This window comes from Hyalella azteca, unplaced genomic scaffold (assembly GCF_000764305.2).
Source record: "Hyalella azteca isolate HAZT.00-mixed unplaced genomic scaffold, Hazt_2.0.2 contig4627, whole genome shotgun sequence".
NCBI lineage: Eukaryota > Metazoa > Arthropoda > Malacostraca > Amphipoda > Hyalellidae > Hyalella > Hyalella azteca.
The window spans coordinates 263,757-335,845 of NW_025934840.1; the positions used below are offsets into that span (position 1 = coordinate 263,757).

A 72,089-nucleotide genomic window follows, 5' to 3' on the forward strand; every position below is an offset into this window, starting at 1 on the left:
GTCTTCAGAGGAAAGAATTCTATCACTAAGATAAGACAAACATATCGATATCACCAAGTCTATTGTGCTGTTGTTCTATCAAGATCAAAAGATAAACACTTGATGGAGCAGAGCAATTTGCCGGGCACCTGCAGCCAGCTTTCTGATGAATATTTTATTCAGACTTGAGATGGATGTCCTGTGAGCGTTTGATGTCCTCGTTTGCTGATGCAGTGTTTTCTGCAATGAAAATGCCATACATTGGCTTCACCCTGCACTATTATAGGTGGCCAATGCATGAATTATAGGTGGCCAATGAATTAATTATAGGTGGCCAATGAATTAATTATAGGTGGCCAATGCATGAATTATAGGTGGCCAATGCATGAATTATAGGTGGCCAATGCATGCACCTGAAACTAGAGCTGGGAGACAAATCGTTGAGTCGGCCAACTGATGTATCTCTTTCTCATTTGGGTACAAGGATTGAACGTACACTTGCTCACCAGTTGCTTTTAAACTCTTGCTTTCTCTAAGAAAGTTTGGATGGAGGGAAGTTTTTTAACTTCTGTGAACAAATAACGAAAATAACAAGAATCGGTGACAAGTTAAGCTTGTCCTACTCTTCAACTCCTACACTAATATACTGTACTATACTATTGTCTGTACAACTTGTATAGAGTGTAGATGTAGTAGCACGGTTGTGCTCATTTAACTTTAAATCTCCCCTTACGCTCAATAACTTCCAGCATTTGATTCGAGCGTTCAATAACTCAGTAATTCATTAAATAATTTTACTGCTCCTTCATTCATATCATGCATTAAATTCTATATTAGTCATTTGATTCGTTCGATTCTTTACCAAGTTGCCAAATACCATTTGTTTTAAAGTTTGATGAATTAAGACTGGCCACAATCGAAAGATGACAACCAAGGACGCAATCTGGAACCTTTCACGCGAAACCTCCCAGCTCTTCTACTTCAGTGAAAATAAAAATCTACTATTAAGAAATACTGCACAATTACTTTTTCTTTGAACCTAATAACAATAATTTGGTTCATAATAATAATAATAATAATAATAATAATTAATAATAATAATAATAATAATAATAATAATAATAATAATAATAATAATAATAATAATAATAATAATAATAATAATAATAATAATAATAAATGGGGTTAATTGATGGGGTAATTGGTTGGCACTCAACTGACACCACTCATGAATACCAACTACTTTCTATTGACCATGGCTCCATGGCCTCAGGAAATTCATAAGGCCATATAATTGTTCATATTTGGTAAAAAATAAGACTATGATTTCCCATGAGCTATGTTCCATAAATTGCCGAGTTAGCGCAGCAATAGACAATGGCTTGAATGGCTGGCATTTACTAACTTTTAGTAGCGTTCGATGCGTGTTTCGTCCAACTGACTCACTGCATACAAGAGAAGCTTGAAGCTTAGTGGCTGAGTGTCACGCTAGACTGCGCTGTCAGTCGTTCTCCATTATACCCTAAACTGCCATTCACAAGCCATATATCTTGGCTAACTACTGCCCTGATCACTCTATTGTGCCGAGTGTTGTGTTTTGCTTTGTTTCTACACTCAAGACACGAGAATTACAGTCCAACTGTAAGCCGAAGCTTCGTAGCAGCCATCACGGTGACGTACAGCTAGCGCCTGTATGGCTCTCCGGACTAACCTTAGGCCACGAGATAGGCCTAGTCTCTCTCTTATTTATTCTTATAGGAGCACTAGAAACTAGTCAATAAAGCCCCTTGCCTAAACTGGGTTTAATTGGTACCTAACAATTTAACAGCTCTGAAAGTGAAAATCAGTAAAACGTGGTAAAGGGAACAGTGAAAATTCTAATAGGCACGGTCATGTTCATGTGATGCTAACTGGCAGGCCTTATTGCCGTGCTGCACAAGTGACGACGCTAACGATGTATCAGGGACAACGAATCACCACAGTACACGGAACGCTCTTAATGATTCATCTTAATTGGCTTGCTCAAAGCTCATGGCTTCATGACTCTATCTTTACAGTCGATAGACATTGTCATCTTGTGGGGTTTTTACTGAAAAAGGTTAAAAGCTGCTAAGCGTTTGTTTAAATAAACTCCATTTGTTTAAATAAAGGCCATAAACAACACTTTTTAGCGCATTTTCTCATTTATGGAAAAATGCACTATTGTGCTCGCCATGTCCGTCTGTCTGTATGTCTGTCCGTCCGTCTGTCCGTCCGTCCGTGACCTCAAGTTTTTGTCGACGAGAAAATGCGCTCTCTGTCACTCACTGCAGTGAGTACTGAGTATATTTTTCCTATATACTCTTTTGATTCAGTGATAGGCCGATAAATTTGCATTTAATCTTTAAATGCATTTGTTTAAATAAACTCCATTTGTTTTAATAAAGGCTATTAACAACACTTTTTTCCTATATACTCTTTTGATTCAGTGATAGGACGATAAATTTGCATTTAATCTTTAAATGCATTTGTTTAAATAACTCCATTTGTTTAAATAAAGGCTAAAATAAATTAAATAATTATTTAAATAAAGACTCCATTAAAGGCTATTAGCAACACTTTCATCTTTCACGTATGAGGTTAGTCATGAAATTCATGACTTATTTTGACAGTCCTCGCACGAATTAAATAATTAGAAGTTAAAATTCATGTAGATGATGGTAAATGAAAATTCATAAAAATCTTAATAGGGATATCATATGGAGTCTCAATCTGCCATAATACAAAAGTCAAAATTTAAACTAATCGATTAACTATTTGTGCTAAACAGAACCGATGTACCACAGTCCATCATGAGAAAAATATTGCCCATGCAGTTACGTTTACGTTCCTTCTACGTGTGGCCGTTGGTTAGTGGGCTGAATATTCCTTCAATCCACAACAATCCTGGAAATTGTTAATAAGTATTCAATTGAAACAACATAACTTGTAGCATTTTTATAATGTCAATAGAACGTCTTTAAAATGATTATTTTCTGTTTTATATAAATTTTTATCCTAAATAACATTTTATTTTGTTATTTACCCTTGAATGAAATTGTTGTATATTGATGATTTCGCTAGATGACTTGAAGCTATGATATTATTCGATTGTACTAAGGTCTACACATTAGCAGTCTACTTATAGTTAGATCTTAGTTTTACAATAATTTCTGACAGCATGAACTTTTCATCAACAATTCATTGTTCCTTGAAAACGACCGACATTAACTCTGTTCTCCGGTAAATGCAGTTATTCATGCGACCGTAAATGAAAGGTTTAATCTGACGTTTAGCTACGCACCAGTCGGCTGGTCGATCATGCAGACCTGGCAAGTTGTAACTGCGGAACTTGTGCCACCACTTCAGCTACCATTACACTTTGGTCTCGATAGCAGGGTAATTATACCGGCAATTACCCCAGAAACTTCTTAACAATGTCCATCGGGGTATTATTCCTTGAACGCTAGCGCTAACGGCGACGGGGTTAGGTTCTTATTCAAAATTGGCGCCTGCTAATAGGCGGGTGATGAAGTGACGTGCCATAGGCGTGACACGTGCCAAATAGGCTGTTTTTTTTTCAGTAGGGTGCATGCCTCTGACAGGGAACAACTATGGTTTATTTGGCTATGCCCAAGAATATTGTAATTATGATGTCAATTTAGCGTAGATTCGTTTTTTATCGCATTTTCTCATTTATGAAAAAAATGCACTATTGTCCTCGCCATGTCCGTCTGTCTGTCTGTCTGTCCGTCCGTCCGTGACATCACGTTTTCGTTGACGAGAAAATGCGCTCTCTGTCACTCACTGCAGTGAGTACTGAGTTATATTTTCAATTAATTAGTGTGCTAGGAATGAATTATATATTTTTGCATTCAAGTTTTAAAAATTATATAGTGAACATTATTTTTTTAGGTCAGAAATTATAAATTGTTATTCAATTCCTAAATGTTGACGCTTTATCTCGATTTTTTATTGTTTGCCATCAGAAAATAAATATTTTGAATAATTTCACCATAGATTATTTACCCAAATGTGAAGACATGAGAATCACCTTCTGTTTCATGCCGAACAACACAAAATGTCATCCTCTTGACCCAAAATGAATAACTGTTTAAATGCCTTTGGCTGTCACTGAATTATTTAACTATATTATTGAAGACCGCGTGCTGAATAATAGACGAATTGCAACAAGATGCCCGTCAGTTCTGAACTGATTCTCTGAAACAATAACCACCATGCATTAAATTTCATAGTTAATAGGAGTTCTTCCCAGTGAAAATTTACAGACGCGGCAGCTTCTGATTTGGATTACCAGAAGCTGGGGCGACTCTAAATTTTGTTAGGGTAGGAGTTCTTCCCAGTGAAAATTTACAGACGCGGCAGCTTCTGATTTGGGATACCAGAAGCTGGGGCGCCTCTAAATTTTGTTAGGGATGACGTGACGTGATACAAGAGGGCGCCTGTCAGTTCTATCTGTAATTCCCTTTGCGCTCCAATAAAGAATAAAAGATGAGCTTAGCTGCTGGTTGTTTAATCCAGGATTGCATGGCTTGACGTGCGCTGTGTGGCTGAGAAGATTGTGCACACATAACTGTGTGTACTAGTGTACTAGTTAATTAATACAAAGAATTGTGTTCTTATCACTTTTCATGGCCATGATAGTGAAATAAGAGTTATGATAAAGGATAAATAATTTCGCAGCACGAACTAGATAAATTAGTCTACACTATAATATCGTGATGTCGTATAGTGAGTCCATTATGTTTAAGAGGTTATAAGTACTTATATCTTCAGTATGCTTATATCGCAAGTTCACAAGGAATTTAAAAGCAAAGAAAACACCAAGCAAAATCACCATATCGATATTGAAAACGTTTCGGAGTCCAACTCCATCATCAGTTCGAAAAACTATAAATGATATAATAAAAATATTATTATATCAAAATTCTAAGACAGACATAAAACCTAAACAAGACCGTTTTTAATACGATATGGTGAATTTGCTTGGTGTTTTCTTTGTTTTTTAAATTCCTTTTAAGAGGTTGTATAGGTCTATTCGCTGTACTGTTTACCGGAATAATTTAAATTTATTTAATGCAAAGACTTGTGGTCACTGCACAGTTGAGGCTAATCCCTCAATACAAATATTGGAGTAGCCTAGATAATTGAAGTCGCTAGGGAAATGAAATCCGATTATTCTACTCGCTTGGGACATTATTCCTGCACATTGTTATTTTATACTGAATTTTATATATTATGCAATTTTATGCTGGATTGCTAATGATAATGTAGCAGGGCAAGGTGTGATCTACAGCATGTGAATATTTATAACATTGGAATGACCAAACTCCCAAAAATAACCCAATCAATATGAAAAATATCAAGATTAAGATTACTATACTGTGTTGTTCAATGATAATGTAGCAGGGCAAGGCGTGATCTACAACATGTGAATCTTCATAACATTGAAATTACTACACTCCCCAAAAATACTCAATCAATATTAAAATCATTACGATTAACCAGGTCAACATAGTCTCACTATCCTCTGTACAGTGTTCCCTGCACACTTTACATTGTCCCTTGTACACTATATACTGAACTCGCCGGCGATGGCGTCGTTAGTGACCACTTGCGAACAGAATTTCAGAAACGATTCTGCGCTTACGAACCGATTCGATACTAGAATTTATTTAATTGTGCCAATACACATGAAATAACAATATTGTTTTCACATACGAACATTTCTTCATAAGAACCAAGTCACTGAACGAATTATGTTAGTAAGTTGAGTTATCACCATACTATATAGTTTAAATCTTATACTGGAAATTGTGAAATTAAAAAAAAATACTTTTTGTTTGATAGTTACTGTAATAAGTTCAATTTACTTAGAATATCTTTCTAATATACAGCGAGTTACAACTGGAGGAAACTCTACGGTACTTTCGCCGTTTATTATTAAATTAGTATAATTTCTCCAACACAATTATGTTTCGATCTCCTTTCATAGAAAAATATAAACCCTCCCCTACGAATGATTTAATTTATCTAAAATTTTTGCATTGAATTTGCTCATAATTTTGTAACGCAAAATAGACAGCCCGTTAAATTAATTCAATTAAAATTGCTTTTAATTGATCTTTAAATTAAAAAACATAAGGCCTAATATAAACTATGCGTCTTAGCATTGTTAAATAGGCAGCTTAAATAATTGTACTATTATATTTATTATTGTGTCAGCTTAGAGCGCTTGTTTCAATATAATTTCGCCTTTTACCAGAGGCATGGTCAAAATTTAGCTAATTATTGACGAAAATAGAGAATTCTGCAGACTTTTCACACAGAGGCGAAACGATCATCAGGATACGCTGAGAAGAAAAATTAAGATTGATATTTTTACAGTTAATTAATTTGACACTTACTGACTAGTTATTCAGGTTTAAATTCATGTATTCATTCCACATTAGTTTTCCAGGTTTAAATTCTTATTTTTCCACCTCAAACCAAATTCTTCATCCATTTATCTCGACACTAATTTTTCCGCAATAAAGAGTTGAGTTTATTAAGCCTAATACCTTTATTAGACTGTAAATTTATCAAACATTTTATTTATATATTTGATTTTTGGTGATGGCAGAAATTTTTCTCCGATCCTGTAACGAGTTTCCGCGAGAACTTTAATGCGGGCTTTTCAGCCTGGACTTCAGCCGTCCTATTTTTAAAATCATGGGCGTACTAGAGCCGATCTATCGTTGGCCAGACCCGTACCATAGATAAATATGCCTTAATTTCTAACAAGGAAGTATCAGTAATCATTCCAGCTCGCAAAGCTGGGAAGAAATCACCAAATTAGGCCCATCACCGACCAGGCTGAAGCTATTGACCGTCGCACGCAACGGCCTAAATGATAGACATTTCATCTTTCGGTGGCTTAGCGTCTTCCGTGAGGCAGTAAGACCAGACGATCATAATGTACGGAGGAACATAGTTGGAATTGATAAATGAGGACCCAACAATATACAACAGATCATTCCACTCTGTTGTAAGCCACGCTCGCCAAATAACATTATAAACTCCAGTAATCTACCGTAACAAAAATCACCTTCCAAGACTCTTAAGAAACCACTTTCTCAAAGAACCTCCACCCCTATCGTCTTTTATGAATCATCCACTTTCCCAGCGTTCTGGCCGGGGGTCGAGTTCTAATATCGTCATCATTTAAATAATTTCAATCGTAGAACTGTCAATGGTTCCGTTTTTCTCAAAGAAGAATAACTGAACTCAGTCCTCTTATCTTCCTATGTGAATGACTGTCCCTTTAAGCATAGCACTATCACCGAATCCAGTCACACCCAATTAAATCATTGAATCCACCATCCCGTGGTTGAATCACTGAAGCCTGGTTACCTAATTGTTTTCACAAAATCCTATTCCGGGAGAAATATCCATTAAACGTCTTCATTTTTGTGGCATGGATGAGCCCATGTCTCTGGTCAGAAATCAGTGACCACTTCTTGTTCCAGCCTTCATATTTGTAATGTCGGGTTAAGGTTCGTTCTTCAAGCGGAGTTCTCATGTTTGACGGCCTCGTAAAGGTTGGCAAAGTTTTTAGCGCTGCCAACAGACGACGCTTACTCGACGTGTTCTAAGAAGAATTTTCATTCCAGCCTAAAAGTTTCATTGATTATTTTGAAACGGTGCACGTAAACCTGCTGATGAAGTCTGGAGTTACAGTTCTGCGGAGCGCCGGCTTGCCCGAGACGAGGCTAGACTCTGGGGTAATAAACCTGCCTGAGAACAGGCGTGATGTTAGTTGAGAGTGTACCATTCGTGTTGTCAATCTTTAGCCTTAACTCACTCCAGTGGTGACTGAACACATTCGTTTTGTCAGTCTTTAGATTTAACTCATTCCAGTGGTGACTGAACCAGACATGTTGTTCTCACTTTGGCATAGGTTGGAAGAACTTCAGCTTTTGAGAACCAACTTTACAAAGTTGTAACCCCAACAAAAAATAGCAAATTATACAGTCAAATACTTCTGAATTTAACGTAAACTTGCCCAAATTATTCAATAGGTGACCCCTCAACCAATCCTTATTCGTTTTTTAAGTACCAGTCGTTGTTATTATTATGTTTCACTGCGAACGATGCACATATCTCGTACCCCTTTCATCAGTTTAAGCAAAATTCAATTCATATTTTGGCTATGAACATATGTACATAATTATACGGCCTTTGAGTTTAGCTGTGCGTGGTGCAGCCATCAATTGCTTTGGCGATCGCGACAGATAGCATCAGATAGCATCGTTGACGCTCCGCGTATGAACATCTTCAAAAACAGACTAGACGAAGCTATGCAGGAGCATATGTTCAGTCTTAAAATGCCTAGCAAATTACGGACCAAACAATAAGTCCAGNAAGGCCGGATCCCTTTTGAATCAAGTCACGAAAAATTCAAGAATCGGCAACAGGCCATGGGCCTATTTCTTCAGTGCCGACACTTCTATTCTATTCTAACACGACAGCTGTTTGTCAATCCATCCTCCAGTAACAGGCAGAGATTGCAGTGATCAATACGCAGACTGCTGTGACTTCGTTCCTCGTTTTCTTCTCAATAACCGTTTACTGCATAGTCAATAACCGTTCACTGCATCGTCAATAACCGTTCACTGCGTGGTCAATAAACGTTCACTGTATCGTCAATAACTGTTCACTGCATCGTCAATAACCGTTCACTGCATCGTCAATAACCGTTCACTGCATCGTCAATAACCGTTCACTGCATCGTCAATAACCGTCCACTGCATCGTCAATAACGGTTCACAGCATCGTCAATAATTCACTGCATCGTCAATAACCGTTCACTGCATCGTCAATAACGGTTCACTGCATCATCAATAACCGTTCATTGCATCGTCAATAACGGTTCACAGCATCGTCAATAATTCACTGCATCGTCAACAACCGTTCACTGCATCGTCAATAACCGATCACTGCATCGTCAATAACCGTTCACTGCATCGCCAATAGCCGCTGATGCCAATTAGTTTCGGTGACAGCTTTTCAAAATTAAATTAGGACCAAAAAATCCGCTGTAGAACCCTGAGAAACAACGAAAAAAATAATATTCATAAAATAACAATTTTGAACTGCATTAATTATCGAATTATGTCATAATAGTGACATTATTTCAGGTGCAAAAAAGCCTTAAAAATTGTTGAACAAAATGAAACTTCCACACACACAGCAAAAGCTCCTTTCCACAAACACACAGCGCGTGTACATAACACACAGCACACAATAAAATCACACAACACAAGTACGCAACACAAACAAACAATACAAGTACACAACACAAACAAGCAATACAAGTACGCAGCACAAACAAACAATACAAGTACACAACACAAACAAGCAATACAAGTACACAAACCAAACAAACAATACAAGTACACAACACAAACAAGCAATACAAGTACACAACACAATCACAAAGACAAGCACATACTAAATACACACAATACAAGTACACAACACAAACAAACAATTTAAGTACACAACACACGTACACAATACAAATACATAGTACAAGTACACAACACAAACACAATACAAATACACAACACAAGCACAAAACACAAGGCAGCAGCGCAGATCACGCAGCAGTAAAGGCATTTACTCGCAGGGCTTCACTGCCTGCGTGGCGTGCGTGTCGTCGGCCTCAGGCTACCGTCGCCCGCTACCTCTGGGCAGAGAATAAATAATATTGCACATGACATAGCAAGTGATAATTACGTGAAATGTCTAATCTAATAATTGTGGTGACATTAATGTAAAAATTGCTTATTAATAAATATAATAGCGCACCAGTGAATAAATAATATTGCATATGACATCGCAAGTGATAATTACGTGAAATGTCTAATCTAATTATTTTGGGGTCAGCTCATGTAAAAATGTTTAGTTAATAAATAAAAAATAATGTGAATAATTCAGAAATAATGTAGAATGAATTTTTTGATTCTGCAGACACCGTTCAAAACAAATAACGTATTTTTTTTACGAGCCCTTCGTGAAGCTTCGTTCGTTTAAATGTACTGAAATGATTCCCCTTTTCTTCTATTCCTGAAGTATCCCATTTTCTCTACTCATACAGAATTGTAAACTTTTATATAGGATTAAGTAAATCTTTATACCGAATTGTCATACAATTGCTTATGAATCACATTCGTTGGTTGCGATGTCAACAGAATGGAATATGATCGTAGGTGACACGTCACTTATATATGGCAAGCCAGGCCTCATGTCCCTCAGTTGGCCGGCTGGCGCTGGAGTGTGTGGGTGTGTCCGTAGAGTTCATGCACGACTCGAAGGGTTCGCAACTTTGGTGCTTCTATTTATTCTCGCGGCACATTGTGAAAGCAAATCAAGCTCATAAAATGTAACAATTACAAACGAACTGCTGTATTTATGCTTAAAATTATTGAAACAAGTGTGCCACTGTAGTGAAATCGAAACTTGAATTTAAAAAAAATTCTACAATGTTCAGTCAATAAAATGTGCATGAAAAAAAAAAACAGCGATGATGCATCAATTTCAAACACAAATTTAGATCGACTTTTTGAACTTCAAGCGAATCCCGGGCAGCAAACCGATGTCACAGGGAGCACTAAATCCTAGTGAGTAATCGCTTGCGTATGTCTTCTTCCAGGCAGAAATAATTAATTTAGTATGTTCCAGGTATATTTGTACCTTATTTATTACTGTCTGTAGTCCATCAAACTGTAATATACTGAAGTGCGTGGGCTGAGAATCAAAAATTGCCAAATGATTTACACGAGTTGGAGTAATTTATTAATAATAACGGAATATCTATAATTATTAATTAAAGTATATAAACGAAATAATATATTATATTTAGTGGCCGTTGCGTACGTTGCCTGGTTTCACGAACTCTTTACCCTGAAGTCTCATTGATGCAACAGCGTTTTTATAACTACAACAATTGTAATCTTTCTAAGCTAAGGTTATGTTTAATAAGGAATATATCTATAAGTCAAATGATAGTTTAAAAATATCTATTTTATTCTAAACAATTTGCGTAATGAGAAATTTCAATCATGATTAATAACAGTTCTTTTTTTAATTTATGTGTTGTAACAGCTAGTGAATCTCTTTGGTTCACTTCAGAGCGTCATCTTGACACGCTAATGGGACTTCTAAAATTACGCAATTTATGTTATTAATATTTTTACTGTATAGTTATATTATTTTAAAATAATAATTATAATTGGTATATTTTCCGCCATGTTAGTAAGCGATCACGTCAACATTCATTAAGAGTTTGAATGACTAAATTATTCTTAATCGAAATATATACTAAGAATTATTATATTTATGGTCCATACCTTTTTTCCGTCGTGCGTAAATTTCACCGCTGGACGCGCATCGTCGGCGGCAGTCGTTCTTCCTTAAGCAGAGTGACGGGACCAGAGCTAGTGTGATCATACTTGAATAATATGAAGCTAAGAACTTTATTATCAGCTCCAAGAACTTTCTTATCAGCTCTAAGAACTTAGAACTCATCAGCTATAAGAACTTAGAAATGATCAGGACTAAGAACTTAGAACTGATCAGCTCTATGGAACTTAAAACTCATCAGCTCTAAGAACTTAAAACTCATCAGCTCTAAGAACTTTCTTATCAGTATTTGAAACACCTAATGCCAAGCGCACAAATTGTGCGTATTTGGTATATTAGATTAAGAGGATACTTGGATGGAGATTCCATGTTAAATATTTTGTTAATGGTGTCGGTATGGTGTCGGTTTAGAAGGATTTTCTTGTACATATCATAGCAAATAGATTAGCAGACGAAGTTAGTATTGAGATGATAAATAAACTAGTTAATGCATTGCTCTTTATTACATGCAGTATGTGATCAAGAACATTTTTCGCGGATTTCGGGTTATTCATCAAGACAATAATTTAATTTGAAATGTTATATAATCTTAAATTCTCGGCGCCGTCTTCTAGATGGACACCGATCACTTCCTGAGTTGGAAGTTCGCCTTTCTAAATAAGGAAAACGCTTCGTATCCTGCATATTTAATGACGTTGTCTCTGATTATTCCTTTAACATGGAGGTCTGAGCGACAGCGCTAACTTGGGTCTGCATTAAATATCGTCTCTGAATATGTTGCTCAATAATGTAGAAACTCGACTGCCGAAACGCTCACAAGTCGAGCTTAGGTCCCTGCCAGGCTAACCATGGCTACGGTGATGACGATAACTAAGCTTGTAAATTGACTTTGTAACCTATTGATTAAAAGGAAGGAAGAATTTGTCGCCGACGAAGAGTGACGAACACAGTTCGTAAGTTTGGGATCGAATGATATAGGTCATTAATTGAAAATATAGAAAAAAAATTTCCGGCATCTTAACATTACATCTCTTAAGCGTAAAATGACATTAAAGTACCAATCCTACCCCTTATTAAAAAGTAGAAATAAAAATTTGCGGCATCTTTACATAGCAGCACCGTAAGACGATATTAAAGTACCAATACTTTAATATTAATTTAAAGTACCAATACTTTAATACTTTAATTTAAAGTACCAATACTTTAATAATAATACTTTACCGGAACTAGCAATAGAAGGAATTTATAATAAAAATAATTGAGAATTTTTTAGGAAAGCTGAAAAGAATCGTGCGCTCTACTGTCCTCAGAGGGCCAAAAGAGCGCACAGTGCGAGTGCCATAACAGAACTATATAGCAATAGAAGGAATTCATCGTAAAATAAATTAAGTGAGAAATTTTGTAAGAAAGCTAAAAATAATCGTGTGCATTACTGTCCTCAGTTGGCCAAAAGAGCGCACACAGTGAGTACCATAACGGAACTAGCAATAGAAGGAATTCATCGTAAAATAAATTTAGTGAGAAATTTTTCAAGAAATCTAAAATTAATCCTGCACTCTACTGTCCTCAGTTGGCGAAAAGAGCGCACACAGTGAGTACCATAACGGAACTAGCAATAGAAGGAATTTATCAAAAATAAATGAGAAATTTTCAGAAAAACAAAAGAATCGTGCGCTTTACTGTCCTCAGTTGGCCAAAAGAGGGCACACAGTGAGTGCCATAACGGAACTAGCATTAAAAGGAATTTATCATAAAAATAAATGAGAAAATTTTAGGAAAACTGAAGAATCGTGCGCTCTACTGTCTTCAGTTGGCCAAAAGAGCGCACACAGTGAGTGCCTGGTGTGGCGGTAGCGGCAGTGCAGTCGCAGCCTTCCATTAGATGGAAGTTCCGGTTCAGGCCTCCTGCCTCGCTGCTTCCAAATGCAGTTGCACTACTTCATGGTCCTACTTAAACCCTTTCTCTACATTGCCTATGTTCAAATTTTCATTATCTCTGTGCATTGTAATTACCGTTTTTCTACAACTTTTAACCTCTCTGCCTATAGTTTATCCTGACCAGAAAAATTGACGACCTCTCAGTTCACGACCTTTACAGTCTGTAAAAATTTAGATTTCTCTGTTTATGATTTTCCCTATCAGTAAAATTTATCACTCAACTGCGCATGATTTTTCCTTAGTGCAAAATTCATGGCTTCTTTTTTCATGGTCTTACATTTCTATCGAATTTTCATCTGTTTGCACAAGATATTGGCCGCCACTCAGCAATATGACCAGCTGCCACTCAGCAATATGACCAGCTATAAAAATACCAATAAGATCTTAAAAATACCAATAAGATCTTAAAAATACCAATAAGATCTTAAGATCAGAAGATCTTAAAATTTTGGCAATTGCTTGTAAATTACTCAAGCTGCAGAAATTCCTAAATAAATGCATAAGAACTTGTAAGCAGAGAACCATGTTCTGAAATCCGCGGAGTTTACCCCTGAGATTTTAATTACTTTCGATTGGAATATATGTCAACAAATTGGTTTCATGAAAGTTCAATAATTTAGAAATTCAATTCATTTTGGTTACATCACTTACATGTTTATTTAATTGTTAATCGTTTATTATTTATTGCCGATAAATATTCAAATAAATCGGTTTTATTATTTATTATAAACATCTTATTCATATTCGTGGATGACGTGAGTTTAATACAAAGTACATTGAAGAAAATTTTCACATTGAAATTTAGCCTGAAACATTTAATCGTAAGAAATTTATTTCAGTGAAATTTTGAATTTTATGATGGAACCCTGTGGTATTCTTCTTTATGAAGGAATTCGAAATACCGTACAATGCATTCTAATGTTAAGAACCCTTAAACCGTAAACAAGACAGTCGAACGTTTTTGAAAAAGAAAGATATTTCAACATATATCCCTTCGAAATTTATTTGCTTTTTGGTAGAGAAATAAAGTAATATTTAAATGTTTCTCGTTTCTACCTAGCCGAGTAAGCCCAATGCAGAACCAAACGCACCTCGGCCACTAGCGAGGGTTGGACAAGTAGTATTCTATTGACGGTGGTCGAGGAAGGTTGTCGCTCGTTTGCTCTGTCACTTGAGCTCCTGTGTGACTGAAAAAAATACCGTAGATATGAAGCAAACAGATGGGTCCTAAAGCAACAGCGGGAACGGCTGCAAAATCTTTGAACGCGTCACATGAAACGCTGTGAGTGAGTACTTTTTTTTAAACGCGTCGCATGAAAAGTGAGCATTAAAATGAATGACGTTATGTTTTATTTCGAGCTTGCTTAGCTCGAATTTAAGTGAACATTAAAAGGCCTGAAACATTCTAGAATACCGTTAGTATTCAGAAATTATTGTTGAAAAAATGGTGAATGCTTCCTCCGAACAAAACTGCTATGTACTAAATCTCGATTGATACCTGTTTTTATTGTGTTCAGAATTTTAATAGTAATTTTACATTTGCAAGCGCTGAGGAAAATGTTTTTAGCCCCTTTTCATATCGTTTAATCTGCATAAATTCAATCGTCGGGGGCTAAAGATTATCTTGTTTATCGATAAAATACCTGAAATTGAACGTAGGATAAAATTAGGTTTTGACTGCTTACCGATAAATTCAGGGTGAATGGGTTAATATGATATATTTGTAATTTTTAATTATTGTAATTAATGCCCTAGAAATGAGGATGGCAGTGATACCCAAATTAAACGCGACGTTTTTTAAAAGTTATCTACAATAAAAAAATTCAATGATACATCCATTCTGCCTCATTTGTAGACCAAACTTTAATTAAAGTATTGGAGAAAATTTCTTTTGTGCCTAAAAATATTTCCTATCAAAGTCAATTATGTTGGCTATATTCCATCTTACAGTATTTCTCGACACGTTAACAGCTGGCCGCTATACCGTGGGATAAATTACTTGATTGTTCAGGAAACAGGAAAAGCGCGCGTTAAAGAGACGCATCCGCTTGTCTGCATCGTCCTGCCATCGTATGAGAAAGAGGTTAAATATTTATAATTATCGAATTATTAACAAGCAGTTTATTTTTTAATTGATGATAAATTTATATTACGAGTATGAATTTAGAGATGCTCTCAACGGTTAATGAGCTGGGGCATTTCCCTTACCCAATTAAATTAAAGGCATAAAATAAAATAGATAAGCAGAAAAATTATACAATTCAGGAAACACATTGAAATGCTGTCTCATTCAACCATCTTCTCTAATAATTGAGTCACATATAGGGACATATTTTAGGCGTACACGCTATTAATTAATACTAACTGAACCTTCAGCAAAAGCCTTGACTGCACCACATGTTGCCGACACGACCGCGCTGTACCAACTTATGATTGAGTTGCGTAAGAATAGCATGAGACGCCATCTATCTAAGGCAAGCTCAATTTAGCGTGAAGCCTCTACTTCTCATGCTGGCGAGGCGGCCATATTTGGTGCATACTCAGCCTTGCACTGTGTCTCAATTATCCAACTTTGCTCCAAAGATCCTCGTGAATTTAAACTTGCTAGTCGCTGGACAAGTTGGCGAGTCTGCGGAATGCCAATGGGGGAAGTAATCTTGGCTCTCCACGTGGCTCCAAGACCCTTTAACGCACGCATGGAACTATAGCCTTTAACTTGATAATGTAGCAATTGGTAGAATGTTTAATTAAATATGGAAATCGTTCATCAAAGGTTAGTGAAATATAATGACCCTTTAACGCACGCATGGAACTTCCTAGCCTTCAACTTGCTAATGTAGCAATTGGTTGATTGTTTAATTGAATATGGAAATCTTCATCAAAGGTTAGTGAAATATAGTGACCCTTTAACGCACGCATGGAACTTCCTAGCCTTCAACTTGCTAATGTAGCAATTGGTAGAATGTTTAATTAAATATGGAAATCGTTCATCAAAGGTTAGTGAATTATAGTATTGAGAAACAAATGGTTTCAGAGAAGCTCGGAATGGTTGGTGTGAAAGGAGATGAGGGCAGGAGCGGCGCGAGGGTCGATTTTGAGTGCAATGAAGAGGGTAGCGAGGGCATTACGATGCAGGACAAGGGCACATCAGCGAAGTGCTATAGCCGCATTACAAATGCTGCGAACGTGGCCGCAAATTTGAATGAAGTGGCACTGGATATGCTGGAAGATGGAGTCAAAAATTTGTGTTTTGTTGCTGAAACAACTATCTGGGTTAATAGACCTTTTCTCGTCATGGTGGGCTGATTCTTTTCGTTATATTTGCGGAAGGATCCATGTAGATGCATCTGAAAAAACTTCTGCCGACATTTTTTCGAGGTTCCAAACCATTCAAAAAATTGAGTTTTCTTCATTTGCTTGCGGAAATTCCTCTAGCACGTGTGATTATAATTGTGCGGATTAAAAACCAGTACATTTTTGCTACTTATTTTATTATATTATAAATGCTTTCCATCTGGGAATTCTTAGACACAAATCCCAAGCAAAGATTAGGCACTGCTTTCATATTTTCTCAATGATTACTTACGTATCAATGAATTTTTTAGCATTTTTGCATTGTTTCACTCAGTCCTAGTTCTCAAATAACTCACCAAAACTAATAATAGCTAACCGGATTCACCATAGTATCCCCGGTTGCAATCACCAGCTCATCTACCAATCAGACACGAGGATACTTCAAAGCCATCAAGTTAGGCGCTAAATTGGTTATTGGCCAACCAGCAATGATTCTTCCTTTGGCTTGAGTGGTCGCGGTCCGAGATTTTCGGTATCATTGTTACAAAGCGAACTTTAATCTTGGGGATGAGACCAAAGCTTTGTCGTTTCTTCTCGTTAGGCGATCCTCAATCAGGCTTATTATTCTTATTTATAGTTATGGCAGTTACAGTTATCTCAGGCAAAATATGTGAGCATGGTTGGAAGAATTTTTCTATCAACCTTTGATTTTTTGACAATTTAAGATTGAGTTTGACTGAATGAATAAACATTTTTCCCACAAATTGCATGCAAATATCTCGATACATTTTTGTGATGATTTATTAGATAAAATTAGTTACACCCTTCAGATGTTTCACATCGATTAATAATTCAAATATCTTTGTTTACCGTAGAATTAAGCTATACAAGAAGCGAATAGTTCCAGTTGACAAACGATCACATGGCGCTGATCCGCACACGCTCGCGGTGCCATGTAAGGTAATTTCCTAAAAAATATAACTCAGTACTCACTGCAGTGAGTGACAGAAAGCGCATTTTCTCGTCGACGAAAACGTGAAGTCACGGACGGACAGACAGACGGACGGACAGACAGATGGACGGACAGACGGACGGACAGACAGACAGACAGACAGACAGACGGACATGGCGAGCACAACAGTGAATTTTTTCCATAAATAAGAAAATACGCTAAAAATGTCATTAGCTGCCATGCATGTGGTCGTTGGGCTGGGAGACCAGGCCAGAATTAAGCCATAAAAGCTTGCTGTTAGTAGGGAAAAATAATGAAAAAAAGGTTTCCAGAAACACCAGGTCAAAAGGTTGTTGCAAATTGTTAGTAAATGTATTTTACGATACGAATGGAGAACGTATGATGGATTTAATCTGATACAATTTAAATGATGAATTGTAATTCAAAAATATTCCAAAATATAATGCTTGTATATTTAACTACATGTTCGCATATCTAAGTAATGGTTCCACAAGTAGCATTTATAGTGTGGAACGTGACTGATGATCATCATTTTGAAATAGTGTTGATAAACGAACACCAGATGAATTTGTTCTTTTTTATGTTTGGGTGAGCAACGAATTTTTATCCAAAAATTAGAACTGCCTCAACGCTGGCCTACCGAGGAAAATCCATTAACTCAAGCCCGTCTTGTAATCCAACGAGATTTGAACTCTCAACATGGGTAGCTCTAGTCGCTAAACTAAATAGATGGATTTTTTACAGAAAATTATAACGTTTTCGTTCAAATTATAAAATTGGTTGCATTCATTAACGCAACCAACTTTGAGTATTTTTATTGTAGAAGAAAATTCTTTCAGGGACATAAGGATGTCGTTTAATATTCAAACTTGTGTCTGCGAATCTTTGCTACATTGTATTTCGATACTGAGTTGAACCTTACACACAAATTTAATTTTATACTGCTGAAAAACTAGTAGCGTGTATTTACTAATGTAATAGATGTTTTTAAATGAATGTCCTTTTGTTATGTTTTACAGACTGTCTCGCCAAGATCAGAGCTTCGGCAAAGTTCAAGAACTGAAAACTTAAACCTTTCCCAAACTCCCGCGGAAAAGTCGAGCAATTAGCCCCTGAAGAAGGTCTATAATTTTTCAATACTGAAGGCCCAACAATTTCCCGTAGGAAACACTCTCACTCATGAGGAAATTCAATTATTTCTCACCTCAAAAGGTCCATAATTTCACCCAGTAATTTCTCATATGAGAGGTGCCAGAAATAATTCCACTTCAGCCCAGGTTTCATTCCTCGACCTCACATGACCTGAAAGCACTACCCTCGCCATTACCCTCCTTCCGTTTCCGATAACTAAGGAGTTTACACCAAATCTTTTCCCATCGCGGAGAACTGGAGAAATTCTTGAGATGAGTCCCTGGAATTGGAGCGACGGTCAAAGAAACGCTCAGAAGAGCCCCAAGAAATAGCGTTCGCTACTGCCACTCGGATTAAAATCGCTGCCGTCCAATTCTCATCATCTACACGAGTCACCCCTCGACACGCAGGTCGGTGCAAGATCAGGGATTGCCTTCGACACTGTCTTATTTGCTGCTGTGTTACATTTTGTATCTTTTATCTTAACATAATTTACTTTACATTTATAAATTTACAATCAACTTTACATTTATAAATTTGCAATCCACGTTACATTATTGTATCTTTATCTTGTGGCTTACCTTTATTAAAGTGTTTTATATATTTACAATCAACTTTATATTTATACATTTACAATCAACGTTACATTATTGTATCTTGTGGCTTAATTTAATTAAATTGTTTTTGTATTTACAATCAACTTTCCGTTTATACATTTACAATCGACGTTACATAATTGTATCGTGTGGCTTAACCTAATTAACGTGTTTTATGTATTTATAACCAACTTTACATTTATACATTTATAATCATTGTTACATTATTGTATCATGTGGCTTAACCTAATTAACGTGTTTTATATATTTACGATCAACTTTCCATTTATACATTTACAATCAACGTTACATTATCTTGTGGCTTAACGTAATTTACTTGTTTTATATATTTACATCTATCTTATTTTATTTTCTTCACGTCTTATAGATTAGGTCTCAAAAAGCCAGTGAGCAAACTGCGACAGGAATCTTTCCTTCAGCTGCTATAGAGAAGCAATATGAGACATTTTTCGTTCTTAGACAAATGCGAGACAATTAGTTGTATCTTCTTATTCTGCTATAGAACAAAACCATTTGAGTTCTTGAACTTATAATAAAAACTTATTTTTGGAGGTCTTTGAGCAGCAATAATATGCACATGCCAATAGCAGTGAGGTTGTCGTAACAGCAATAGCAATAAAATGTCAGGTTTATAAACAAGCCAGATAACTGTTGATAAGGAATTTAGAATTTTGTTATATTCATTACACGAAAATAAGGTCAGCGTGGCTTGGGAGTCAATAATGCATGGAATTATAGAATTCTGTTATTTTAAATCCCGTTATCCCGAATTTCACCATCCTTAACCCCATCAGCCAAATTAAGTTAATAATTTTGAAACACAAATATTGTAATTGAAGAGATAACACGCAAATCACAAATTCAGTACGAAACTCCTGATCAAACCCTGATTTGAACTATACAATAACCTTAAACTTTGACTTTCATAATAAGACCTACGCCTATCAAGTGAAAATATACTTTAATTATGTAGTCTAACATTACAGTCCAATCTGTAACGTAACAGAATTTCACAATTATGGACAAAATTCCGAGGTAATATCGTGATAAATATCCTGGTAAATATATCCACGCGCCTGATTGGCCCCTAAATATTTAAAAGTACAAGATTCAAGCACATCCAAATACAACAAAAAATAAATAGAAAATATTTATTTATTTTGTTTCATCTGCAATCGTCGGAAATTAGCATAGTGGGTTGATTGGTTCTGTCGGAGATTGGTTAGTTGTAATTCATGAATTTAATGTTTAAAGACCACAATAATTCAGCCGACTTCCTAATGCCACAAAGTTCTTAATTATAAAGAAATATCCTGCATCATCATTACCATGCAATAGATTTTCAGTGAAATAAAATTAAAATACTCGATCACGTCTGATTTAAATGGAATAACAGAAGACCTAATAAAATTATTGAAGCAAATAGTACCCCAATTTTAATCCTCAAAACGGAACAGCTATAAAATCGAACTCTCTAGGAGTAAATTCTTTTAGACAAAACCTTTAAGTCTTGAAATAATCGAATAATTGAAACAAAATCGAATAATTGAAACAAAATCAAATAATTGAAACAAAATCTTGAAAACATAATTGAATAATTCAGTGTGGGAAAACGGCCTCGAGATGATACGAGGCGTAACAATAATAAACGAGGCTCGCCCATCCAGCAGCCATGCAGGGCTCCGGTAATATCGATGCAGTAATAATAATAATATTATTAATATTAATAATATTATTGGCTCTATCTTTTATTGGCTCCGGAAATATTATTGGCTTTATCTTGTGAGCTGCTCGCCGTCCTCGTCCAATTTGGAAGAGGAACAACTACCGTCCGACAGTTCCATGTCCGGCGTGAAATATTCAGCGCCATCTGACGAGCTGACCTCTGCTGTACCGGTGGCTCGTGGGTGACTACTTTCATGTGTAGGTGTGTTGTGTAATGTGGGTGTGTTTTTCATGTGTAGGTGGATGTGTATTGTGGGTGTGTTTTTCATGTGTAGGTGTGTTGTGTAATGTGGGTGTGTCTTTCATGTGAAGGTGTGTGTGTATTGTGGGAGTGTTTTTCATGTGTACGTGTGTTGTGTAATGTGGGTGTGTCTTTCATGTGTAGATTGGTGTGTAATGAGGGTGTGCATTTTATGTGTAGGGTGGTGTGTAATGTGGGTGTGTCTTTCATGTATAGATTGGTGTGTAATGAGGGTGTGCATTTTATGTGTAGGTTGGTGTGTAATGTATGTGTGCCTTTCATGTATAGGTTGGTGTGTAATGAGGGTGTGCATTTTATGTGTAGGTTGGTGTGTAATGTATGTGTGCTTTTCATATGTAAGTTGGTCTGTAATCACCCGCATTGTAGTTTGATCTTACTCTCTCTGACGAGGTTGCTGCTTTGGGAACTACTTGGTGTACGCAAGGTGATTTTGTGAGTGATTTATGTCACTCACCTAAGCTTAGGTACTTTTTGGTGACTGCTTGTATCGGGTATGGTGATTGTTTGATTATCTCTCGTGTCTTAGGTTGCTGCTCGATGACTGCTTGCCTCGGGTCGGGTGATTGTTTGACATTCTCTCGAGACTCAGGTGACTGATGACTGCTAGTCTCGGGTCGGGTGATTATTTGATTTTCTCTCGCGTCTTAGGTGACTTCTTGATGACTGCTTGTCTCGGGTAGGGTGACTGTTTGACTATCTCTCGTGACTTTTGTGACTTCTTAATGACTGCTTGTCTCGGGTAGGGTAACTGTTTGACTTTCTCTCTTATATTATGTGACTTCTTGATGACTGCTTGTCTTGGGTCGGGTGATTGTTTGACCATCTCTCGCGTCTTAGGTGACAGCTTGTCTCGGGTAGGGTGATTGTTTGACTATCTATCGCGTCTTAGGTGACTGCTTGATGACTGCTTGTCTCGGGTCGGGTGATTGTTTGACTATCTCTCGCGTCTTAGGTGACTGCTTGATGACTGTTTGTCTCGGGTCATGTGACTGTTTGACTATCTTTCGCGTCTTAGGTGACTGCTTGATGACTCCTTGTTTCGGGTCATGTGACTGTTTGACTTTCTCTCGTGTCTTAGGTGACTGCTTGATGACTCCAGTGGTGGGTGATTGTTTGGTGGTTTGTCTCTCGTTCTTTGGGTGACTCTGGTTGACCGACCACCATGAGGCGGTTTACTGTCAGGATGGGCTTGATTGAAAGCTAGACAATTTTATTTGCGAAGTTTTTTACTGAAATGCGCACGTTTTTGACGGGCTCTATGCGTCAATGGAAATAACGGTAAGATTTTTTATTGAGATTTTAAAATCCAGAAACCTTCAATATCCTGAACTTTAATGCGTCAATGAGAATAACGGTAAGATTTTTATTGAGATTTTAAAATCCAGAAACCCTCAATATCCTGGATTTCCATGCAAATGTTCCATGCACGTCACTCTGACGTGAGACCACTATGGTCCCGCAGCTTTAATCACTTACATGATGAATGCGAGGCTGCGGTGAAAAGTTTGTCTCCGATGCAAGCGAACCCAGTGAAAATTTACAGACGCAGCAGCTTCTGATTTGGATTACCAGACGCTGGGGCGACTCTAAATTTTGTTAGGGTAGGAGTTCTTATAGGAGTTCTGCCCAGTGAAAATCTACAGACGCGGCAGCTTCGGATTTGGATTACCAGACGCTGGGACGACTCTAAATTTTGTTAGGGTAGGAGTTCTTCCCAGTGAAAATTTACAGACGCGGCAGCTTCTACTGATTTCTGCAGCAATAACTACATGAATTGTCTAACTTCTGCAGCAATAACTACATGCATTGTCTGATTTCTGCAGCAATAACTACATGAATTGTCTGATTTCTGCAGCAATAACTGCATGAATTGTCTGATTTCTGCAGCAATAACTGCATGAATTAACTGATTTCTTGCAGCAATAACTGCATGAATTAACTGATTTCTTGCAGCAATAACTACATGAATTGTCTGGTTTCTGCAGCAATAACTACATGAATTGTCTGGTTTCTGCAGCAATAACTACATGCATTGTCTGATTTCTGCAGCAATAACTGCATGAATTGTCTGATTTCTGCAGCAATAACTGCATGAATTAACTGATTTCTTGCAGCAATAACTGCCTGAATTAACTGATTTCTGCAGCAATAACTGCATGAATTGTCCGATTTCTGCTGCAATAACTGCATGAATTAACTGATTTCTGCAGCAATAACTGAATTAATTAGATGATAGCTGCAGCAATAACTGCAAAACTGTGGCTACTGCCGTGAAATTTTCAGGCAACCGGTTAATTGTCAACCAAATTATTATCAATTTTTATTAGATATTATAATTAATCCTAATTATTTTAACTAATTAAAATTACTATTACAATTAATAGTTTAAATGTATTTAATTTGTTTGATTAAGGAATTAAATAAAATAATTGTCAGTGACTTAATATTATCAATTATTATTTGAAAGCGTTTGTTCCGAGCATCCATTTTTCTGATGCCCATCTTTGCCGCACCTTAAAATTGGATGACTGAAACGAAAAGAAAATCGTCTGGTAAAACGGAATAAAATTGGTTTTCAGAGCATTTGGTTAATTCTGACGCTTAATTTCCACAAACCCATGACCTGTCATCGACAATTATTACTACTTATACGTGTAGTAAAGACTAACTAATTACTACTTAAGTATACATGTGGTAAACTGATCTGCGAAATGGAGTTTAAGAGCAGCAGTTCAAAAATTTTTTTGAGAAATGTAATTTGTTTAGAGAACTACAGTTAAAAAATTTTTTAGAGAACTGCAATTTTTTTGGAGAACTGCAGATCAAATTTTTTTTACCCAGCAGCCAAAATAATTTATGGAGTAGAATTCGCTTTACCACTTGAACTATATGTTTCCAGATCCAAGTAATGGATCCACATGTAACATTTATAGTGTTACATGGCGTATTAAGACAATTAGAAAGTCTTTTTCGTTATCAAGTTTGCTACTAGAAACCAACAGAAAATCTAAAACATCAAGCTGAAATTAAAGGCTATCGTATTAACCTCTATTTATATTATCTAATTCTTCCGTGAAAATAAGCAGTAAATCAATTCAATTCACTGCCGTATAAATGCTACGAGCACTGAGTGCGTGCAACTGCAACAAGATCGATGCAGCAGCGACTATACCCAGTGAAAATTTACAGACGCGGCAGCTTCTGATTTGGATTACCAGAAGCTGGGGCGACTCTAAATTTTGTTAGGGTAGGAGTTCTTAACCCAAAGAAAATGTACAGACGCGGCAGCTTCTGATTTGGATTACCAGAAGCTGGGGCGACTCTAAATTTTAGCTGTGTCCAGTCAAATGCAGGCAGGTTTACGGCTGTGTCCAGTCAAATACAGGCAGGTTTACGGCTGTGTCCAGTCGAATGCAGGCAAGTTTACGGCTGTGTCCAGTTAAATGCAGGCAGGTTTCGAGACGTAAAGTTCACTATACGCTTTTGATTATGCAGTTGAATCTAAAACTGGGCTAGGGTAAAGGTTTGTCTAATTTTAGTGATTATGCGATATCCATGGTATTATGTATGGGAAAATAAAAACAATTTGATACGTAAAATAAATGAAATTGAATGCCCAATTTAACAAAATCAATCCTACCAAATACAGAATAAAATATTCAAGGCAGCTGCACCTGCTATGTGATGTGGAGATGATTTTGGGTCGGAGTGATGTAATGCTGATGAAGTGTCCACTTTTTAACGCGTCTAAATGCCATTGAACTGCAAAGATCACTAATACCTAAATTCTGGAGTATTTCTTAATTGAAATACACCAGCGGTAGATCCATGGCTGCTGCTTGACGTAGATAAAAAAAATTCTCACGTATTGCCGAGTTCTTTTTCTATGAATTCACTCGCAAAATATTTACCCACCTTCGATTGTGCATGCTTGCGCTACAGTAGTACAATACTATGTTTGGGTTTTCAGGGTTTAAAATAATTTTTTGAATTATGGAAGAAGATATAAAACTAATCCGACACCTATTGCTTGGCTATCATGGGTCGATTTCGTTTTGTTTTATAATAATAATAATAATAATAAAAAATATTGTTTCTTTCGGTCCAAGCAACGAACACTGCGGTACCACTGTTTTGGCTGCTGTTTTTATGTTGCTGCTGTTAGTTAAGTGATAGTCAAATAGTGAACTAATTATTTTTCAGCGATTGCGAGGAAAGATTTTATTTAAGAGTTGAAGTCACTTTAAACTTTAAATGTTATTGAAACGCAAATGATATACAATAAATATAATTGTCCACACTGATAAACAACCTCTCGACGTCAAACATTCTTTCGCTTTAAAAAATTTTAGCGTTGATCGTTGTACGGCTAGCCTGATTCATTACGCTCACCAGCACACATCAGCAGAAGTTGAAGCAGTACAGCAAATATATCAACTTGATTCGCAGACAACAAACGAAAAAACTTATGTGACGTGCTGAGTTATCTTCAAAATGTTCTTGATCACGATCTTCAAAATGTTCTTCAATACGATCTTCAAAATGTTCTTCAAAACGATCTTCAAAATGTTCCATAATCACGAAGTTCAGTAAAAGGTAGTATTTTTGTCCCTATATATGGATCACGTATTTCAGTAAAAGGTAATTTTTGCCCCTATAAATGGATTCTATCATGGAGAATGAGAACGTGAAAATGCTTGAGAACGCCTTTGGCAATCGATTGACCCCTTTACAAAGAGCGTAAGCGTCAAAGAGGAGAGTTTTTCCAGTGTTATTATGAAATTTGTTTCGTAGTTTCCTCTGAGCAGCCTTCATGGTGGCCTCCTGGAGCCATACTTTCAAAATTCGCTAAGTGAACGTAAGTACTTACGTTCTATTTTCTTGTCTATGATTGGTGGATTTTGCTTGAAAGGCCGTCAATGATTGGCTGATGAACTTACGATCTCTTACTTTTTTTGAAAGTATATAGTGAACGCAAGTACTTACGCTCTATTTTCTTGTCTATGATTGGTGGATTTTGCTTGAAAGACCGTCAATGATTGGCTGATGAACTTACGATCTCATAAATTTTTTGGAAAGTATGGCCCCTGGACTTCAAGTTCAGACCTTCATGGCCCTTGAGTGTTTGGTTCAAAAGAGCTGATGGCCGAGCGTGCAAGAGCTCGTTGAAAATATTTCAAGCCTTTATGAGCGCGGCGCTACTTAGATATTATGTGTCTCAATCCATCATCAAGCGGCATCTTTACGAAAAAATGAATTTTAAAATAAGCCTGGGACGCAATGACAATCTTATAAGAAATTTGCAAGCTCTAAACATTGACCTTGTTCCCCCAATGATATGGTAGTAAATATACGAGCGGCCAATGAGCAGTCATCGAGCAGCCATTGAGCAGTCATCGAGCAGCCATTGAGCAGTCATTGTGCAGTCATCGAGCAGTCATTGAGCAGCCATTGAGCAGTCATTGAGCAGTCATTGAGCAGTCATTGTGCAGTCATCGAGCAGACATTGAGCAGTCATTGAGCAGTCATCGAGCAGTCATCGAGCAGTCATTGCGCAAACAGTACCTCACAAGTCTATGGATGAATTCAAACAGAAAATTTAATTCATTGCTTAGTCATCCATCAAATTTGGCCGCTATAAATTAAACAATAGTGCCTGAAACACGCAAAGTGCACTTATAAACTCGACAAATTATTCACCGTTTCTTTAAGTCAAGACAAGGCGACAATTATTGTAAGTGGCTTCCTCACTTATGCAACCAGGCATCCGCTTGAGGCCAGGCAGCCTCGGGGCACCTCGAGAAGCCGACAATGATGGAGCAGAAGCTTGTTTATTATTCACTGATGTATGGCGCCGATAAGCACCATTGTGCCGAGTGATGATGTAAAGCGCGCTGTTCCGCACACACGGCGCATTACATCAATCAATGCTGGGGCTCTTGCGCCCTTATAGTCGTCGCCGTTCGCCAACACGTCGTTCGACGACATCGTTTCTCCAAGTAATCGGTGTATGACGTACTAAGATATCTCACTGGACGATGTATGTCAACACGACCACTGGACGACATCTTCTTCTCCAAGTACGCGGTGTATGACGTATTAAGACATTAAGATATCTCGCGGGACGAAGTATGTCAATACGACCACTAGACGACATCGTCTTCTAAACGTCCGCGTAGTATGACGTACTAAGACATCTAACTGGATGAAGTATGTCAACAAGGACACTCGACTACATCTTCTTCTCCACATACGCGGTGTATGGGTATTAAGACATCTCACTGGACGAAGTATGTCAACACGACTACTAGACGACATTATGTCTTTTCCAAGTACCCGTAGTATGACGTATTAAGACATTTCACTGGACGAAGTATGTCAACACGGCCACTGGACGACATCGTCTTCTCCACGTACGCGGTGTATGACGTATTAAGACACCACCACTGGACGAAGTATGTCTACACGACCACTCGATGACATCTTCTTCTCCAAGTAAGCGGTGCATGACGTATTAAGACATCTTGATGCGCGCGAAAAGCACGGCGCGCGAAATTCCATTGACATGTGAAGTATTAGTCGTATAAACTTCACCCGGAGTACGAAAAGTAATCAGAACAGCAATCCAAGTGAGTAAATTTTGAATCTTTGGACGTGAAGTTAGCGTCAAGGGGGATTTTAGTGTTTTGAGACTGGAAAAATAAAATCTTACGCTACTACAAAACACATCAATAGGATGTGTGTTAGATAGGATAGTCAGTGACACAGCGAGGATTAATACATTTCTTCTACCTATAAGTAGATATGTTTTTATATTTTACATCAGTTCACTGCAATGTAACTATAAAATATTCCATCAGAATAATGTGGTTGGTTTACTTACCATCAGAATTTATTAATTAAACTTGGCCAATTTTATACGCGACTTTCCAATTGTCTTCATTGCGTTACACCGCTCCTAAATTGAATGGTTAACTTGCAACCAGAATTTCAGAATTTCTTATGCTCAGTCCAAATTTATACGTGAATTTCCAATTATCTTCATTGCGTTACAGGTTACACCGCTCTTAAATTGAATGAGCTTTAGGCATCGCACTCCGCGATTTGCACACTCAGGTTTCTAAGTTTCATTTACGGGCGCCTTTAGGACATTCCGAGGCATCATTTGCCTTGACTCTAAAGACCCACAGAAAGGCCTTCTCCTCGTCAAACCTGGCAGGTACATGAAAGCTCGTGCCTTGTCGGACGTAGAGGCACTTGGCGGGCTGTGTGAGGCATGTTTTAAACATGAAGTCTTCCTTTCATGACGTGTTACAGCCGCCGAACTGCCTCTCTGCCTCACAGAAACCTGACCTTCCTCTCTTTATATTTCCCTGCAGCCCCGATAAATAATCCCGATACTGCGTATCCTTTATAGGTTTGGTAGTCAAGTTCGCACTACACCTAACAATTGTAGGAGAGTAAACTGAGGCAACGATGATCGTAGATCTTAATATCAGCGTAAATAAATTTTTATTCATGCATCTCTTTCTGTAACACCATGCTGAGTTTGTTCGGTTAGAGAGGATTCAAAGAGTGAAAAATGTCTAAAATCAACGCACGTAACATTTATTTCTTCATGGAAGATAATTTTTAAACATAATAAATAGTAATCGTTTCAGCACATATCAAAACCAAGCTTTATAGCAATGATTGGCAATTAGAAAAAGACGTGGTTTCGAAGTTTAAATAGACTGGATCACATTTCTTTCCATTTCGCAAAGTTTGGTTTTAGCAGAATCGAAAAGTAATCAGGCCATGCAGCAGTGTTCTAATCGAAAACTTAATTGTTCTGGTTCAGAAGTTGATATTTCTGTTAGAAATACTTATTATTATCATCTTAAACGTCAAACATTCTGAAACAACTGTGAATTCATTCTGAAATGAAGAAAAAATGGATAGTTTGACAAGCCCGCCAATAATTTTGTCCCAGATCGCGTTTATCAGCGTCGGATTTTGATGCTATAAATTTGCTATGTACGGTCATCGCGCGTCTCAATTTCCAGATCTTCACAGATCTGTTTTTTAGTACACCGAAGTTCTGCTGAGGTCCTGACCTGAAGTTGATTAAACTCTCCACGTCAACTTCTTTATTCTGAAGTTCATTAATAACGTCAGAATATAGCTGACGTAGCTCACAGTTATTGACGTAGTAAAAGTTTTTATTTAATATTGGGGATCGGGTTCATTCGTTTCATTGTTCACACGAGTTATTTATTGCAGCTCGTGGTTTTGGTAAAATTATGACCTCTGTGGCATACAATCGTGTTTAATAAAGAGCTGGTCCTTTATTACACAATATATTGGATACTGTAGAATAAATTAGAAAACTTTCTTTAGTCGAGTATAAATTCGCAACGTGTTCTTTGAGAATCAACATTTTTTGGTCAATATCAAAATTTTTTAACGAGTTTCCTAACATAACAAAAACGCTCTTAGCCAGACAAGCTTTTTACAATTACAACACACAATTTAATTGGTTAATTATGAATCCTAAATTTATTCTGCTCTAATACGAAATTTTTTCATTTAGGCGTATAACATTCATTTAGAATTTTGATCATTGACCGAACATTAGCGGAATCAAAAGCGTACTCAATCAGCCAGCTGGGGAAACGGGCAAAAGGTGCTATTCATTTGATCTCATTCGAGTTATAGAGATCCCATTTAGAATTTTTGCCGCAGCCAAGGCTGTTCGGCGCAGACATCTTCGTAAACTGGACGAACTATAGGCCGTCAATGACGAATTCAAATCGCATAACCGCAATTTGTGAACGATTTGGCAGTGCACGGCAGGAGCCAATACATTTTCTGACAGGCATATAACTGTAGCTTATACATGCCGGTCTGTTTATGGCCGTGAATTTCTCATATTTCCTTGGTATGATTTTCTGACGTAACATTCTATGAAAAAAAAAAACGAGATGAAGCTGCTGCGACTGCATCACTGCTGGTTGCATAAATGTCTTTTGCATTTCTTAGGAACGTTTCTTAGACTGTAGCTTTCTGTTTCAATTGATAAAAAACTTCATGGTTTATCGCTAGACATCGACGTGCAGTTGCAGCATCAACTACTCGAAAGAACTGAAGACACTATTGACATTTGATGATATGGAATAGAATTATATAGGCCAGAATTTCTAACAATACTCGACATTAAACTTTTCCTAAATATTTTCTTCCCTGAATAGGTTAAATATTCGGGGTAAAATAATGTAACATATTTCCAAGGTGTGTTTTGTTAGCATTTGGCTAAATTGCACGAAATTCTGGATACGTAACACCGAACCACACGATTTTGAATACACGACAATGCGAACGATTTTCACACGGACAACACGATTACTGCGTCAATAGGAACGACTTTCACACGAACAACACGATAACCGCGTCAATACGAACGACTTTCACACGAATAACACGATTACCGCGTCTATACGAACGATTTTCACACGAACAACACGATTGCCGCGTCAATACGAACGACTTTCACACGAACAACACGATTACCGCGTCAATACGAACGACTTTCACACGAACAACACGATTACAGCGTCAATACGAACAAATTTCTCACGAACAACACGATTACCGCGTTAATACGAACGACTTTCCCACGAATAACACGATTACCGCGTCAATACGAATGCCTTTCCCACGAACAACAGATTACAGCGTCAATACGAACGACTTTCCACACGAACAACAGATTACAGCGTCTATACGAACGACTTCCACACGAACAACACGATTACCGCGTCAATACAAACGACTTTCACACGAACAACACGATTACCGCGTCAATATGAACGACTTTCCCCACGAACAACACGATTACCGCGTCAATACGAACGACTTTCCCCACGAACAACACGATTACCGCGTCAATACGAACGACTTTCCACACGAACAACAGATTACCGCGTCAATACAAACGACTTTCACACGAACAACACGATTACCACGTCAATACAAACGACTTTCACACGAACAACACGATTACCGCGTTAATACGAACGACTTTCCCACGAACAACACGATTACCGCGTCAATAAACTTACCCTAGGGCTATGAATTGAAGTCCGCCTTCTTTATACATCGCAAGAATATTTTTCACTCAACTTAGCCCCGTGGGCACTCAAGATTTTCGTCATACTTCCTAACCAAAATGATGGTGTTAACTTCGCTACAATTATTTGATAACTGCCCGGTATATTTTTGTGTCACTAATTACCAATGAATTGGTCTTCCTGAAACTTGATTGTTGACTAAAACGAAAACGCTTCATTTATTGTGAAGGCATTTTAAGTTGATATCATAGGAGTGACAAGTTGCAACCTAGGCAATGGCTTTTCAAATCCGAGTCTGTAGAAATCATAATATTGACGAGAATACGGATGATACTAATTAATACTAGAATACCGATGATACACATACAAACGAGTATACTGATGATATTGATTAATACGAGTATACAGATGATACTAATACAAACGAGAAACGGATGATACTTATAAATACATGAGCACGAATGAAATGAAGAAATTTAAGCATGTGTACACTGAATTCTTGAAAGCGAATGATGTTAACGAACAAGAGTATGTGATAGTAATGATAGTAATTAGAACGAGAACACGGATAATATCAATTAATACGAGTATGCAGTTTATATTTAAAAATACGATTGTGCGGATGATGTTAATGAATACGAGTGTGGGGATTATGTATAAACCCGTGTATGCTGACAAAATTGGTATAACTAGAGACAAATGTGCATCTAAAATTAACGAATGAGTGTATGTACAAGATGCAAGGACTACTACACACAGGACATGCATAGCCTATGTCCAGCCTCTGCTAGCAGAGGCGATCGCCTACACTATGAAAATGCTGTTGTTTTAGTGGCATCAACAAATGATATGCCCATAATTGTTTCATACAATAGTATTACAATGTGTGTAGTAGTCCTTGGTCAGAACCATAGACTTTTTGCCAGTTTTGAAGTTCAAAATTTTGTACTAAGCAAAGTAGGTACCATTTTCCTGCCTTCATACACTGATAAAAAAAATATTTAAATGGAGTGNTCTGACCAAGGACTACTACACACATTGTAATACTATTGTATGAAACAATTATGGGCATATCATTTGTTGATGCCACTAAAACAACAGCATTTTCATAGTGTAGGCGATCGCCTCTGCTAGCAGAGGCTGGACATAGGCTATGCATGTCCTGTGTGTAGTAGTCCTTGACAAGATGTTAATTTAAACAGGTATGACGATTATATAAATGAATATGGTATTCAATTAATTGTTATTAATACGCACGCGTATGTGGCCTGGGAATAAGCACGTGCATTTGGTTTAAGAATATCAGCAATGTAGGAAGCGTTTCATCTACTCCCTACCTACCGACCGCAGATCGGTTAGCGACCGCCGTCATTAGGCAGAGCAGCTTTGATCTGTTCTATTTTAGAGGATCTCTTAATGGGGAACTGCTCGCTATCGAGATCTGCCACTGAAATACGGCGCAGGAATGAACGTATCGAAATGCAATCTATCTCTAAGAACTCTCTCGCCGCTCTATGTCTTCAAAGGATTTCCTGGGAATTGTCAATATTCTATAACATTCACATTTATTGAAGTATTGAAATTACTTCTGAAAGGTTTTAGAGTCTGGGTTATCAGCTACTCTCAGTGCATCGTTTAGTGATTAAAAATAATTAATTTTTAGCCAAATCAATTTGTTGATAATCCATCACCTCAACGGCACTCATCACCACGAGCTCGAAGATCCATCAGCAGTTTGACAATCTATTTATAATACATTTACGATAAACTTCCCGGTACAGCGAAATGTAAACAAATCAGCAACAGAATTCTAGAGATATACATGAGCTAATTTTTAGTCCTTATATAATTGAAAAACGGATGTGTTTACGCAGACATAAAGTTTTTTGATGTACTGAGGCGCTTCCGTTGCCATGGCACCGTGAGACTTACACACGAGATATGGCGTCTTTATAATTGCTGCCTTGCATCGTATCTTATCTTTATTTTATCACATCAGGACTTTGCATTTCATCAGATCAGGTCTTTGCATTACATCAGATCAGGTCTTTGCATTACATCAGATCAGGTCTTTGCATTACATCAGATGAAGTCTTTGCATTACATCAGATCAGGTCTTTGCGTTACTTCAGATCAGGTCTTTGCATTACATCAGACCAGGTCTTTGCATTACATCAGATCAGGACTTTACATTAGATCAGATCGGGTCTTTGCATTACATCAGATCAGGTCTCTTCATCGAATCCGATTTCCGGTTCATATTTTATATTTTTATGAGCATTGATCTAAACCTTTATCATTGTTTAAATGCTAACAGCAATGGCCGCCGATGTGCTGTTAAAAATCTTCAGCCTAAATGAGCAACTTGAAATATAATGATCATAATTTAATCAACAATTATAATCACGTTTTCATTCATAAGCTGGTTTAACAACACTGATCAAGAATTTTCTCTGAAGTTTTCGTCTTTCCATGAAAAGTTCCTCTATAAGTAAATGTACAGTTAAAACCAGTGTACCTTATGGTCTCTATAATTAAACTGTTATTTAGCTCGCTTTCATTTTAGTGCTGGCAAATCTATGCTTAGCATGCCGGTTATTTGCGTAGAAAATAATTAAACCTCGAATTTTTCAAGATTAAGTGTCTCAAAATATATTCCAATGAGAGAGGAGTTCATGGTGCAGCTATAATAACCTTAACTTTTGTTTAAAATTCAACCGAAGTTCAAGCTTTCATTACAAAGAAAACCCGGCTAATGAATGATTACTATCACTAATGATGTTTTTTTCCGAATTGCGCTCCAAACTAAAAAATCTTGTAGCTGCAGTTGGGTAGTAAAAGTTAGTGCTCGTTGTACCAGCATTAAATGCCTTGTTAAAGGCAAGTCTCCTCGTAGCCACGCTCGTACGACTGCCCAATGAGTTCTCAATGAGTGTTGTTGAGAGCCAAGCGCCTCCATTAACACTCAAATTATTCCTTCACTAATGAGAAACGAGAAGAGCATCTCGAGCTCCACACGATCAATTCCAGTCAACAAAAGCTAATTAATTACAAGCTACTCAAGCAAGCTCGTCTCTTCTCATTATATGCTCCAAAGCTCCAGTCTCATTCCAGTGAAAATTCACAGACGCCCCAGCTTCTGATTTGGATTACCAGAAGCTGGGGCGACTCTAAATTTTGTTAGGGTAGGAGTTCTTCCCAGTGAAAATTTATAGCCGCGGCAGCTTCTGATTTGGATTACCATAAGCTGGGGCGACTCTAAATTTTGTTAGGGTATCTTCTCATTTTATGCTCCAAAGCTCCAGTCTCATTCTCTGTATTAAGGAGATTATGAAAGATTTTCTTCTGGCTGATTGCTCCTCAGAGCGGCGAGTCTTGTGCTTGTCCCAGTGATACTTGAGCCTTCTTGATTAGCAAGATTGTATAATTGCTCATTAAAATGCATTACTCCAGAAGTTAGCATGAAATAATGCTTGCTTTTTAAAACATCGCAGCAATGTTATAAAAACCTAAAGATTTAAATTTGGGTTTGAGATTGTGTATCGGATTTGAATTCCCTGCGTGCGTACTATTCTGCATAAAGTTACTGTCAACCCTATCCAGATTATTTTACTAATCAGTTTATTATTTTATAAGTTTTACCTTAGCGACACTCTGAAAATGTTACTGAGGTTGATAGTGAAAAATCTATTTCTTGTATTTTGTTGTACTCTGACAGCTCGTCTGAAGCTAACCAATTATAGATCCAGAAAATATTTTTTGAAAGTTACCTAACATGTTTCTTGGTGGTCCATCATTTAAAATTGGCTAATAAAAATGTTTTCCTGGCCCGAGAGTGTTCCTCTCCTGTTTATAATTATACTGGATTCGTTTAACCGTGCAATTGAATGACGCGGCGTAGCTTCTGCATAAGATTTAGCGAAATCCGTGGTAGGGATTATCGCTCATCAGTTCTGTTCGCTGACCCTTCTCATGCTGGTGTGGGCGTTCACGCCGAACACTACGACACTTCTGCGTCCGAGAGCGATTTCAAGCTTTTAGGTTCCAACTTTAATGCCTCAGATCCTAAGATTTTGGAATCGCTGCACATTTTAAAACGAAAACTTTGGCATAACAACACTCTTGTTTTCTATAGTTTGAAAGTGTTAATTGATGGCTTATTAATTACTTCGCACTTTTATTTGGCAAGTTTTTATGTCCTTCAAGTGAATTTTGTCTTCCTGTTGATTTCAATTGAATTTTTGAAGTTTCGAATTGATGGAGCAGGTCTTCAAAACGTTTTAAATTAAATTATGATGAATTATTTCTAATTTTTCCTTCATTTCAACTCGAACATTTACTGAAGCACGTTCTTCCCTTTTTAAGACACAAATTTTTCTTCGCACGAGATCGTTCTCATCGTGGAGTATCCTATTCAATGTATATGCTTCCATTTTGCTGTTCACTAACCATCAAATAAAGCACGTCCATAATTATTCACAGGTAATAATAAATATATCTTGTTTCTTCAGGAATGATTTGGGTGCGATGGCTGCTGCTGCTGGTCGTTGGTGCAGCCGCCTCGGCCTTTTGCCCTTCAGGTTGCACTTGCAACGAAGACATGCCGGAGGTGCAGTGTGTCGGCGTCACCTTGAACATGGTACCGATGTTGCTGAATCCCGCCCTTAAGAATCTTAACCTCGCGCACAACCGCTTGAGAACCATAAACCAGGAGCTTCTTTTTTACGAGAACCTTGAGAAGCTGGACTTGTCACATAACTTATTATCTGGTCTCAGCCATGAGAGCTTCGTGGCACAGAGAGAACTGCGTCAGCTGAGGCTCAGCCACAACAACATATCGTCCGTTGAGAAAACATCCTTTATCGGCTTATCCAAGCTGTCTTTGCTAGATCTCAGCTCGAACGCACTAAGGGACATCCCTCCAGACACACTTTCTCACACTCCATCACTGCAAGTATTATTACTTTCTCATAACAGACTACACAGTCTAGCCGTGCCAACATTTCGTGGGCTTGTCAACTTGGAGAGATTAGATATCAGCGAAAACTATTTCCGCCAGTTGCCAGGCACTGCCTTCACGGAGCTATCAGAACTGAAAAGTTTAGATGTAAGCAGAAATCGACTCGTTGAAGTTTTAGAAGGAGACTTGCCATTACCCCGCTTGACATCTCTATCATTAGATGGCAATAGCATAGAGAACATAGATGCCGCCGCGTTACATTATCTTGAGGCTCTCGAAGTGCTCAGCCTGAGCAACAATTTATTGAGTACGGTCCCGACCTCGGCTTTATCAGCACTCGTCAGTGTTGAAAGTCTTTCACTGAGCCGCAATAATATCACAGAATTAAGCGCCGGAGCTTTCGTCGGCCTAAGAAGATTAACAACGCTCGAAATCTCACGATGTCCAATGCTGTCATCGGTCTCAGCCGCAGCCCTCGTTCACTGTAGTAAACTTCGTACTCTGACTTTGTCTCATAACCCGTTATTGCGATCACTCCCGGCGACGCTGTTCCAGCCTCTGGCCGATCTCCAGGCCCTGGACTTGCGAGGTAACTCTCTGGAAACTGTTGAAGGAGGCAGTGCACCTTGGGATGCTCTGCAGGCTCTCGACTTAAGGGATAACTCCCTGGTGTGCAACTGCTCCTTGAGATGGCTGGCAGAACTGCTGGCGCAACCCAACACCACAATTCTGGACGTGCAGTGTGCCATGCCCGACAACCTCCGCGGCGTCCATCTCTCCAGGTCAGTAGCGTACACAAGCTGCCTTGCTTGTACTGACATGCCAAGCCAAAATATATGTTGCATAAGGTGTAGTGTAATGTGTTTTATTTGTTATGTGTATACACAGCAATCTAACAAATTAATTAAAGCTGAACTGTGTTCATTCATTTAGTTATTCTTCAATGGAGAAGCAGTTCTATTGATTTTTTGATATGCGATTTTCCTACGAGCAAGCTGAAACGTGCTATGATTTGAATGCAATTTAGTTCATCGCAGAACTTCGACATCTCAATGGCACGAACGTTTCCCTTTAGTTCCAGAACAACAATTTTTATTATATGTCGTGATGTTGGCGTTTAACTTCAATTTAGTTCATAGAACGTTTCGCATTAGTTTCTAGAGTAACAATTTTTATTGTATATCTTAATGTTGGCGTTTAACTTCAATTTAGTTCATCGAACGTTTCGCATTAGTTCCAGAACAGCAATTTTAATTGCATATCTTGATTTTAGCGTTTAACTTCAATTTAGTTCATCGAACGTTTCGCATTAGTTTCAGAACAACGACTGTTATTATATGTCGTGATGTTGGCGTTTAACTCCAATTTAGTTCATCGAACGTTTCGCATTAGTATTAAAACAACGATTGTTATTGTATATCTTGATGTTGGCGTTTACCTTCAATTTAGTTCATAGAACGTTTCGCATTAGTTTCAGAACAAAAATTTTTATTATATGTCGTGATGTTGGCGCTACGTCGATCCGGGAGAGTGCATCCTCAGCCGTCAAGTAAAATGTTCTCTACGTCCGAGTGGAAACAAACGACGTAAAAAAAGAGAGCCGCTTACTAGTTCATTTTTTTCGGCTTGCGGAGCTTTCGCTTGAGGGAAAATAACAAGAGTTAAGAGGATTTGTTCGAGTGCGTTCCGGGCGCTCATAGATGGCCAGTTGCCTGTGCTTTTTTTCGCTCGGTTTTATGTATTCGTCTTCATCCAGTTTTAATATTCGTTTTTGTAATGATTCTAAGTGTATAATGATTTAAACTTGAATGAAAATCACTTTTAGCTCTTAAACAATACTTTGCACAAGTGTAATCAAGCCAACCAAGTATTGTTTAAAAGAGTACATGCATTAGGAAAATTGACAATATTCTTTAAGAATGTTTCAATCATTCATTATCAAGTTACATGACGCATTGAGTGACGAAATTTGGATCGACATAAGTACAAAATCATGGAAATATGACACCACTGAAAAATCAGAATTTGGTTAGAAATAAATACAAAATTATTATTATCTGTTGTGTTATTTTGTATTATTTTAGTGTAGAAACAGCACGGCGTTCTTTCGTGTTGGCTTTGTCAGGAATTTCTCTATTCAATTCCGACTTGTAAATCCGCTCACCAAAAACTCTGATCCTGGACAGCCTTTAGCGCTCGATGAGCATCGAAGGTTCAAAATTTTGAGCATCGAAGGTTCAAAATTTTGAGCATCAAAGATTCAAAATTTTGATCATCGAAGGTTCAAAATTTTGAGCATCGAAGGTTCAAAATTTTCAGCATCGAAGGTTAAAAATTTTGATCATCGAAGGTTCAAAATTTTGAGCATCGAAGGTTCAAAATTATGAGCATCGAAGGTTCAAAATTTTGAGCATCGAAGGTTCAAATTTTGAGCATCGAAGGTTCAAAATTTTGAGCATCGAAGGTTCAAAACTTTGAGCATCGAAGGTTCAAAATTTTCATGTAACTGCTGGAGGCAAACTGGGCGGCTATCTCCATCCAGGTTGCAAGCCTTTGATTGCATGATAATTCCAATGCAAAAGTCAAAATATTATTCGTTGAATATCGACAAAAAAGCAAGATGAAGTCGATATTGAAGGCTTAGAAAAGTCTAGAAGAACCTTGCTATTTTCCAGAAGTTGGTTGAGATTTCTGTAACGATAAGATTCCTCGTAGGTTTTTTTTTTCATTGGTTGAGATTTCTTTAACTATAAAATTCCTCGCAGGTTTTTTTTGGTATTTATAAGGCGTATTTACACATAATTTAGCATACGTTTTTTTGCAACTTACAAGGCGTATTTACACATAATTTAGCTCTATTGATCATCGAGCTATAATCGCTTATTTAGAATTTTTACCTTTCTTGATCAAGTTTTGTAATATATAGATTGATAACTAAACATGCCGGTCGTTCTGGCTTTTATAATCACCCACTTCAGCGACCACCGCAAGTTTTTAATCTTTTCCACAACAGAAAGAAAATATTTATAATTCAAACGGAGCAGAATATTTACATTTTAACTAGAATTATTTTCCTCTATAGCACTAAATTCGTCACTAGTTACTCGTTTTAAAAATTTTTGAAAAACGCAGTTTTGTTTGGTCGGAGCGATCTTTTGAGGCCACTTTTAATCCTCTTGTTTCACCGACTCGATCAACTCAAGATAAGGTTTGAAAAAAATATCACCTGATTTGAAATTCTTTGCAATATAAGTGCCTAAATTTTTGGAAATGTTGAAATAGATAAAAGTTTGATATTCCATAGAAAATTTTGTTGTATAATGGATAAAAAATCTCATTTTCCCACTTGCATCTGCACTTCTCAATCCTCCTACTTATTTTATTCTGCCATTTTCCTTTAAAAATCCTTCTTTCCTTTGCCAATACTCCTGCCATTTTACTTTAAAAATTTCCAGAGAATGCTTATTATTATGAATTATGAATGCTTATAAAAGTACAACGAAAGGTTCAACAGAGAAAATATTTTCGTATTTTCCTGTTCCTGTTCAAATTGCGAGCAGTTCGACACTGCGACGAAGACACGATATCCGTTGCAACAGAAGTCGATCATGACAGTCAGTCGCGTCAATCGTGAAAGTCTGCAAAATGACTACGTCTTCTAGTCCGAACTTTAAATCCTGATGTCTGTCCGAAAGTCTAGAACTCTTTACCCAAAGTGTCCAAGTTCGGCTAGAAGCTCAGCCGTGGATGGCAGCTATAACAGTTCGCTGGAGAGACCTTCACTCCGCCTGCGCCACTTTAGGTGTCAGAGCACGCGCGTCTTGTCTCTATCCTTGATATCCTTGGTATTTGTTTCGGACGTAGCAGTCCCAGGCCACCCTACGAAATGTACGCCTGCGCCGCTTCCCTAACAAAATTTAGAGTCGCCCCAGCTTCTGATTTGAGGTACCAGAAGCTGGGGCGACTCTAAATTTTGTTAGGGTTTAGGTGTCGGATCAGGAGCGTCTTGTCGCTATCCTTGGTATCCTTGGTATCCTTGGTATCCTTGGTATCCTTGGTATCCTTGGTATCCTTAGTATCCTTGGTATCCTTGGTATCCTTGGTGTCCTTTGTATCCTTGGTATCCTTGGTATGCTTGGTATGCTTGGTATCTTTGGTACCCTTGGTATCCTTGGTATCTTTGGTATCCTTGGTATCCTTGGTATCCTTGGTATTTGCTTCGGACGTGGCAGTCCCAGGCCTCACTAATACGTGTACGTGCTCGTAATATTCCAAAAGCCATGGGTCAAAATTAAGTAGATATTCACATTGGGTTCACTTAACGAATGAATAATCCGAGCCAAGTGTTGAATAACTTTTAGCAGTCTCAGGCCACGACGGATTGCCGCCTCTGATTATTTTTATCGCTCATCCGCCAGCTGAGTTACTGCACGACACATCGTCTACTGTCCCTGCCGTTACTGCGTTAAATAAGCATTTAAGAATCTCATAACATACGGAATAACGCATCGCCTGTTATTCACAAATATGAATAACATGACATGTAGATAAATTCATCATGACATGCTCATAAAATCATAACTTGAAATGCGCAAGGAAATATCACATGGCACGAGCGTTCTACCATCACATGACTTGCACATTTGATTATCCCAATATTTGCGTACAAATGCATTTTATGTTATGTGCTTACATGAATCGCATGATAGGCGCATGCAATCATCACATGACATTGTCATGCGCGCAACAAATGTTATGCCATGTTATCAAGTGGCATGCGCAAAATGGCATAAAATAATGTTCACATTCAAGCATCATGCATAATACAATTATACAAGTATGAGGTATAACTGCGCATATACGAGTATTAATTAGAATGTTTGTATATGCAAAATATATTTACTTCTATTAACTATTCTAACTTAAAAAAATTATACATTTTAGTTTCTAAGCTATTATTTTCTACAATTTACATTATCCATAAGATTTCATTTTTGATATAGTTATATAATTGATATTCGTCACAAAGTCCTAGTTTCATATTAAAGATTCAGTACAAAATGCCGACCGACATGTGCTAAGGGTGCACATCTTACATCGTGTCGGCGTCCCGCTGAATATTTTAGCACTTGCCTCTTATTGTTTGAATGTTCAGAGCTCATTAAAGGACTGCCTTCACCCCTAACACGCGTAGGCGGGTATTGCATGGTGAATATATGTATTGTAGCAGCCACGTCCGTGTATTGTCTGGTGAATATATGTATTGTAGCAGCCATGGCCCTGAATACTGAAACATTTCGCAAGAAACTCGCGTTGCGCTAAAAAATATAACTCAGTACTCACTGCAGTGAGTGACAGAGAACGCATTTTCTCGTCGACGAAAACTTGAGGTCACGGACGGACAGACGGACGGACATGGCAAGCACAATAGTGCATTTTTTTCATAAATGAGAACATGCGCTAAAAAATTTACTCCTGATAAACTGCGGCCAAGGTATAACCGGAGTAGCTGCCATATTTAGGAGAATTCGAGTAACCAGCAGTTGTTGAAAAGTTGGGTGTTTACATCTAAGAATTGCCTTTTAAATGAATAATTTCAATACAGAAAATAATTCTTCCGACCAACATCCATGCATGTTTGTTTGAGTTTTCCGTTTTAAAGCGAATATATGATTGTGAATGGAGCCAGAAACTCATCTGTTAAAAGTATCTAATGTCGATACATAAAAGAATCATCAAATTGTCTTGGAGTCAATCAAATTTTCCTAATGTTTTATCCTCAGCAGCTAAGCTTGAAGCATTGTACTGAACAGGGAACGTGATTGAGATAACGGGAAGTCATTGACATAAAAAATCCGACGTTTAAACAATATAAGCATAAAATATGAACTGTGTGAACTGACCAAACTCCCATTGATGTACATGCTCAAGGTTCCTTATTTCCATAGCTCTTCCCATGCCACTTTTCCATGCCTCCTTAATTATATCTCACTTATCCATGCCATGTCACACACTCCATACGTTATGCTTCGATTGTTACGCACACGTTCAGTACTTTATAAAATCTAAATACTTTTTAGCTTTACGCCTCTCAGTCCTGCTCTATAGGTATAAATATCACAATTTTCTCGAAGTAATAAACCTCTCAAGTCTTCTTGAACTTAAACACCCCGCAATTTGTCTAGAAGTTTTTTATTTATATTATTATTATTTTTCTATTAGGAATGTTCATTTCAACGTTTGTTTAGTTACATTTCTCAATTTTTCACGAAGATATCTTATATTCTTATTTGCAGTTATACACTTCTAAATCCTTCCCATTGTATCATGTCACTCCACCATAGCTCTGTACCATGTACTTCCTCCCATAGTTTTCACGTCTTAATCTCTCAACTATTTACACACCTCTCATCCCAGGCAGTTACATAACTCTCATTTTTCGCAGTTACCCAACCATCACCTCTCGTAGTTACACACCTCTTATCCCTCGTAATTATATACCTCTCCTCTCTCGTAGTTACACACCTCTCATTCCTCGTAGTTACACACCTCTCATTCCCCGCAGTTACACAACTATCATCCCTCGTAATTACATACCTCTCATCCCTCGTACTTACATACCTCACATTCCTTCTCATGACACAACGCCCTCACATTCTCTTCCTCCACACCTCCCCTCTCACGTTCTCCCTCTCAACCTCCCCTCTCATCCAGCCCTCTCCACACACCAGCTTTTATCTTTTCCTGAGAAGATGTGCATGAAAAGGAACGCGCAGCTTCGCCAGTAAATAGCTGTGATATTTCAGTCTCCTAAACTGCACTGCTTGCCGTATGTCGGCAGCGCTTCCCTCAGCGGCAAAATACTCAGTGTTTCTGACGGTCCGAGAGGCTGGGGCCACATATTAGGTTCCTTGATGATCAAATATATCACGATTAGTATTAATTTTGTGATGATAATCAAAGATCGTCGAAGGTCGTTAATACCGCGGTGATCTAATTCTTTCATCTTTAATCAGAGTTAGATTGCTTTAAAGAATAAGTGTGAAAGTTCCAATGTGATTTTCTGACATATTTTCAATTCCATTACACGTGTTTTTGTGGTTCACCGATGTATGGGGTATGTAAAGCGCCATAAAACAGATCTCTTCTTATATATGTTGTGCCGAATTCGCGGAATTACCGATTCTATGAAATCGGCTGCCAGTTTGCCGAATCTGACCAATCAGCTTTTTTTGCTGATTCGGAAAATAGAACGTTAGAGTTAGAATTAGAACGAACATAAATCGGCAATTAGAGTTAGAAAAGGTTAGGTCTAGCTCGGTCAAGTTCCTTTATATTTTAATATTAAAAAAAGAACTTGGCTGATGACCTAACCCCATATTCCTATAATATAGAAATTCTGATTCTACAGATTCGGCAAGCTGGCTGCCGATTCCATAAAATCAACAATTCCGCGATTTCGGCACGACATATATAAAAAAATCATGTAATATTTTTTCGCTTATCTTGCTCTGATTCTTGATGCTCGAGAAGATGATATAAGCTTGATGGTCGTTAAACAGGTTACTGTTCATACGAAAGTATTGAGTTATTTAAATTAACCCAAACAAAATTTAGAGTCACCCCAGCTACTGGTAATCCAAATCAGAAGGTGCCGCGACTGTAAATTTTCACTGGGAAGAACTCCTACCCTAACAAAATTTAGAGTCGCCCCAGCTTCTGGTAATAGAGACAAGTGAGGGTACAGAGACCATTGAGGGTACAGAGACAATTGAAGGTACAGATACCAGTGAAGGTACAGAGACCAGTGAAGGTACAGAGACCAGAGGTACAGAGACCAGTGAAGGTACAGAGACCAGTGAGGGTACAGAGACCAGTGAAGGTACAGAGACCATTGAAGGTACAGAGACCAATGAAGGTACAGAGACCAGAGGTACAGAGACCAGTGAATGTACAGGGACCAGTGAAGGTACAGGGACCAGTGAAGGTACAGAGACCAGTGAAGGTACAGAGACCAGTGAAGGTACAGAGACCAGTGAAGGTACAGAAACCAGCTCAGGTAGAGAGACTCAGCTCACGTACAGAGACCAGCTCAGGTACAGAGACCAGATTAGGTACAGAGACCAGCTCAGGTACAGAGACCAGATTAGGTACAGAGACCAGCTCCAGGCCTCCAACTTCCGTATGAGAACATGCAAACTACTGTACCGTATGTGAGCTATTAAACTTCTGTTAATTACCTCCTCTGAATCTGGTTTGTCATGCACATTCTTCGCAATACTATGAAGGATAAAATGTTCATTATATGCGTTGTCTTCGAATAGATTATGCCACAAATTGACCTCGCTTGCCTCCCTCTCGATAAAGTCCTATTATTACTGTAACCAATCCTTCCTCAGATACCGTCGACGGCAGAACTCAGAGAAGCTGCGGGGACTGGGCTGGTCGCCAAGTCCTCTGGCTCCCTGGCCATCCGATGACGAACCGTCCGCTACAGTTTCTACCAGACACATAATGGCGGATGAGTTTCTCTACCACACGTACCAAAGCGTTCCGAAAGACGACCAAGCCTATCTTAAAGATAGCCATCTCTACCGCAATGGTCCTCTAGATGCGAAATGTTCTTACATGAGTTCGACTGGGAAAGGCATCGAGATATGACGGCAGCAGAACGGCCAGCATCCGTCCGAGTTTGAGGCGAGCAGCTTACGGACAATGCCGGTCGTTCTGCGGCGAGATGTAGAGGCCTATGGCTCTTCTGTGTCTTCATATGCGCCCTCCGGAGCCGCTTTGGGCCTCTCGCCCGCGCTCTATCAGACAATGGGCACTGGTAGGAGCTCTTCTAAGGAGCCAACTGCAAATTACGGTCTATCCCAAAATTTAGCTGCTTACAAGGAAAATACGTACGTTAAAGTCGGCTATAAGGCCAAGGATATGCCACGAGGGGACAGAGAAAGGCATGTCATCAACATTCGTGAGAACAAATTGCTATCAAAACCTTTCCGTGGAACTGTTTTGGCTGAGACGGAGAACAAAGAAGTGCCTTCTCCTGAAGAGAAAGTTTCTGGTGCTAAGTTCAGGGACAATAATTCGTCAATTAGTGAAGTTATTTATCAAGAGCCGACGTTTCCTCACGAAAGGAAGGTCCCCGGTGTTATGGTTTAGAGCTTTCAGACTGAACTATTAGCAGTGCCAACGTTATATACTATAGAGTACCTACTATTGCTGCTATACTAGTAAGATTGCCATTTAATTCCCCGTCTGCTCGAATAACATGTATGGTAAGAAAAGTAGTTAAAGGTTAAGCTGAAAAGAGTAGGCATATAAACCTCGACTGATTCACTCCGGGATGAAGAGTGCAATAGATCTCATGAATATTTGTCTAAAAATATTTTGATAAGAATCGATGGAAAGCTTATGGTAGCTCTCGACGTCTATCAGCAATATCAGGCAGCGGCTTTTCGGAGAGAGCTTTTTCCAGAACCAAAGAAAAATTTACCGAGTATCATTGAAGCAAATTTGATAGAATAAACCGTGAAAAATCGATGATGAAACGTAAAAATTGCAACTAATGGTCATGAATATGTTAAGGAAACCCATACAGTTATCCTAGTAACTGAATTGACAGCCCTAATTCTTACCGCAAAACATTTCAGCAGCAATTAACTGTCAGTCACAATTTTAATTGATTCCCTAGTTAACTATTTTTTTACTCACTAACAATCTTATTTCAGCACCGCTACTTGCAAATGACAAGATTCGATGCAGCAGCATTTATTTCCAATAAACACTTTTTATGGCTTACAGAGCATCATGATCTGGTATATAGGCTCGTGACCCGCCAGCCTCCGATTGTCTGTCATTAAGGATGATCCCTTTGACAAAAAAATTGTCAATATATCTCAGAACTAATCACCTAAAACCAAAGGGGAACGTTGAAATATTTTTTCCATATCCCAAGTCATCTCATGAACTTCTGTCATATGAAGGCCAAAAGAAATTACATCCCCTGTGTTACTCGACTCGTGTTGGACTATTAAGTTCAAGCTTGTTGACCGTGGCAAGAGGAAGAACTACTAGCCTAAGTTCCATTGATAGATAATATTTTTATTTTACTTCTAAATCTAAAAGAATATTCTGGCCCCAAAATAGGCGATGTCAATACCTTAAAATTTTCCAGCCTTTATTGCCTCAGAAAGTGACAGAACCTTACCACATTCTAAATGCGGATGATCTTTGTCAAAAGTTAAGAATTCGGAATTAAAATTTGTTTCTTTGAGATCCGATCTTTTCGATTCAAATCAATTATATTCCAAAATATTTTCAATCGATTGAATTTTGGAAGAATTTCAATCAATTGAATTTCAAAAGAATTTCAATTGATTGAATTTTAAGAGAATTTCAATCAATTGAATTTCGAAAGAAGTTCAATTAATTGAATTTCGAAAGAATTTCAATCAATTGAATTTCGAAAGAAGTTCAATTAATTGAATTTTGAAAGAATTTCAATAAATTGAATTTCGAAAGAATTTTAATCAATTGAATATCGAAAGAATTTCAATCAACATAATTTCGCAAGAATTTCAATCAATATAATTTCGCAAGAACTTCAATCAATTGAATTTTGAAAGAACTTCAATCAATTGGATTTGTAAATAATTTCACTCAATTGAATTTTGAGAGAATTTTACTCAATTAAATTTTGAAAGAATTCCAATCAATTGAATTTTGAAAGAATTTCAATCAATTGAATTTGTAAAGAATTTCAATCAATTGAATTTCGAGAGAATTTCACTCAATTGGATTTCGAAAGAATTTCAATCAATTGGATTTCGAGAGAATTTCAATCAACTGAATTCCGAAAGAATTTAAATCGTTGAATTTCTAAAGAATTTCAATAAATTGAATTTCGAAAGAACTTCAATCAATTAGATTCCGAAAAAATTTCAATAAATTGCGCGAGAATTTCAATCAATTGCACGAGAATTTTCATCAATTGAGTTTCGAAAGAATTTCAATCAATTAAATTTCGAAAGAATTTCATCTAGCCGCGCAGCATTTACAGCTTATCCATAATCGATTTACTGGCCCTTCCTCTTCCTATGCATCGACGCAGTTTTGCTCCGCTGCAACTTTTTCGATCGCCTGATAAGTATAATCGTCAAAAAAGCCTCAGTAAAAATCTAATAATTTTTGCAAGGCCGTCACGAGGCTTTAGACTTTAATGTGCATCAGCCCAAGAGTTTTGAAAAAATAAATCAGGTTCATTGACGGCCTTGATGGGAAATGCCCATAAAATTCCCATGACGAACGACACGGGAGCTCGACTCGCTGCCTCAAGCTTTGTTCGCTGGAAGGCCCGAGGGCAGGTTTATAGGAGCGGTTGCCTGGGCCTATATTTTCGAAAAAAGTTAAGAGATCGTAAGTTCATCAGCCAATCATTGACGGCCTTTCAAGCAAATTTCACCAATCATAGACAAGAAAATAGAGCGTAAGTACTTACGTTCACTTAAAGAGTTTTGAAAGTATGGCCTCTGATCGATAAGCCTTGCGATAATCGCAATTTTGAAATAATCATCATGGAAAATTTTTTTGGAGCACTGAACCGTAAAAAAGACTGTGGATTTACGATATAATATTTTTTTTTAAATTTAGGATTTTTGAATATGGTTTTGGACTTAGAAAAATAATATTGATCTCGTATGTTTACCAGACAATATTCGCTCGTTCATTGAAAAAATCTTAAAAGTCCGTGTGGTTGGGCTTGCAGACATCATCTTTAGTACACTCGTGGTGATATTAAAAAAAAACAAGACACCTCATGAACACGTTTTGCATGATGACTTGCTTGTTGATGCAATAAATATTCTCAATGTAGTAAATGTAAAGGTAATGAGCATATAGTTGTAATTCGGAACATATTAACAGGCCGTCGGTCACTCAACGGCTAGCGAATGAAATTTACACGGAAGTTGTTAAGAAGAAGCCTTGAAAATACGCGCATTTCTCCCAAGAATATTACTTCTGAATAAATGAACGCGCATTACTTCTGAATAAATGAATAACTCTAGCGTGTATACTCTAGCGTTAAGGAATTTTTCTTCCATTTATTCTATACAATTAATGAAATATGATAAGATAATACGCCAATTTTAGATGTAATGAATGAACTTACGACTAAACAAATTAAAACTTAGTAATTCAAAGGGCATTGGTGAGTGCAGTTATTGGGTGCAGTTAAATTATAGCATCATAACAAAATATTTAGCAACGGTAACTTAAAGTCTTCAAAAATCACCGTGTGGTGAAACGTTTTTTTTATGCAACACACATCGCTTATGGCGTCAGAAAAGGCGTCGGGAAAAGCGTGATGACAGTAAATGAAGTTCGATGCTGTAGTTTTTTTCGAAAATTTGTTGGGTTTTCATGAAATAAAAATTGAATTCAAACATTGGCTGATTTTAATTCAAATGTCAATGACGTCATCGAAAATATCGTTCATATATTTAAAAATCATTGTTTGAAAAAAAATGCAATTTTAGACCTGAACTAATTTGAGGCTTCATTGATAGTGCTTCTTACTTGGGAAGTTAATTCCGAAAAATTTCAATGAAAAATTTTTAATTTTTCAAAAATTCTTAATTTTTCAAAAATTCATAATTTTTCAAAAATTCTTAATTAATAAAAAATTCTTAATTTTTCAAAAATTCTTAATTTTTCAAGATTTATATTTTTATTCATATAGTCATCCAAACATGTCTGATTTAAATGCGCAGATGAGGTAAAATATCCACAGTTTCTCAATTTAATTTTATTTCTTGCTCTCGGATTTATTATGAGAGATATTTTATATAATATAACGCGAAATATTATTTAATAATTTAAGTCACTTATCTTGGGATTGCGTTATGTACATAGTGTAACTAGACTCTTTATTATTCACAATATACTTTTCTCACTTATGGTTGAACTTTATTTATTATCCTTCCGTAATTTGTAATTTTTATGACATTTTCAGGGCATCACTGTTCGAAAAAAAAAACAGTGAAAAAACGGTCTTACTGGAGTTCTTGTAACCAGACGTCCCCGTGAAAATAAACCGTTTTGCATTTTTTCAGATGTTACACGGTTTATAGTGTAAAATTGGAATAACAACGGCAACACAAAAAAAAATAGTAAAAAACGGTCTTATGGCGTTCTAGTAATCAGCCGCCCCGTGGAAATAAACCGTCTTGCAATTTTTTTTTCAGATGTTATACGGGTTTCTAGTGTAAAATTGGAATAACAACGGCAACACAAAAAATAGTAAAAAACGGTCTTACTGACGTTCTAGTAACCAACCGCCCCCATGAAAATAAACCATTTGGCAGTTTTTTCAGATGTTACACGGGTTTCTAGTGTAAAACTGGAATAAAAACGGCAACACGATGTTTATTTTCACGCGCCGGCCGGTTACTGAGGGGCCGGGTGTTTCTAGAGCAAAACTGGAATAAAAACGTCAACACGGTGTTTATTTTTACGCGCCGGCAGTCTGAAACGCCGGTAATTCCGTTTAACGGTGAATTTTCTAACAGAGTACAGCCACGCTCGAATAGCGTATTTATTATACCAACGTAACTGCTGATCTCTCTTCGGAAGCATTGATATAAATCTAAAGATTGGTCTTCTTGAATTAGTATCATTTATAAATAATCACTTCTAAAAGGGAGACGTTATTCTTCTCAAACGATGTAAAATTCTCCAGCAATTAGAGAAACAAATGGAACTTTCGTCTCCTCGAAACGGTAAGTGAATATATCAGAAGTCTGGGACCAAAAAGTAGATACATTTTTTGAAGCAATCATCGCGTCGGGTCCTGAAATTCCGTGAAGAATATTTAGTTCTCCTTAAAAGAATGTTCTATGTCCTCATTCTCGCTCGAGTTCACCCTAAACTTCCGCTAACAAGCAAAATAAAGGCAGTTAATTGAATTCATTTGCAGAGAGAAGTTTAGCGAAGTTTTCTTTTTTTGGTTGAAATAAGAAAGAGATCGCCTTAGGCCGTTTGCTGCGTAGAGGCGCGTCAGTCAGGCGATGCTGGAGTAAAATTTGTGTTTTAAAAAACTGTGATAGAATCTATAGTTGAAAATTTAATTCACCTTCTTAATGAGAGTGAACACATGAATTGCCGACGACATGAAATTTAGTTGTTGTGGTTATTTTGTTCAGAGATAATTTTCAGTTTTGTATTCTCTTTTTTTTTCTGTTTTTCTGGATGAATAATTCGTGTTTAAAGCAAATTTTATTACATAAATTGAAGAAGAGGTGATATAAATTATATTTCCTATTTGGAAGTCATCTCTCTTGCTACCATAGTGATGATTTCCCTCTATAATGGTTAAATAACTATAGTTATTATGACCTGCATAAAAACTCATTTAAAAACAAACTTCGTCCTACTCACGTTTGAAATTTCCGAAAAATTTTCATGGTCAAAATTCTTTTTATAAATCATTAATTTTTGATCGAACGTTCGTTGTATGATCATTCATGAAGTAAAAATGTAATAAAACTCCTTACACGGCTAATTCCCCAATACGTTATAGTATTGTGGACGTCCACTCAAAAAGTTGCTCTACTCTTTCACAATTCAACAAACACACCAAAACGTTTTAATTGGATTAGAAATATGAAAAATTTACAAGACAATAGGAATACAAAAATGTTTGGTATCATGCATTCCTAGCATTAAATAGCCAGAGCAGCAATTTCTGACGTGTCGACAAATTGAAGTCAACGAATTACTGTCAACTAACAGCCTCCAATTACCGTCACTCAACTAAGTGGTGTCAACAAACTGCTGTCAACTAACTGCTGTCAACTAACTGCTGTCAACTAACTGCTGTCAAATAACTGCTGTCAACTAACTGCTGTCAACTAACTGCTGTCAACTAACTGCTGTCAACTAACTGCTGTCAACTAACTGCTGTCAACTAACAGCTGTCAACTAACTGCTGTCAACTAACTGCTGTCAACTAACTGCTGTCAACTAACTGCTGTCAACTAACTGCCGTCAACTAACTGCTGTCAACTAACTGCTGTCAACTAACAGCTGTCAACTAACTGCTGTCAACTAACTGCTGTCAACTAACTGCCGTCAACTAACTGCTGTCAACTAACTGCTGTCTTTTAGCGGCATCTACGTTACATAAGAGCATGAAAATTAAGGATAAGAAAGTTAAATAAAAAAATTAATTATTCATGCATTACTATTGCATACAGCGACTTAATAGGATTTACCGTTCGCTGAGGAAACATTTTAGAAGACATCAACCAATTTAGTGTTTTTTACGTTTCTTTACTAATTACTCGTGTAAAATTTTCCCTCCGCAACTAAAATTTTCAAATCCAAATTTCATTTGAATTCAGCTCAAATTTTTAATTTGCACTTTACTCTGTATCTCACGTATTTTGTTCACAGATAGTAAATTATGATAACACGTAAATATTCGCGGCTATGAAATTTCTGAAGCTGAACCAATATTTTTAATTCGATAGGAAACCGATTTAAAATTGTTCGATGAGGTCATCAAAAACTGCTTCTGATAAATCGATAGGAAATAAAATCTAAATTGTTCCATAAATTTAAAGGTCATCAAATAACTGCTTCTGATAAATCAGAAATGTTTAGATCAAAGCTTTGTGTTAGCCACACTGTTAGAAAAAACGGTGAATAAACGGTCCCACCGGCATCCTAGTGGCCGGTCGCCCCGTAAAAATAAACTGTTTCGCCGTTTTTATCAGATGTTTTACGGATTCTGGTGTTAAATTGGAATAAAAACGGTGAAACGGTGTTTATTTTCCCGTGCCGACCGGCCACTGAAACGCCGGTAGTACCGTTAACGCCGGTAATACCGTTAACGGTCATTTTTCTAACAGTGCATAATTGGAGAGTCTCTGCTAGCAATCATCGAAGTCGCTGGAGTGCGCTACGTAATCACCATGAAGCCGAGTTAGTCGAAAGATTTGTAGCAATAAGAGTTAGACGACTTCGGTACCAATGAATTTTGTATTCAATTGATGAGATTGGAAGTGTAACATGAAGCTAAAAGTCGCAAGGAGTTCAGAATGCCAATAAAGCGGCGAATTTTGCATTCGATCGATGAGCCAATGTTCCATGTTCTCTCGTGATGCAAATCAAGATCAAATTCTTTGATATGTAACTAATTTTCAAAAATTCGTTCTTCATTACATGACTTTTCGCATTCTACATTTCTGCTAGAGCTTTTCCATGGAGTTTTAGCAAAAAAAAACCTGCATTATATTTCAATTAATGTTATTCACAGCTCGATTAGCTACCATTTCCTACCTTTTAATTATGATCATTATCTCTATTCATTGATATCTTATAACAGAATACAACCAAAGAGTTCATTATTAGGATATTAAATTAAACATTAAACTTTTCTTTCCCTTTTTTAAGTATAATTTAATTTAATAATTGAAATAAAGTTACACTGTTTTGTTAACTGTTTAATGCTTTATATTATTATTAAAAAAATAAATTAAATAATAAACAGTTAATGAAACAGTTGAAATTAAACAGTTTCATCCGTCAACAGTTCACCGAGAGCTCTGAGGCAATTATTATTATTATTGTTCCGCACAAGAGTTGAAGACGCGAGCTACAATTAATTACTTAATAATTTTCTATAATTGCCTACCAATAACTTTACCCTCCAAGTCGTTTCTGCGAGCAATTATAGAACAATTGGATATATGTACGGTCAGTAAAGATGCCCTTGAGATGCTTTGTGTATGGATCAATGCTGGAAACAAATCCTTCATCTTTAAAAAAATGTAACTCAGTACGCACTGCAGAGAGTGACAGAGAGCGCATTTTCTCGTTGCCGAGTATCATGGATACTCGGCAACGAGAAGTCACAGACAGACAGACAGACGGACGGACGGACAGACAGACGGACATTCCGACCACAATAGCGCATTTTTTCCATAAATGAGAAAATGCGCTAAAAAAAACAAAGTTCAAAATGTAACCAAAACTGTATCCCACTCCCTTGTAATCCATTTAAGCATTACTCTAGAGGAAAAAATTCATCGGGAAAACATTGTTACCGGCAAGATTCCTTTAATTTGCCTTCGTATCTCTTATAATATTTAAGCATTCAAACAATCATTTAGAGGTTCGATGTCGCAGCAGTGGTCAGGGGCCATATACTTAAAAAAAATATGACTCAGTACTCACGGCAGTGAGTGACAGAGAGCGCATTTTCTCGTCGACGAAAACTTGAGGTCACGGACGGACGGACAGACGGACGGACAGACAAACAGACAGACAGACAGGCGGACATGGCGAGCACAAAAGTGCATTGTTCCCATAAATGAGAAAATGCGCTAAAAAGTTAAGAGAACGTAAGTTCATCAGCCAATCATTGACGGACTTTCAAGTAAAATCCACCAATCATAGACATGAAAATAGTGCGTAAGTACTTACGTTCACTTAGCGAGTTTTGACAGTATGGCCCCTGACCACTGCTGCGACATCGAGCCTCTAAACGATTGTTTTAATGCCTAAATATTATAAGAGATATAATACGCCAATTAAGGGGAATCTTGTCAGTAACAATGTTTTCCCGATAATTTTTTCTCCTAATGCTTAAATAATCGAAATAAATAATGCTTATAATCAGGGGCCACGCTTTCAAAACTCGCTAAGTGAACGTAAGTACTTACGCTCTATTTTCTTGTCTATGATTGGTGGATTTTGCTTGAAAGGCCGTCAATGATTGGCTGATGAACTTACGATCTCTTAACTTTTGAAAGGCCGTCAATGATTGGCTGATGAACTTACGATCTCTTAACTTTTTTTGAAAGTATGGGCCCAGGTCCGCAGGCGCTGTAGAAAAGCTTCAAGCGCTTCGATGTCGCCGTCCTCTGATATATCCAAGAAAAACTGGAATTTGTTCCAAGTTCCGGTGGGAACTTCTGCAGTGGAAACATTTCAATTTTTCCGGTGTTGGTCCCACCGCCAAAGTTTGGAATTTTTAAGCGTTTCAGTGTTCTCATCCCTTCAGGATGCCGAAGGAACGTCAAATTTTGACGGCTGAGAAAAAGTTTTTGCTATTTATGTTGTCACTTAATTGATACGAATGGTATTTTTAAGCGTTTCAGTCTTCTCATCCCTTCAGGATGCCGAGGGAACGTCAAATTTTGACGGCTGAGAAAAAGTTATGTTATTTCTGGTGTCACTTAATTGATACGAATGGTAGATGCAAGCGTGAATGCTTGTAAATTTAAAGTTATTATTTATTCGCTAGACGTGAAACAAACTACCATTATTTTTCCGTACTATCGAATATATTTTTTAGAAACATGATAAATGAACCCATGAGACACGTGAGCAGACGCATTATTTAAATTATCTGTATTCCAGTATTTATTCTTATGTTATGGAAAATTATTAATAATGAACACCATGAAAATGATTAGGAATGTTTAGATGGTAGGACAGGCAGGGAGGAGAAGTGACGTCGTTCTGAGCGAAGATGATCAGCTTTAATAATTAACATAACATAACATAACATAACATAACATAACATAACATAACATAACATAACATAACATAACATAGTGATGTCGGTGCTGAAGTGTAGGCCTGATGTGGCCTATCGCCGATTCTTTTCCTTTTCGTGCCTTGTTCATAGATCTAAACTCGTGTCATTTGACCGGATCTTTTCATGACTGGCGATAGTTTGAAGTAGCTACTAGACTTCCACCGTGTTCGATAAGGAGCTAGGCATTTCAAATCTGAACATATATTTTTCCATAGCTTTATCTAGTCTGTTCTTGAACGCGTTCATACTTGGAGCGCCAACTTTGTTCCAGACGCTCGTATTGCGATTCTAATAGCGAAAATTTCGGTAACATTTGAGTCAGGTAATCTGAGCTCAGTTTTGATTGCATCACAATACTGACGTATCAAACATCACAACATCGGCATGAAGAAAGAAATAATTCAGCTAAGATTCAGTGGTGAAACTGCAAGCAGAGAGAGAAACGCTATGCATAATAAATTCTTCAGCTCAGTAAACTTCATAGCATAAAATTACAAACGACTGATGACGTTGAAATGGTATAAATGGTATTAATTTCTATAGGGTCAGTAAACTTCATATGAAAAAATTACAAACGACTGATAACGTTGAAAATTTCACATGCTATAAATTACAAAAATCGTTCTAATTATAATGTACGAATAATTTGGTTTTAGGCTTACAGAAAAAGAAAGTTTGTATTGCCCGTGTATATGAGATTTATCTGATATGTGATCCAGAGCTTCTGATGTTGAACAAGCAAAATGTGTTGCAGCTTCCTCATTAAAGAAGCATTTACCTTCGACCCAACAGCTCCTCGACAAAATACGTTACAAAATCCTTAATTTAGGAAGGCCTTACCGGCTGCTGATGTAGCATCGAGACCAAATAATTGCTTAGGTATCAAATAACTGATTGCGTGAACACACGATGGTATTTTTTTGTTATCCACGACGGATAATAGTACACGAGGATGAATTCTTTTGAGTCCGGTAGAAGCAATTGACCATTCTTTCGGTTCAAAATGGCTTTACTGGGATGAAAAAATAAAAATTTGTATTCGAATACCATAAAATTGATGAAGTGGGAGACAATAATTCATTATATTAGAAAATGTAACTCAAAATTGGTTTACTAGTATAAAAAAAATAAAAATTGAATTCGAATACCTAAAATTGATGAAGTAGTAGACAATAACTCATTATATTAGAAAATACAAATTTTATGATCAATATTCCATGAATGAAGCCCTCATATCCAATAAAATTTACTAGTTTAATCAATATAATAACTGATTAAATTATAAACGAATTTAAGATCATCATAAATGCCCTTGTATAATTAACAAAATATTATTCAGTACTCACTGCAGTGAGTGACAGAGAGCACATTTTCTCGTCGACGAAAACGTGAAGTCACGGACTGACAGACAGACAAACGGACGGACAGACGGACATGGCGAGCACAATAGCGCCTTTTTTCCATAAATGAAAAAATGCGCAAAAAATATAATTCTATAGTATTATATATTATAAAATAGTAATTGGATCACCCTAGACATTTCTAGCCAGTTAATGTATACTTGAATTTTTCAATAACTGAATTTTAACAATATAATATAATACTTGCGGTACCCATGAATAATAAAAAATAATAAAATTCTATAGTATTATATATTATAAAATAGTAATTGGATAACCCTAAACATTTCTAGCCAGTTAATGTATACTGGAATTTTTAAATAACTGAATTTTCACAATATAATATAATACTTGTGTTACCCATGAATAATAAAAAATAATAAAATTCTATAGTATTATATATTATAAAATAGTAATTGGAACATTTCTAGCTACTTAATGTAAGGTAAATAAGGACATCTCCTCGCGATGTCTGCACAGCAACTCACACGCTCGTCGACCTGGGCCTATACTTTCAAAAAAGTTAAGAGATCGTAAGTTCATCAGCCAATCATTGACGGTCTTTCAAGCAAAATCCACCAATCATAGACAAGAAATTATAGCGTAAGTACTACGTTCACTTAGCGAGTTTTGAAAGTATGGCTCTGCACAGCAACTCACGCTCTCGTCGACCAGCTCCGCTGCATCCAAAACTTTGCCCCAGCGAAGTTGCGCGAGTTTTACGCTAGCAGGTGGCGAGGCTCTTCTTATGATCTGCATAATTTATCTGCAAATATACGACGCAACTTTGATATGGCGGACATCTGCTGCTACTTTGACTTAACTTTACCTAACCTTCATGTTTAAATTAGATATTTTATGTAGCAGTTATAATTATATAATCTTTCACTGATATCCTTAATAATTATGCAAATATACGATGCAACTCTGATATGGGAAACATCTGCTGCTACTTTGACTTAACTTAAATTAACATTCATGTTTAAATTAGATATTTTCTATAGCAGTTATAATTATATAATCTTTCACAGATATCCTTAATAATTATGCAAATATACGATGCAACTCTAACATGGCAGACATCTGCTGCTACTTTGACTTAGCTTCAACTAACCTTCATGTTTAAATTAGATATTTTCTGTAGCAGACTATAATTATATAATCTTTCGCTGATATCCTTAATAATTATGCAAATATACGACGCAACTCTGATATGGCAGACATCTGTTACTACTTTGACTTAACTTCGACTAACCTTCATGTTTAAATTAGATATTTTCTGTAGCAGTTATAATTATATAATCTTTCACTGATATCCTTATTGATACTATGCTATATTATTGATACTATGCTATATCGTATGCTATGATATTATATACTACTATATATCGTTCACTACTAGATTAAATTTTAAACTGTTATACTACTATATCGATACTAACTGTTATACTATATATACTACTATATTGATACTATATATCGTTCACTGATATCCTCATAATTGATACTATTATAACATATTGATATGCATTTCCATTTTTAGAAGACGTGCTTAAGAAATAATGTTCATGAACTAAGCAATTTGATGTCTGAAGTTAAAATTTTACAAATGGTCGACTTAATTCCGACTGACGACGAGTGAATATACTGCTTAAATGAAATTATCAATATTAGTTGAACTTTTCATTTTGTGACTGAAAGTAAAACTGACAATAAAATCAAGCATCAATTTTTAGCAAACGCTCCCTGTTTGTCAGTGTCACATGATTTTATCACCAAACTTTTATATTTATTCCCAGAAAATAAAAGTATCATGAAACCTAAATTAACATAAAAAAATAAATGTAACATTTTTGTAACCTCATCTTGCCGTTCACTAATACATCACGATTCGTCCATCAAGAATGAAATTTCAAGCCCAGGTAATATCTCAATATGAAAATTATCGTGGGGACCCGCTTCTATATATTTACGGCGCCAGGTATAAAAGAAATGTGAAAACTTTGGCAAATGTATAGAAAATTGTTGTAATTTACACAAACAAAAGTAATTAATTTCAACTCAAATATAATTTAAATCCGTAATTGAAAACTATCTCTATTTTATTCTATACATAGACGAAATACCACTTGAATTTTAACCTTGTTTCTATCCGTATATACTGTGTGCATTTCATCACTCCATACTCCGCGTAAAACACAGCGTAACTAAAACTTGCTGCGTGATCCCTAACAAAATTTAGAGTCGCCCCAGCTTCTGGTAATCCAAATCAGAAGCTGCCGCGACTGTAAATTTTCGCTGGGAAGAACTCCTACCCTAATAAAATTTAGAGTCGCCCCAGCTTCTGGTAATCCAAATCAGAAGCTGCCGCGACTGTAAATTTTCACTGGGAAGAACTCCTACCCTAACAAAATTTAGAGTCGCCCCAGCTTCTGGTAATCCAAATCAGAAGCTGCCGCGTCTGTAAATTTTCACTGGGATGCTGCGTCGGAGCCATTATCCCCACAAATATATCTGCTACATCGGTATCCTAAACCCAGATAAAGCTGTGAGCGAACAACAGCTGTTGCCTGGCATGACCTAGCACCCAGTCTACAGCCGTAACAGTTGGCCATCAAAAATACGACTGGAGCTCAGGTAGCAGTTGTCCAAATCTGGGGCAGCGCGCAGTTGTGGTGGCCTGCTATATCTGAGCACAGAATGCCAGCCACGGATTCGGGCGTCGGGGCATAGTGTACGCTAATTATTGTGCATATTTAACGCAACTCTAAATACAAACAAACTAATGTAATTACTCCTAAAGTGAAAGATTTTTGTTAAGCCTTATTAGCGCAACTCTACATGCAAAGCAAACAATGTAATTGCTACTAAATGAAAGACTTTTAGTAAAGCTTTATTATAGCTATTATCTTAAGTATATATATTAGTCCAAGTTTGTGTGTTTGAAGTCCAGCGTAAAAAATATAGAGATGTTAGAGAGCGTTTCCGCGCTATTTATAGTTTCGGGTTATTACCTGGACCTGAAAAACGGAAAGGAATGAAACCAAAAATTTAGATTTGATTTTTAAATTGGAATGCATCAATTTACTTAAAAAAAGACACAAAAATTGATTCGTTCAGATGTAGAAAATAAAAATAAAAAAGAAGTTATAAGTTATAAAAAATGTGAATTTTTCCTATCTATAATTAGTTGCGGTTAGCTTTATAATAGGACATGAGTAGTTACATAACCGAGCGCATGGCGCCATTTTCCATAAACAGATTAAATCATAGGTTACCCCAATCTTACCCTCGAATATTACCAACAAAATTACCCTGTTAAGCTGTTTATACAAATTCGGGGGTAATTGTTCGTAATAATATTGAAGGTAATTAGTTAATTTTGTTGGGTAAGATTTGAGGGTAATTGTTCGTAATAATATTGAAGGAGGTTTTATTCAGGAGTAATTGGGTAATTTTGTTGGTAATATTCGAGGGTAAGATTGGGGTAACCTATGATTTAATCTGTTTATGGAAAATGGCGCCATGCGCTCGGTTATGTAACTACTGACATGGGTACCGGAATCATAAATTGCTAGGATTTTAAATCACAGGCAGTGCCTGACAAACATGCACGTTCATATTATTTTCAAAAATTATTAGTAAATGAACTCGGTACCTATACACAGTGGCATTACTAATATTTTCTTTCTTGAACGTCTCACAGGAAACATTCAAGTAATGTCAGAACAACGAAAACTTGTAAAATAAAAAAAAATTCGATCAGTTCTCAGTGCAGTGAGTGACGGAGAGCGCATTTTCTCACGTCCGTCCGTTACGGACGGACGGACGGACGGACGCCATGGGTGGACGTCACGGACGGATGTCAGGAATGGACGTCACGGACTTACGTCACCGACAGACGGACATGACGAGCACAATAGCGCCTTTTTCCGTAAATGAGAAAATGTGCTAAAAACTGTTCCCTCATCTCACACAGCTTGCGTACTTGAACAAGGCTTAATAGATCCCAAAGAAAATTATCTTATTTCCTTAAGTATGTAGATGCTGAGCGTATCTATGCTACAGATTGCGTAAATATCGGAACCTGGAATTTTATCCCAAAGAAAATTATTATCTTATTTTCTTTAGTATATGTAGATGCTGAGCGTATCCATGCTAACGGTTGTGTAAATACCGGAACCTGAATTTTATCCCAAAGAAAATTATCTTATTTTCTTGTGTATGTATATGCTGAGCGTATCCATGCTACAGGTTACGTAAATATCGGAACCTGAATTTTATCCCAAAGAAAATTATCTTATTTTCTTGAGTATGTATATGCTGAGCGTATCCATGCTACAGGTTACGTAAATATCGGAACCTGAATTTTATCCCAAAGAAAATTATCTTATTTTCTTGAGTATTTACATGCTGAGCGTATCCATGCTACAGGTTGTGTAAATATCTGAACCTGAATTTTATCCCAAAGAAAATTATCTTATTTTCTTGGGTATTTAAATGCTGAGCGTATCCATGCTAAGGGTTGCGTAAATATCGGACCCTGAATTTTATCCCACAGAAAATTATCTTATTTCCTTGGGTATGTAGATGCTGAGCGTATCCATGCTAACGGTTGAGTAAATATCGGACCCTGAATTTTATCCCAAAGAAAATTATCTTATTTTCTTAAGTATATGTAGATTCTGAGCGTAACCATGCTAGCGGTTGAGTAAATATCGGAACCTGAATTTTATCCCAAGAGTGTCTCATTATTTCGAGGTTTATTTGCCGAGCGGCTCTTAAATAGCGAGGTAATTAAAAGTCATGGGAGGACCGCCTTCTGGTGCAGGGAAGTATAACGATGTGGCATCTGGTGCTTCCAAGAACTAAGTGAAGCCATGAAGTGTTCTATACTATCTTAATGAAAGTTCCATCATTTTCAAGTGACTAGATTATGCTATGAAAACTATACATCGAAGTGTTCTATATTATCTTAATGAAAGCTTCATCATTTTCTAGTGACTGGATTATGCCATGAAAACTATACATCGAAGTGTTTTTTATTACCTTAATGAGAGTTTTGTCACTTTCAAGTGACTAGATTATGCTATGAAAACTATACATCGAAGTGTTCTATATTACCTTAATGAGAGTTTTGTCATTTTCAAGTGACTTGATTATTCTATAAAAACTATATATTTCCAAAATTAAAACAGTGAAATTTAAATTTTTGCTCTAAAAGTTTTTCTTCTGGCGCATTCAATGCGTTTATAATTATTACGAAAATCTCCTCTAAACGGACATTTATGGAGGCACGAAAATCAATGCCTCCTTCGTATACCTATAATAACATCCAAATTCAAATTATCGTGCACTCTGTTTGCAATGTATCATACACATTTTACAAGTTATAAAAACATAATAGTGCACTGTCAGACAGAGCGTTTTTATTGTGAAGAAATCGATTCTGAAGCAGATGTTTCTAAAGGTTGGGAATATATCAATCATCAAATGTTAAATGTCTTTAAATTTATTCGAATGAAATGAAAATCTAATAACTTCCCAAAGACCTCGGATTACATGAATCTCCTCTTTGTTTGAAGATATCCATTATTTCCAAATTCCGTAGGAATTTCTTGTCCATTTGATCATGGCGGGAGAAATGTGCATCAATTTCATTTTGGAGTCACTGACACCGAATTAAGTGGAATTACAAACTACAAAACTTGACATGGACAGAAACATAGTACAAAACATGACAGTGACCAAAATCACGCTGGAAAATCGTTTCATGCTTGTGGATCGAGAAATATCATAGCTCTTCCAATTTATCTCCTTGCTTCTGGACATGAAAGCTCTGAAATATCAACAGCAGTTTTAAACACTTCAACAAGAGTATACAACATCAGCGACGTGCTGAATCTTGTGGATCCCAACAACAGAACCTGAACGCCTCTACACAACAGAATCCCTACGTTTGTTCTGGCAATCTGGAGTGCAAGAATGTTCAGAATTCATCTTAAAGTTTACTTGGGACTTCCTGATCGGAATGCTGGGCCATATAACAGGAGGACATCAAACAGCGACTATAATATTGCTGAACTCGGCGCCAAACTTTGCAATCTCAGGCAATATTCGCAGCTGAGCGCAATCAGCCGCTACAATCCTGAATCCAACCGAATTCATTTCCTTTTAAACAGCCTTTAAATACCAATTGATTGTTCTCCATTGTTTCAACAGTGTTGTTGCTTTTTTTCTATTAAACAATTATTTTTTTTTCGAAAATTTGAAGACATGGCTTCCAAGGGACATTGGCCTCTCGAATATACACTTCTCATTGAAAAGTAAAATGGATGTTTCCAACACCTAAACAGAGATTTTAGTAACGTAAGTAATAACATTGGAATTAGGGATTGTTAGGGCTCTCAGAACACCCAACTAGCCAACAGGATCGTATAGGTTCTGGATATTAACGAGTACTTATTAAAACACTTTATTAACACTTTATTAACACTTTAAATGAACACTATAAATAATAAAGAATAACCTCGGCACATCAACACTTAAACACTTCATCTTGGATGCATGGCTTTCGAGACTAACTCTTGACTCTGAGATTTGAGGCTTTCCTACAAAAGAAACAAATAAAACAGATAAATAATAGTAACCCAAACATTAAAGTATTCATACATATATAACCTAAGTATTTACACAATTTGTTCACATCAATCTATTCACACATATATTTACATCGCCACATCCTAACGCAGTACATATACCTCCGCTCCGGCTTTCCACGCAACAATGATCATATCACGTCATCCTTCCGCACTTGCCCTTAAGTACACTCTAAACTAAAATGACAATATAAAATTCCGGATTACGAACAACTTATACCACGAATACACCAATAGTTCAAATAAAAATGATTTTTATCCCTTACAGGATAGAACTAAAAAAATGAGCAACTTTTTTCATTTTTCAGTTATTGGTCCCTCTGAACCGGATTGATGTTCAGTCAAACTCAAATTTAAATCTTCAGTGAAATTTAATTTAAGAAGCATACGAATAGTTCATTAATAAACTATGAGAACAAATCTGTTGAAATTTAAGTCTACATACTTCAAAAAAGCCGTTTTAGCCGATCATATCGAAACGTACCGTAATTATCACACGACATATGGTATTCATAAATACTAACTTTTGTATGCACAGAGATGAAACTGTTGAATGTCAACCCAGTTGATGTTGAATGTCAACTCATATGTGAACGCACAAAAATAACCTTAAGCTAATATGAATGTACCGCGGTCTCAAGCCATCGATTTGATATTTTAACTAAATTTATTTATCTGAATTTATCTGAACTAAATCCATGAATTTATCTACAGCCTCAGCGAGCAGCGCTGCTCGATATGCAAATTGGTGCGCACTTATCAATAGCGTAGCAAATTGCTGATTTATGGGGGATGTTTGCATAGAAATGGCTAATTGAGTTCCCCTCGCAACCATCACAAAAATACAACATATGCGGAAGGAACTTAATGTTTTATTGTAAGATGAGAAGACAATTAAATGCACCCTGTAAAGGAGTTAGTCTAGGATGAGCAACGAAATAACTGCTATACAAGTGCAGTTCAAGTTGCGCCTGACTGTAGCGAATAATCTATCCCTCCACGAAACAATTCAAACTTTTATAATTTGAGTGGGTTAAAAAATGCATTTGGTTGCATCAAATCATTCATCCATCCAGGAAACAACTTAAACTTCATAATTTGAGTGGGTTAAAAATTGCATCTAGTTGCATCAAATTATTCATCCCTTCATGAAAAAAGTTAAACTTCATAATTTGAGTGGGTTAAAAATTGTATCTGGTTGCATCAAATCATTCATCCCTCAATGAAAAAACTTAAACTTTAACCATTTGAGTGGGTTAAAAATTGCACCTGGTTTCATAAAATCATTAATCACTGCATGAAACAACTTAAACTTCTGTCATTTGAGAGGTGTGCAAGTTGCAACTGGTTGTAGGTAAATCATCTACAGCTACGTGGAAAAACGAGACTGATTTATTATTCTATAGTTTCTCCACCTAAATTGTTGATACTGGAAAGCTAGTCAAGATCTAGTATGATATTTGCTAATGAGCGCCTGCATGCAGAGCCGTTAAACAAAAATATAACTCAGTACTCACTGCAGTGAGTGACAGAGAACGCATTTTCTCGTCGACGAAAACGGGGAGTCACGGACGGACAGACAGACGGACAGACGGACATGGCGAGCACAATAGTGCATTTTTTCCATAAATGAGAAAATGCGCTAAAAATCTTGACTTTTACTTCCCAATTTGTAGTGTTTGCACTGTAATCCAAATGAAAGTAAAATCTCTACAGAAATGTCTAAATAAATTATCAAAAAATATGAAGATTGACTTTTCAAGTTTAGAGACAAATTTTTGCTTAATTTTAGGTAGAATGTTGAAAAATTATTTGAAACCCAATTTTAAAATTTTGTTAATATATTGCATCAAAAATGTTCAAATTATTCGAGTAAAAATTTAATAGAATGAAGATTATACATTATGTCAGTTATGCAACTAAGCTTATTAGAGGCGATTTGTATCTAATTTTGAGTACTCAACAAATTTTTGCGGCACATTTCGAAATTGGGCGTAAATGAGATGTAATATTAACTAAAAGCTATGTTGTCATCGTAAAATTATTATGAACATAGTATTAAATTTTCTGGTTATCAGCATATAAGGACAGATGATTAAGGTATCCTTGAAACTTATCCCTCATTTGAATAAGAATTTCGTTCAGTTTATTTATGACTTTAAGATCATTTAATAAAAATTTGATAATATATTCGAGAATTGCTTTCTTTCTCCAGAAATAATTTCATCTCAAAGCATCATTGTTCCTCCGAGAAGTAAAATTCACAACCATTCGCGACAAAGATAAAAAATTTTTAATTGCAGGTCGTGAGATTTTTACGCGTGTTCCTCGTTTTAATCTGTAACTCAAATAGAGGATCTGTGCACATCTTTACTTCCAGGCATGTCCTCGGAAACTTCTATCCTGGTCTAATTGAAAGAAACTCCCTTCAAGAGATCCCTTGACTACTCCTATTTTTTAGCAAAGAGATCTTGGCGAACTGTAGTGAAAGCTTGCCACTCTTCGATTGAAAAAGAAGTTCGTAGGTCTCGTCGACACCGTCGACGTGAGCGACTCAGCGTGTTGCCCAACGGAAGTCGATGGACCTCTCTGCACGAAGTGGCGCCCATCTGGGTCAGCACGAAGCACAAAGCTAATGATAAAAGGAACTTTAGTTCTGTTCAAGAAACGCTTGTCTTAAGAAATAAAAATTGATCTAAAAAAATGTACTCCAAAAAATGTACCATCGTTTTTAGCGCATTTTCTCATTTAGGGAAAAAAATGCACTATTGTACACGCCATGTCCGTCTGTCTGTCTGTCCTTCCGTCTGTCCGTCCGTCCGTGACCTCAAGTTTTTGTCGACGAGAAAATGCGCTCTCTGTCACTCGCTGCAGTGAGTACTGAGTTATATTTTTTCAAATAACTCTAATCTTCCTGTCTAGTTGGTATAAGCATTGACACGATCTGAGCAATATTCAAGTGCCAAGTTCGAAACCAAAAATGACAAGTAAGAAAAGAAGTGCTCTAAATCAACCGTTTTATTGGGATAAAGATGTATTTATGTATTAAAAATATCATTGATTTGCATGCCATATTAGTAAGAACCATGCAAACAGCTGTACATGAGTATTTTTTCAAATTAGCAGGATAGCCACCATCATTACAAGTAAAGTAAAATTTCACTGATATCAGAAATCGCGCCGTCCATTCCACTTGCTTGTAGCACGAATAGTGAGAAAAGAATTTAGAAATACATGTTATTCTTGAGAAAATAATTTTACGTGAAATTCGCCAATTCTCCGGATCGAGATTCCGACGGATTCTTTGTTCCGGTAAATTGCATTCAGGACTTTGCTGTTATTTGTCTGAAGTTTTAAATGGAACGCCAGACTTCAAATGATGATCAAAGGAGTCCAGCAGGGCAGGCAGTCGAGGCAATTGAGAAGACGAGAAAATTAATGGTCGTGTCAGTTTAATTAGAAGACAGCGAGCGCTGGTATAATTGCCGGTGCCGCTTAATTAGCGCCGTCCAAAAATAGAATAATTTAAGGAAACAATTGGGGTGGCTGTTGAAATAGATACGCCAAAATTAACTACTTTCGCGTTATTATTTTGCAATTGTTATTAACGGGCAAAGTGCTGCGACTGTGTCAAGACAAATGTGTTTACAACGAGGAAAACATTTCTGATGTTTAAAGATTGTATCTTTGCAAGTTTTTTCCAATTATATTTGACCAGCAGTCTGTCAAGACCTACCCTGCAGTCTGTCATGACCCATCAAACAGTCTGTCAAGACCCATCCTGCAGTCTGTCAAGACCTACTCAGCAGCCTGTCAAGACTGTCAGAGTGACTGAGTCACCCTGCATCCATGATAATATAATTAGCTAATTAACTTATTTAACTTGGGGGCCATACTTTCAAAATTCGCTAAGTGAACGTAAGTACTTGCGCTCTATTTTCTTGTCTATGATTGGTGGATTTTGCTTGAAAGGACGTCAATGATTGGCTGATGAACTTACGATCTTTTAACTTTTTTTGAAAGTATGGGCCCTGCCCATCTCGGCAATCGCCGATGCCAACAACGCACAACACAAGCGCTAATTACGGCTTGTTGGCACAAGGTTGGACTGCTTCAGGTGCTCGTATACGTGCACTTACGTAGGGTGTAACGTGGCCGTGCGTGGAAGTAGGCAAGTAATAACGTATCTGCACTGTTAGAAAAATTACCGTTAACGGTATTACCGGCGTTTCAGCGGCCGGTCGGCACGTGGAAAGAAACACTGTGTCGTCGTTTTTATTCTAATTTAACACCAGAAATCCGTAAAACATCTGATAAAAACGGCGAAACAGTTTATTTTCACGGGATGACCGGCCGCTAGAACGCCAGTGGGACCGTTTTTTCACCGTTTTTTCTAACAGTGTGGGCCTATACTTTAAAAAAAGTTAAGAGATCGTAAGTTCATCAGCCAATCATTGACGGCCTTTCAAGCCAAATCCACCAATCATAGACAAGAAAATAGAGCGTAAGTACTTGCGTTCACTTAGCGAGTTTTGAAAGTATGGCCCCTGCTCCTTCAGGATCGCCGGCTTACGCATAGTTCGTCGGCTGTAAAGCGGAATAGTCAATTTATTACGTGATTATTTGAAGTCATATGTATGAATTATTCTTTCCTGCTGAAAATGTACCGCAAACCGACTTATGTATATGCTAAAATAGAGAAAAAAAATTTAAAATTGTTCCAATATCTACATGTTTACGTGTGAATTCCAATATCTCTTTCTGCAAATCAAATGCGCAGTCTTTTCAGGCGTTTGTACGATAAGTATATGATAAAATAGAGAAATTAATGTGAAATAATTTAAAAAATTGTTAAAATATCTACTTGTTTACGTGTGCATTCCAATGTCTCTTGCTGCAAACCAAATGCGCCGTCTTTTCAGGCGTTCCTCCGATAAAATATATATAATTTAATATGAAATAAAAATTAAAAATTGTTCCAATACCTACTTGTTTACATGTGCATTCCAATGTCTCTTTCTTGCAAACCAAATGCGCCGTCTTTTCAGGCGTTCCTCCGATAAAATAAACTTTTTCTGGAAGCCGCAATGTCAACAGATTCTTGCAAGGAGTCTTCCTCCTCAAACTCTGAAGCCTCCATCGAAGCACATCCTTGCCGGCCGCCATTGAAAAGAGAACCAATAAAATTTCTCGAGCGTCGAGCATCTCGGTACGATCGAAAGCAATATTTTCCGAGCGATGTACCGGCATTGCGGCAGCCGATGCTTGAGTCAACAAACGGCTGGTCTCGAGAGACCGGCCTGCTTCCTTGTCGGCGCTCGAGCTACATGATCGCGGAGTCTCGATGGACGACACGAGACGGCGGGATACAAGAGAGCCAAGACCGAGCTCTGAGGGCAAGAGTGCGAGACCGTACCGTGCCTTGGTACGTTGTAAAAGACCCTGCCTTGGTACGTTGTACGAGACCGGGCCTTGATTAACGTTGTGCGAGACCAAGCCTTAATTGGTACGCTGTACGAGACCGTGCCTTGGCAGATTTTGTGCGAGACCTTGCCTCAGGAGACTTTATGCGAGACCGTACCTCATCAGACTTTATGCGAGACCGTACCTCAGTAGCTGTTTTGCGAGACCGTATCTCATTGGACTTTATGCGAGACCGAAAGTAAGTAGATGTTTTGTGAGACCGTGCTTTACAGAGACTATGCGGGACAGTGCATTGTAAGACGTTGTGCGAAACCGTGCCTCAGTAGACTTTAGGCTAGACCGTCCCTCAGTAGATGTTTTGTGAGACGGGGCTTAGCTAGACTATGCGGGGCAGTGAATGTTAGACGTAGTGCGAGACCGTTCCTTGGTAGATGTAATGTGACGTTTTGCGAGGCCGTGTATATTGGCAGACTGAATGCGAGACTGTGCCTGGGCAGACGTAAAGCGAGATTTTACTTGTAAGCAATGAGTGCATTTGCTATAAGCGGCACGGTTATTCCTGATAGTGAGAGTCTGGATGATCTTTCAGATAGTGTAATGACCATGTGATGTATAGCGAAAGAAACACGGTTAAATGTACATCGTTTTATTTCATGCTGTAGGAGTGATACGCTGAACTTCGCTCAAAAAAGCGTTTTATGTACTAGCTTACAGCAGCCAATTGTGTTAGTTTGATGATATGAGCTGAGTTGGATTAAGAAATATTGTTCAGTGTGACATTGTGTTAGAAAATAATTTAAAAGGTACTTTAAACCATTACAAATAACACGTATTCACGAATTTAGCAACATGAATATAAAATTTCAACGTACAGTAGCTTATTTCAAACCCTGATGCAAATATCAGTACTAGTAAATGCAATTTACACTGCACTGAGGAAACTATTTTCAGTGACACGAAGGAAAAGTTAAAAGCCATTTTTATTAGCATGGATGATATCAAATAGGACGTTAGTCTTTTATTGCCTACATGACATTGCCGTGGCAGTTAGGGCACCGCAATATCGGCCGTGTTCTGAGCCAGGCAGTTAGGCGCGATCAGTTCGCCCTAAGCCTGTAATAACGTTGTACCAGCAGAGGCGTTAGAAATAACACTGTACCATAAGAGCCGTTAGAAAAACCGTTACGAAGGCCACATGAGTATTGGTGCCCGAAGCTTCGATGCGGTCATAATGGAAGCGCAATGGCAGCGGCCACACGTGACGTGACTGCTTCACAAACCGAATCAAAGTCCCGCCCAAATATCTAAGGAATCGGCCAAGATTTTCTTTTGTTGTTACGTGATTGCATTCCGAGCCGCGGCTCAGTATAAAAACCACTGCAAAACTTTTTGAAGAATTCGAAGCCACCGAAGACTGTGTTCATGTTCATGCCTCGACGCGCTGCATCTAAACATCAAGAGAAAAAGTATAAGTCAACAGCGTAACTAAGTCATAATATTTGTGTTTTCTGGAATTTTAGACAAGGAAATACGGGAGAAGTGCTACTCAATACATTTCTTGAGAGAGATATACGTACTGAAGAAATATATATACACCGTAGTTGTACAGCAACATTTTATTCAATTTATTTAAAGAAATTATTCGTCGCACACTACTTGAAGAACCTACTTTAGTGCTAAGTTATAGGAATAGCAGTATTAATGTAAATCATTTATCAATTTTTGCATTTTAATGGCGGAATAATAAAAAATAGGCTTAGGACCTTACGTTAAAAGAATCCACTTTACAGCTAAGTTATAAGAATAGCAGCATTAATATAAATCATATATACATTTTTGTATTTTAATGGCGGAAAGAATAAAAATTAAGCTTAGGACGTTACATTAACTCGGGACTTGACTTATCTGCGAGCAAAGCTGGTCCAGTGGATGGTAGACCCAATAAAAGAGGGTCGAGTCTCGTTACTTGTGATCTGATCAGGACAAGGACGAGAGCAGACTCCTTATGAGGTGTCGCCCACAATCGAGTTAGGACCAATCACACCAATGCAACAATTGCATCAAACTCGTCCTGCCGCTTGTGTCGTCTCTGCCCCGTACCGGCCGATGCAGACCGGAAACCAACTCCTACCCTAGCAAAATTTAGAATCGCCCCAGCTTCTGGTAACCCAAATCGGAAGCTGCCGACTGTTAAATTCTCGCTGGGAAGAACTCTTAAGAACTCCTACCCTAGGAAAATTTAGTCGCCCCAGCTTCTGGTAATCCAAATCAGAAGCTGCCGCGTCTGTAAATTTTCACTGGGAAGAACTCCTACCCTAACAAAATTTAGAGTCGCCCCAGCTTCTGGTAATCCAAATCAGAAGCTGCGGCGACTGTAAATTTTCACTGGGAAGAACTCCTACCCTAACAAAATTTAGAGTCGCCCCAGCTTCTGGTAATCCAAATCAGAAGCTGCCGCGTCTGTAAATTTTCACTGGGATTAAGGGGAGGCAAATCAAAATGCATGGCGGCCGACCGATGGCCGTTGAACGCCTCTTTAAATCGATCAGCATACAAGCTATGGTAATTTTTGCGAATATTCTCCTCTATAAGTCTTTGATTAGTACTTTATCTCCTTGATTAGTCCCCAACAACGCATTACGAACGAACCTTAATTCCTAGTAACCGATGCACACGCCCTAACTAACATTAATGAGTAATGACGAACTATCGAGGATGATAACATGACACGGAGGCAATATAGAGTTAGCCTGAAAGTGAGAGCAATCGAGATATAATGGTAATGCTATGTAAATAATTATGTTGTTTAGACGTGGTATTTTGATATAAATACGAGCCGTGCTATGTTCATCGTGAGTTCTATTATTTGGCTGTATGGAACAAATAATTGACAATAACATAGAAGGAAGATATACTCATATGGAAATAACGTGTATCTAGAATATGCAGTATGGCAAATTAGATGTCAAACATTTGACAAACATTAGATGTCAGATATCAAAAGATGTCTATAACCATATTATTGAACAAACCTACAGAATGTTACTTTAACTTTCGTTGGTTCAATGCTGCCCTCTCCCTCCACGCCACTCACTTCCCACTCTACTCCCTCTCCGAACTACCACCTTTACTTCAACTTTCGTTGGTTCAATGCTGCCCTCTCCCTTTACGCCACTCACTTCCCACTCTTCTCCCTCTCCGCCCTCCACGCCACTCATTTCCCTCTCTTCTCCCTCTCCGAACTACCCACCCTTTTCCTATCACCTGGGACGCTTATCGGCTGCGTTGACTGTTTGGAAGGAGGATCGACTTGCAATTTGTTTCAGGATTTGCAGGATCCCACGTCCGCGTTAAAAGTTCTTTTATATGTGAACTTTACCTCCTGTCGAACACTTCCATCGTCTGCCACACGCGCCTTTAAAGCGACAGTTACTGAGCACCGATTCATTGGGACAACACATAACCTACCTGCATGAACTATTTTGAATATTGGAATAGAAATTCAAGTCATTCATGTTTTTAATCCTTATTTCGTCTCCAAATTAACTTGTACTGAATGA

The 72,089-nt window shown here is 37.3% G+C and overlaps 2 protein-coding genes across 2 annotated transcripts; both read left to right on the top strand.

Moving 5' to 3' along the window:
- Window positions 1-10,617: 10,617 nt before the first annotated feature.
- On the top strand, window positions 10,618-40,067 carry LOC108665338 (leucine-rich repeats and immunoglobulin-like domains protein sma-10). Its single transcript, XM_047880088.1, has 4 exons — window positions 10,618-10,682; window positions 18,649-19,170; window positions 35,985-37,244; window positions 39,994-40,067. Exons 3-4 carry the CDS (start codon window positions 35,987-35,989, stop codon window positions 40,065-40,067), a joined length of 1,332 nt encoding a protein of 443 aa, XP_047736044.1. The 5' UTR covers window positions 10,618-10,682; window positions 18,649-19,170; window positions 35,985-35,986.
- A 450-nt stretch (window positions 40,068-40,517) lies between these two features.
- LOC108665339 lies at window positions 40,518-44,913 on the top strand (the record flags this gene model as incomplete). The annotated part of the gene is made up of 4 exons (XM_018152085.1): window positions 40,518-40,535; window positions 41,959-41,986; window positions 42,619-42,680; window positions 44,833-44,913. Coding segments are annotated over 4 exons (189 nt in total), but the record flags the coding sequence as incomplete, so codon positions are not given.
- Window positions 44,914-72,089: the final 27,176 nt, after the last annotated feature.

Excerpts from the sequence above, each read along its gene's own strand:
- LOC108665338 (XM_047880088.1), top strand. The coding sequence starts at position 35,987 with ATGATTTGGGTGCGATGGCTGCTGCTGCTGGTCGTTGGTGCAGCCGCC. Across the intron at positions 37,245-39,993 it reads GTACACAAGCTGCCTTGCTT|TTCGACACTGCGACGAAGAC; the intron begins GTACTGACATGC and ends AATTGCGAGCAG.